The 60,948-nt window shown below is 49.6% G+C and overlaps 1 protein-coding gene across 1 annotated transcript; it reads right to left on the bottom strand.

Moving 5' to 3' along the window:
* Positions 1–598: 598 nt before the first annotated feature.
* Positions 599–53,014, bottom strand: VANGL1 (VANGL planar cell polarity protein 1). The gene is made up of 8 exons (XM_059375832.1): positions 52,873–53,014; positions 43,611–43,816; positions 36,623–36,755; positions 32,269–32,876; positions 14,693–14,826; positions 13,073–13,205; positions 11,971–12,205; positions 599–7,741 (listed from the first exon to the last, which is right to left on the bottom strand). Exons 2-8 carry the CDS (start codon positions 43,679–43,681, stop codon positions 7,481–7,483), a joined length of 1,575 nt encoding a protein of 524 aa, XP_059231815.1. The 5' UTR covers positions 43,682–43,816; positions 52,873–53,014; the 3' UTR covers positions 599–7,480.
* Positions 53,015–60,948: the final 7,934 nt, after the last annotated feature.

Genomic DNA, 60,948 nt, shown 5'->3' with positions numbered 1-60,948 from the left:
TTACAAAAACAATCCAATATTCACTCCCCCTCACAAATCCAGGGTCTGACACTTTTCTTCTCCTTTTCTTGATTCAAAGACCTTTATTCACTTGCTGATTTATTCAAAAGGCCCATTTCATCTTCATTTTTAGACCCTAAGATTTTAATTTTCAGTAATCTATTCATTTAAAACATTCTCTTGAGCATAAAATGATTGCAACAGATAGTTTTTGTTACAGTGACAATCCACTTTCTGATTCAATCTATAACAATCAGCTTGGTTTTCATAGAAACTTGATAGGTTGTCTTTTTAAAAAATATTTATTTATTTACTTGAGAGAGAGACAGAGAGAATGAGCGGGAGGGGCAAATGGAGAGAAAATCTCAAGCAGACTCTCACTGAGCGTGGAGCCCAATGTAGGTCTCAATCCCAGGACCCTGGTGATCATGACCTGGGCTGAAAGCAAGAGTCGGATACTTAACCAACTGAGCCCCCCAGGTGTCCCTTGATGGGTTGTCTTTAAAAGGGTATAAAAATTATACAAGAGTGAAAACCCTCCGTAAAAAAGCAAACAAATCTTTGGATTGAAATAATCACATGAGAAAAAGAAACAAAATCCAATTTGGGATTTCAGTTTATTTTTCAAGTTGTACGGTATAAAAAAATGTAACATGTAAAATGTTTTACAGTCAGTTGGGATGGGGGATCCAAAAGGGGACCAAATAACTTGGCTGCCAGGTACGCCATGTCAGTTGTAAACGTTAACATTCTTACTGTTGGATGTCACAATGAGAAGACATTTCATAGCATACACCGTATGAATGTTCATAAACGTGCTGACGCAGATAGTTGCTGGTAGAGTCATTCATTTAGATGTTTGAAATGCCTCAACAGGGCCCACTACCCATTTATGCAGGTAATCATACTCAGACTTTCTCCGACATATATGGTGACTGGAGAAGAGACTGACAAGAACTGCCCCTCCTGGTTATAAAGTGCAGTATTAACTACTAAGGAAGAACACAAAGACCTCTGGCCACATCTTTGTTCAAACAGTGCTGATTCCATCAGATAGAAAATCATCAGATGATTTTGTCACTGAACTTTCTGGGTTCGAAATCCAGAAGTGAAAAGTTCTTTCAACACAAAAGCAGTTGTCCAATGAATTTCTCTGAAGAAGACCTGATTCGGGTGTCCCTGGCTTCTCCCTAGCATCGTGGTAGAGGAACGGGTCATTCATAAGGCGATTTATGTCGATCACCCCAGTGAGCCAGTATCTACCCATCCTCACTCTGGCTAGCATTCTGGACTCTCCACAATAGTTGTTCTCATAAACAACTGCTTGGAAATCACATTTGGCCAATGTTGTAACTCAAGGGTCTCAGGGTAGCCTGCTATACATAACTAAAGCCCACAGCGAATCCATCATAAAAATAAGGCATTACCACCACCGTTGGAATTTTACGTTCCTTTTTCTTTTCTTAAGAATGATGAACAGCATTTAAAAAAAAAATGAACAACATTAAGTGGACATTCCATTATTTCTATGACTGAGGGGTACTAGCAAATGAAAAGCCACTGCCACCTCTTTCTACCTGGCCCCTGGAATGGTGACAATGTGCAACTGTCTAAATTCCCTATGATGCTGAGTTAAACTAGACTTGTCACTCACAGACCAGCTGCCTGGGTCCCATTGCTAATTCCCTGAGCAATAGTCACTGGGCCTCAGAGAAGAAGCTTCCCTAGGCTTTGGGCTTTTGGGGGATCTTAACAACTCCTAAGTGATCAGCTCCTTCAGAATGAAAGCTCACAGTACAAGGTAAAGCACCGATAAATAGAAGCAAACAAAACCCAGACAACTGTACATTCAAATATTTTTATGAATTATTTCAGTGCCAAAAGAAATGTCAAAGACACTCTTAGAAGTCTGGGGTTTGTCACATTTTGTTCCCCAGGCTTAAGATGAGTAAGTACTTTTATCCCACTAAGGCAAAACATTGGTGTTTTTAAGCCACAAGATAAATTTTAAGATTTTTTTTATCTTATATAAATTGTAGATTTTTATTATATATAAAAATTATATAAATTGTAGATTTTTTAGTGTCGTATTAGCTGTGACTTTCCGGTTACTGCTTAAGAGGTCAGAAATCTGTTGTTCTAATGGGGGAACTTGAAAACAATCCATTCAAAAGATTTATTTTACAGGTGAAACAAGAAAATTGGGCTATCTAAGTAGAAATGGGACAGGGCCTGGCAACGGAGAGTCACAGAGTCCCCAGATTCTATTTTATGAGTTTTATCATTCCCTTTCTACCCTTTGACAATCTGCCCTGATTCCAAATGAGCAGCCACGCTGAGAGATGTATCATCTTCGTTTTCCTGTGCTCCACGCAAAGTGAACAGCAGGACAGAAAGAGGTGGTTTGTGCACAACAGGATGAAACTTCAAAGACCTCAGAAGAGAGGAAAACCGTGTTTTCAGACTTCTGTTTTATGTCTGTTAAAACTCTTGAGGGCAAACGTGGGGGAAAACGGTAGGCTGCAATTGCTTGCTGAGAACACGTAGGTCAAGGAGGGAGGCCAGGGGACCCCCGTTCCAGACCTGGGAAGGGGCTGGACATGCAGGTGCTCCCTCTCCCGCTCTAACCTGGGAAGCCGAGCACCAGAAAGAGGCTTCCTCAGCTTGGGAAAAGTCCAGGTCCGCCTCGGCTCAGCTCCCTATGCCTAAGACCCCAGATGCCCACCTGCCCAAGCCAGCAGGGGCAGGGCAGAGGGTGAGAGGGGCCAAAGCAAAGGCTGGCTGCTGAACCATAGTCCCTGGGTCTATCAGCAGGTGTGGTGCTGGCGGGGCTGGTTTTCTGGGGGGAGGGGCATTCTCAGGTTCTTTCAATTAGAAATCCTGAAAAATCTGCCAGCATACTGGAGAGGTTTCCCCTGGGGGCCACAGCTCTGGTGTAAAGTGCAAGAACAGAAGGGATCCCACCACCTCACCCTAGGTTCTGAGTCCAGGTTAAGTGTCCTCACGTTCCTTCCCCATTTTCCAAAATGCCAGATCATTTAGATCACACCTCAAGGCACAGTGAGCAATGGGCTAGAATCACATTAGATTTGAAATCCCGTTCAGGAGCCATGAGATGCGAGACAAGTCCCCCCCTCTCTGATGGTCCCCTTCCTCACCTGCTTAGTTGAGAGAACCCTGCCTCAAAGGACTTCACGTTCTGGAACAGCACCCAAACACACAACAATACCAGATAAATGTGTGTTGCTACCATTCTCTTCTTTGTTTGAACAGAATACGTTTTGTCAAAAACATGACCTGAAGTCTGATTGTGTTGGCATCTGCTTGGCTAAAGTACAACACACCGCCTTCAGCTTAGAGTCTAAACTACCTCAGTTCACTGCTGCACTGAACACCATTCAAGGACTGTGCTATGGGCTTCAGAACAGTTCGTATTTTATTTATGATGGAATAGGACAAGGTTACATCATAAATTCACAGTAGTGATTTATTATTTTTTTTGTAAGAAGATCCATAAAGCATAAATGCTACCCAGAAATACTTACATCACTTTATAATCGCAGGAAGGATCTCTGCTGGACTACTTAATTATGTTAATGTTTCTGTGCTACTTTTAGTCATCAGTCTTATGGTTTTCTTTGTGAAGCTCAATTTTTAAGTTATATTGAGAAATATGTAGTAAGGCTTTCAGGGTAGTAAAGTTGGAGCAATAATTATGACAGAGCTTGACCTTTCTCTGATTCTTGTGTTTTCACCTCATAGGGTCCTGAGGCAAGAGTCTAATGGATTGCCTGCGGGACATCAAGCTTTCCAGAAGACTCTTCTCTGCTAAAGCTATTTATTCCTGGGGAGAAGCCAGTGTCATGGAGGGAAAGGAATAAGAGGAGCCAAGGGAGAAGTAAACTGGCTTTAGAGCAGCCTTCCAAAAGATGGGTGCCATTAGGAAATCTCTCCACCATAGGACACAGGGTAGAAACACAGACACTCATCCATACAAACACATGCGGAAAGTTACCGGTTGACATGACACCCACCAGCGACAGGCGACACAGATGTTCAGATGGCTAACATAATATTGGTAATTACACTCAGGGCCATGCACACATACATGGAAATGCATACCCACCAAAAAGTATGTGCCCCTATTTGGGGAGCCTGAGTCCTGAGCCCCACAGGACTCAGCCAGAGGGGGTGTGAACCAAGGACCCGATTCTCTTGGTTTCACAGTGTGACTAACAGCTCCCCTGGTGTAGGTGTGGGGTGAGTGAGGAGGAGCAGGGTAATGACATCTGCCATACCGACGGGCAGGGGGCTTGTCACAGAGCTACAACAGCACTTTCGAAATACGTGCATGCAAAATGAAGAGAAGTCTCAAGTATGGTGATGGGTGGGGGGACACCCCATCTCATCTCCCTCGCACCAGCCCAGCCACCTCCTCCCCACGGAAAAGGAGCTCCAACTCCAGCAAACAACCCAGTGCGATGTGCACATGCACACAAACACACAACACACCAGGGAGGCGCAAGCTCCACTTGTGCACAGAATTCATCCTGTCTGTAGATTCGAAAGTGAAGGACAGAGGGAGAAGGGGGATGGTGACAGCTGGGCAAAAACGTGCTCAAGCATTTTCTCAAGGGCTTATATTAGGGTGAACTTTAGCAACGGTATTCTGCGTTTCGACTTCACTGATCACGCAAAGGATGGAGATATAAAACCTTAACTTCCCTTTCAACTCAAAGCATGCAGACATTTTAACATTCAGTTCATGGATGATTAAAAATTATCACCACCTTCAGAAGGATACACCGAGGAACCCAAGTTAGCCACTGGTTAAAACACCACCAGGGGAGAGAGTGATCTCCGGCGGGCGCTCCTGATTCGGGTCTTCTACTCTGAACATTTAACAGTCACGTTTTAATAACTTAGGTTGAAAGTTATAGAAAATCTATAAACATTTAAGGCAAATGAAATCTTGCCTCCTCCACTGTTAAGTCTCATATATTTTACTAGCCCTAGGGCAGCTTACCCACTTTCCCAAAGAATGGCCGATTTGGTTCCAAGCACTGAAATAAAAATGCATCGTTTTCGATTGGGTGATGCAGCTTTCTGAAACCTTAAATCTTTTTAATGCCATTTACATTGTTCCCACTGCACCAGTAACTCAAATTATCAAGATTTTGAAAGTGCAAAGGCTTTATACAAAGATCCTGCATTTTATTTTGTTAGGCTTTCAAAAGGGACTCGATACAAAGTCAGTGTAAAAAAATCGATATCCAATTTAAAACTGAAACAATAATTTCAGAAAGTCTGACATTCTCCTATGCAAAGACTGGGGGAGAAAGAAGAGGGTAGAGAGAAAATAAATTCCTTAATTTAAACCTTTCTTCACCCTGCTGGGAATACCAGCAGCAAAGCAATGACTCCATCTTAACCCCTTCTGGTCGGGTAACTTAAGACAGGGCTGGAAGCACAGTATTTTAGAATGCAGATAATAGTGTCGCCATGAACCACATGTTCTGTATCTGACCTACAAGAAGTACTCAGAGCATCCCCAGCAGCTGTGCCCTGATGCAGAAGCCTCGGACACACACAGTCTGGGGCATGACAACCGGGACCCAGGCGAAGTCCCATATGCTTTCACCATTCCTTGCCCAATCTCCCAAAATGTGTTTCCTGAGAAAGACATCATCAGCATAAGGAATGTCTAGTTCAGAAACTAAGAACAAAAGCACCACGGTTCCACGGTATGCTTTCCATAAACAGAACCACGCAGTTAACATAGTGCATCTTGGCTCCACGCCACACCGACTGGCTCCTCCTTTCTTCTGTTCCAACACATCTGTTTGAGCTGCAGGCTGTTGGTTCAAGAGTGCTGTTTACTTTTGCAGGTACAGGTGTATTACAAATATCCAAAGCCTGTTTTGATTTTTAAAGAAGATACACAGATACCGCAGCACTTCTGGAATGCCCAAACCAGGCAGGGTGCTCGCAAACACGTAGAGCATTCTGACAGTGTCCTCCTTGTCTAATGTGAGGTGACTGGCTACTCCCGATTCTTGGGAAAAGCAAGGGTGAATACTCTGTAAAGGTTGGCCGTGGATACAGGAAGGCAAATGGAGGCACAGACAGGAACTCCCCAGTAGCCTCGCCACCTGCCCCCCAGGATCCCAAGATCGGCTCTCTCCCTTTCCTTTCCCCAAGCTCTGCTGCTTACCCATTCCGTCTCTCCACTTTACCAACCACTACAAGGACTTCCAACACCAGTGCCGAAGCTGCCCCTTCCCTCGTAGTTAAGTGGAAGAGGTCATGAGTTGCACAGTGATGGTGGTCAGAAATCGGGACCGGACAGCAGGAGCTGTCACTGCAGTGGACACTGTTTGGTCTCCCTGGGCAGGGCAGCTTGCCACAAAGCTTTGTGAGGACTTCTCTCCCCGGGAAATTAGAGGCTCCAAGCCACACCTGCCAGTCCCTGAGTCGCGGTGTCAGTCTTCCCCTGGTCCCTGCGAGCAGTGGGGAGGAGGAACTGGGAGAGGGGCTCCCAATGCACCCTAAAAGGGACAATCTGGCAGGCTGCTGTCCCTGTGTTCGACCTGGTTGGCATTCTGTGCTTCCCTAGGCAAACAAGCCACAGCACCCACAGGAGGCAGTGCACAGAGCCTGTGAGCACACTTGGAGAGCTGGGTCCTGGGCAGCTCTGCAGGCTGGGCTCCTCTGGCCAGGGCCATCAACCGGGTGGGGGTGCGGTGCGTGTAGGGGAAGGCAGATAGAGGGAGATGGGCAGGCCATCAGAGGGTCAGGAACGGGCTACCTGCTCAAACCTAGGGAAACAGGGCCAGAAACAGGACAGGTAGGTTTTCTCTTTGGGGAGAAAACCAAATAAAATCATTTAGAGCTGTCAAGTGATAGTGCACATTTTTCATTGTGACCTTTCTCAGTAGAACCTAAGGCAACAAAGAACAAAGATGAAGGCAGTTATTTCCGGAAGGGCCAGTGGCTCCCATGGGTGAAGTGTTACTGGACATTCACGTACACAAGCACCCATGTGGACATGTCGTGCCTGGTTTCCCGAAACAGAATGAAGACGCGTCCCCCAGGAGGTCTTACAAGGGGGCGGGCCAGAAGCAACAGGAGGCCGTGGCTCTGGACGAAAGGCGGGGACTAGCCACTGAAGGGCGAGGCTCCCGAGGGCCACCTGCTCCGCTTTGGTTTACAGCTGTTACAAAACGCCAGGGAACAGCTTCGCGAGAAGTCCCATCCACAAGAGTCAGATGTCGTCAGTCGCTTTTTTTCCAGGGCGGACATCCCCTGCTTCCTTCCAAGTAAAGTGCGGATGGTCGAAGGATACTGGTCTGTCATCTGCCAGTGTCAGTCAGCAATGAAGAATAATAATAAAAAAAGATGCCCTCTGGTATACATATATCTATATATCTATATATTCTTTTTTTTTTTTTTTTGTAATAAAGCCACAAATATAAAACTTTTAAACCGATGTCTCAGACTGTAGGCGAAGGACAAATTTGTGAGATTTGGGGTCTATGAACTCTTCTGAGAGGACAATGAATGGAATTTTCTTCACATTGACCACGAGGCTGAAGTCCAAGCATTTCAGGACGAAAACGATGCCATCCCGCAACCCGTTCGTCACAGCCTCGTCACTAACCAGTCTCCACTGCGTCGAGAGCCAGCGCTCCTTGTCATACTGCAGGGTGGGGCCCGCGCTGAGGTAACGTTCTAGAAAGGCCTGAAAAAGAGGGGGAAAGGCCATGAGAAAAGAACTAGCCCGCATCAAGGACAGCGACGGCAGCGGTGTACCCACCTAAACCCGGTGAAAATGTCTGCCACCAAACCGAGACGGAGCCCGGCTCATCGGGCCGTATTCCCATCAGGCGCTCCCACAGGAGTCCTTGTGGCGGAGGGAGGCCTCCGAGCACTTCGTCACTCCCCTCCACCAACTTCCAACTGGAAGCGGGGCTGGAGGGAGGGCTGGCACCTGTGTGTGTGTGGAGACTGTCTCCGAGGCACCAGCCCGGCCAAGCCATGGCCGCCCACGGTGCCTGCCACCGCTTGTACCTGTGCTGGGCCTGCCTGCTCCCACACCGACAGCTCCTCAGGGCAAGGGCAGTGCGCAGAGAGGCCCTCGAGAAGCGGAAGCTGAAAGTTAGGATATTCCTGCACGCATGCGCAAAAACGCACGCTCCGCCACTCACGGGTTGTGTGACGTTGGACAAGTCCTTTGACCACCCTGTAGCAGCTCCTCACGGGGCGGCAGCGAGGCTGACATGGCTGCCTCTAACCGTCTCATGGCACAAAGTAAGCCCAACGAGTGCGGGCCATGATGACTTCCTGTGGGATCAAGTGAGCACAGGCAGGCCCGAGCAGTGCCAAAACCCATGTGCCCGTCCCTCTCACGAGCCCCGTGCTCCAGCAGTGCTCACCTGTGGGAGGTCTCCCAACTCTCCACCCACCCACTGGTATCTGTTGTTCCTCCTGGGCCTTCCAATTCTCCTCAGACCACCCCCTGAACCTCTGGGCAGATTAACACAGCCTCCTCCAGGTGCTTATAATCGCTGGCCTGGCTCCCCCGTGACATTTACTGTCCTGAGGATCTCTGCGGATTTGCATGTTTGTCCCCGACACTGGAATTTACCCCCCCCCAACAGAAATTATTTTTTAAATCTGAATTTCCAGTGTGCCTGGACATAATAGGAGCTCAATGATGTATGTGTGTATTAAATCAATAGATGCTGGTTTAGTTGTAAGAAAAGAGAAGAAAAAGCAAGTCTGTGATTCAGTCAGGAGGTACTGGGATTTGTCACTCTGGTCCTAGACACAGGTCAAGGGCAGTTTCTACATGGTATCCCCTTCCATCCACACCTCACTGCTGCTGCCAACTACATTATTTCTGATCCATAAGCCTATATTCCAAGGCAGGAAGCAGAACCATGCCTAAACACACTTCTAATATAAAAATAACTCTTATGAATCCTAAGAAAAAGAAACTCAGCAATGAGAGAACTGAAAGTAGTAAGGTAATTTATAGGATACTAAATATTCATAGAAAATTAACAAAAGATGCTCTACCACGTTGATAACTCATGAAATATGAATTCAAACACAGTTTTTTTTTTTTTGGCCTCTTATGTGGGCAATGAGTAAAAAGAATGGTAACACCCAATATGTCAAGTGTGTGCAGGAAGTAAACAGAACTGTATCCCAGAGGCAAAATGTGAAAGAGTAACATCCCATGGAAGAACAATTTGGCAGGATCTCTACCTTTGATCTAGCTGTTCCTCTACCAGAAATTTCTCCTTTGGAAATACCTGCACAGATATACAAAGACGTATGTGAAAAACATACTCGCTGCAACACTGTTTAGACCAGGGGTTGGCAAACTTTTCTCTAACATAAATATTTTCAGCCTCACAAACCACACTCTGTCACTACTGCTCAACTTGGCCTGTGTAGAGAGAAAGCAGCCATAGACGATATGGAAATAAAAGGGTGGGGTTGTGTTCTAATAAAACTTGATTAACAAAAACAGCCAAGCCCTGGTTTAAACTACAGAAAGACATTAATCCAAATGTGCATTTTAAGCACTGGTTACACAAATCACAGTATTCAGCAGGATAAGATGCAGCTATTAAAGAGAATGAATTAGAACTGTAGGGCAGAGAGCTGGAAGTACTGACAGGGGAAAACACTGTAGAGATAGTTTTAAGTGAAGAAAGCAAGTTTCCAAGTTCCCGTGTGTGTGTGTGTGTGTGTGTGTGTGTGTGTTTGGTATGAACTCCCATTTGTGGTTTGCTTTTTTCCCACTCCTTCTTTAATCACACACACCCCTCTGAAAGCAAAAACTTTAGGGGAGAAGAATGGAAACTTCCCTTAGCACATTATAATTTCCTTTTCCTTTTTTAACTTTGTTTAAAGATCTATTTATTTGAAAAAGTGTATGCGCAAGCAGAGGGGGGAGAGGCAAATGGAGAGGGAGAGAGAGAATCCCAAGTAGACTCTGAGCTGAGCATGGAGCATGACATGGGGCTCGATCCCACGACCCTAAGTATATGACCTGAGCAGAAGGCTAGAGTAGGATGCTTAACCGACTGTGCCACCAAGGCACCCCCATTATATTTTTCTTTAATGCCTGGATTCCTACAAAGAGTATCAGTTATTTTTAATTCAGAAAAGTATACTTTTTTTTTAATGAAAATGAAAGCAACCAAGAACTAAAAGATCTTGAAGAAAGGAAAACAATGGCTTTTGTTCTACATGGTACAAGCAGGTATGCAGACATACTGTACTCATTGGAGATAAACTATTCATACTTTTTTGCATTCTGTTTTTGGTAACTTAATTCTTTTCTAAAGATTTTATTTATTTGACACACACAGAGAGAGAGATCACAAGTAGGCAGAGAGGCAGGCAGAAAGAGAGGGGGAAGCAGGTCCCCTGCTGAGCAGGCCTCGATCCGAGGACCCTAAGATCATGACCTGAGCAGAAGGCAGAGGCTTAACCCACTGAGCCACCCAGGCGACCCTGTAACTTAATATTCTAACAAAGATTCTTCTATTTTTAACAGGTGATACATGATAATTTATAAGCCACTGTTCTATTTTTTTTTTTTAAGATTTTATTTTTTTGACAGAGAGAGTGACAGAACACAAGCAGGGTGGACAGTGGGGAGAGAGAGGAAGAAGTGGACTCCCTGATGAGCAGGGAGCCCAATGCGGGGCTCGATCCCAGGACCCTGGGATCATGACCTGAGCCGAAGGCAGACGCCTAACCATCTGAGCCACATAGGTGCCCTACCACCATTCTACTTTTTTTTCCCCCCACCATTCTACTTTTAAGTTATGTCCAGTTTGGAGTTATTCCAGATCACTTTGCAAAAATCAACTTCATTATTATTTGTGCATGTGTCTGATTGTGCTGAGAGCTTATTCTAGAAGAGGGATTATTAAGTCAACGAATATGGAAACCCTTACAGATTCTTACTGAATATTTCTGTATTGCTTTCCTAAGGGTTGTTAATGGTGACAATGCAACCATATGCTGTACATGTACAGGGAGCATCTGAACATGGATCCTTGTAACAAAAACCACTCCACATGCATTATAGGCGAAGCTCATTTACTCTCTTCCACGTGATCAACATGTCATGTTGCCATATCGAATATAATTTTCACACAACAATGCAATCAGGTAGATACTACTATTCTCCCTGTTTTATAAAAGGAAACAAATGTAGAGTGACTTCTACAAAGTCATGACCCAATCAACTGGTGGAGCCGGGAACTCAAGCATCCCCCCAACCCCTGATTGCAGGTCATTTGCTCAGCCTTACTCTATTCTGCTTCCTTGGCCCCATCACTCTCTCAGCTACATGGCTGTTTCTTGCAATCTCCCTAAAAGTGTACTCATATCGTAATTCAAGAGGCCAAGTAAAACTAACTCTTTGACGTCCAAAATGCCTAGGAGAGTGATGGCATCATTTCACCACTAAGAACAGCCATTTATCCAGACCTTACCACATGACAGGCACAGCTTGAAGCCCTTCACGTGAACTATCTCTTTTATTTCCCACCACGACCCAGTGAGGTAGGTATCACAACCAGCCCCCATTTACAGGGTAGGAAAGGGAGGCACAGAGCCATTAAACGATCTGCCCACAGCAGCGACCAGCTTGTACGGGGAGGAGCCAGGCTGGAACGCGTCAGCTGGGCTCCAGAACACACAGAGTGCCAGAGTGCCCCTCCCTGCTGCCTCTACTGCCTCTAGGTGGAAGGCTTCCCTGTGCTTGAATCTAGAGGCTGTCGAAAGGCAATTGCAAAAACCGGTGGCACCCAGATAATATAAAGTAAGTAGGAACTGGCCATCCTCCTGAGTCAGGGCTTTAGAGAAATCCTGGAGTCCATTGCTCCTGAGCACAACCATCGACAGGTGACACCTGCCAAGCTTTGTGGCGAGTCGCACCTTGGGGGTCATGCTGTTGGTGATGCAGAAGGCCAGGTGCTGCAGGATGCTCTCCATGCTGTGATAGTGCTGCTGCCGGGTGGTCCGCAGGTACTTCTGCAGAGCTCGGGCCATGGAGGGGAAGATGGCCTGGGCCGCCTCCCGTGGGTCCATCACCTCCCCTGGGGCTTTCTGCTGCTCTTCGGCCTGGAGACGCTGGATGTGGATGAAGGCCTCCTCCACCGCAACCACCAGCCTGGAGATAGGGGGGCGACGAGACGGTCACCAGGATGGGGCCTGCTGCAAGGCTGGACGACATTCAGGGGCTGGAGGGCCTCCTACCCACCTCTGTGTCCCAGCCTGCTGCCAGCTAGCTCACCCGAGGGTCCCCTCCATTATGGCCCCTCCAGATGGCTGAGAGGGGAGGAAGGGAGGAAGGAAGGGGGGGGCAGGGGTGAGGGGGAAGGAGCCCTGGGACTAGGAGATTGACCTCTGTTCTCAATTCTGCCACTACAGGGTTTGGGGACTCACTTCAATCCTTCCATCTCTACAGTGAAGGATTAGATGAAAACAACTCTAAGATTCCTCAAAATCTGGCCATAAAAGGCTCTGCACACACTGAGAGGTGGCTGGTGACACAGAAGAAGCCTTGCAAAGCAGCACAGCCGTAGCCCCCTCAATTAAGCCACCCAAACAGCAGCCCCTGGGAAAAAGGAAGGAAAAGGCCCAGGATACAGGACGGAAACCAACCTGGTCCGCTTCAGTTAACACGATCAGAACCTGAGAGCCAGCAAGGGACTAGGGGAGGGCTGGGGGCGGGGAGCATCAAAGTGTGGGGTGTGGGCCAACAGCTTCAGCATCAGCTGGGAATTTGGAAGACATGCATACTCTGAGGCCCAACTCCAGCCCCACTGAAGAGGGAGTAAGTCATTTTTGCAGGTGGGGCCCAGAACCTCAGATCTGTGCTTTAATAAGCCCTCCTGGTCCCGCTGGCGCATGAGAAACAATGGAGCAGGATACAATCCTAAGGTTTACACACTCAGATTTCATTCTTGTGGTAAAAAAATTAAAATTCCCCTATGACAGGGTGTTAGTGTCGGGGGCGGGTGCGCGGGCAACAGACCTCGCTCTCCGCTTCTTCACCCGCCGCTCGTGCTCCGCCTCTTCATAATACAACTCATTGTGGCTTGAGTCTCTGCGTCGAGCAGCTGCTGCAATCATGGCCCGGGACTGACCAGTGGCATTGTTACTGGGGCCTTTGGGGAAGGACAGTGGAGGAAGAACAGCTTTAATGCCATGGGGCTGCAAAACAGAGTAGGAAATGAGTACCACGGTCTGTCGATACCGTCCACCCAACCCCTGAGAGGCACATCCACCCATCTCAAAGGAAACTTCCAGAAGGGCGAACAGCACTCCTGCCTCACATTTGCTATGCTCATGAGAGGAAGGAAATCTCCCCCAAAGCCATGTCATCTGTGGAAATGGAAAAAGAACTCAGAAGGAGAGGAAGAATGCCGGGCCATGAAAATGTTGGCCAAATATAACACACAAGAGAATGCTGAAGATGTTACTCACCATCTGTTACAAAAAGTTTCAGTTTGGCCATAAGGTAGCTGGAGCATCACATTTCAGCAACAAGACAATGAGCGAGAATGAGAGGGAAGGGGAGAACAAGGACAGAGAAAAAAGAAAGTCAAAGGACATGGAGACACTGGTTACGCACAGGACGAAAAGCCATGCTGGACTCTCAACGGTAGTCACAATGTTTCATTAAAAAATAAAATACTTGAGGACTCACAATATGGCCCATTTGTGAATACAGACTTAGGACTCCCCACCCTGTTCCCCTGACCACAGATCGCCTTAACTTTGAGAAGGACAAGGCAGATCCCATGCTTTCTTCTGTATCAACTACTTGGTTAATGATGTGGTTTCGCTGGTGGGAATTTTCAGTTTTCAGATCACAGGTGAAATTTACTAGTCCTCTGGGAATCCCAACTGAGCATACATCTCATAAAGCCTCCGCCCACCCCCAGCCACCCCCGCCACAATGGGGAGGATATGGCCACTAAAAATTGACACCATCCATGAATCACTTGACTTGCTAACAATAGGATCCTCTTCTAGGGTCCACAAAGCCCTTGCCCTGACCCAAGGCACCCAGCAAGAAATGACACTGTGTCCTGTTTCTCGCACTTAACTATCTGATAGCCTGAAATGCAGCTCTGACGTCCTCAGCCTGGCCTCTGGCCTCCTGCCACCCACTCAACCCCAGCTCCTGGCCAAGATTGAGAAATCTAAGTATCTCACCAGATGCTGAACTACTGAGAGCTACAGGCTTCATGGATCTAGGGAGCTGAATCCTTGGGTAACTTATCCAAAATTTGAAAAGCAGCTTTCCATAGATGTTCCCACCAAGAGGCAGGAAACACACATCACTATTGTTTTCAATCAGAAAACCCTCAAATGAATGAACCTCCCACATGTGTAGACTGCAAATCAACATTCCTCTGAAAGTATGTTTGCTGAAAGAGAGAGAGAGAGAAAGAAAGTAAGAAAAGGAAAACAAAAGAAGAAAAAAGAAAAGAAAAGGAAAGAAAAATTGTTCTGCAATGAGAATGTATGATAGAGACAGACACTGAGGGGAAGAAGAACCAAACGGACCACAGAGTTTAAGCTTAAGAGTTGTCCGAACTGTGTGCCCCGCACCCACCAACCTCAGACACCATTTCAAGGCACGTACCATCTACATTGTAGACTTTCAGCCCGGCCATGTGCTTGGCTGCCCGGAATTTGGAGGCTGTTAGGAGATTGGGGTTATAGATGGTGAAATCTTTATAGTAATTTTCCAGAACCACCAATGCTGCTCGCTGGATACTGAGAAAAGAGGGCAAAATTAATGCAATGCTTTTTCATTGAAGAAGCAGGTTCTAAGTGACCAATAAATAAATAAATAAAATAAAATAAAATAAAAATCCTCTTTTGGAGTCCGATAGAACAGCAGAGTACCACGGGCAGCCACTCATAATGTCTCCAGGATGAGAACTTCAAGGTGAGACTGAGTTCAGTCATCAAGTGGCTTCTTGGCCTTCTCCCAGGATACGTCATGAGCCATACCCCATCTGGCTAATAGTTGAGAAAGGAATCAGGTTTAGGCCGCACAGAACTTTCCTATTTTCCAAGTTTACAAAAGAGGAAACTGAGGATCCCCAAATGGTCGAGAGAATTAGAGGCGGTGGCAAGGCTAATGGGTGAAAGAACAAAGTGTAGATTCAGATTCTCAGGTTCCAGGGCAGGGTCTCCCCATAGGCCTCATGACCCCTGCTGTAAGGAAGGCTGGGATTTCGTTTCTCCATGGATCAGAACTAACTACAAGCACACAGGGCAGAAAACACATGAAGGAAGCTGGCTGCAGACATTAATGAATCCTGATCCCTCCTCTGAGTTCTGTCCTCTCTGCCCCAGGCCAGCTGGAACTCGCTCTTTGAAAGGAAGCAAGACCCCCTTCCCAGTCCTCAGCTGAAACTTCGATCTTTCTTGTCCCTTGGACGCCAGGGGTGTACAGAGAGGACCCTCTGCTCTAATGTCCTGCAACCTCTCCTCTGTCACCTGTTTGGCCCCTCGGACAGCAGCAGAGAAGCAGAGAGGAGGTAACACCGACACACATCACTATTGTGTGGGAGGGTGGAAAGGGAAGGTGCCCCTACTCCCGACTGGTGGCTAAAGAACTTGCTCTTGGTCGTGGATGCATGCCACTCACCACTTGAAAGAGAGACCTGTACTCATGAGGCATGGGTTTTCATGTACCGTCTTGTCTGACTTCCACAATCATTCACAGTAAGAAGACCGAGGTTCGAAAATCTCTGACCGGCACACGGCATGCATACCAAACCGAAGAGCTGGAACTCTAATCTGGAATCGCAAGGCTCTAGCCTGTGTTCTTCCCCTGCAATGTGTGGCTTCTGTGGGGCAGTGGACGTACCCACACCAGCCCCACAAATTTTCTTTGTATCTTGTCCTTGATATTCTCCCTCCCAGGCCTTGCTAGATGGGTGCGGTGACAAAGATTACTTACAACAGCCCGGGTGCCAGGACAGGGCTGCCTTCTGTGCCTGGATGACTGCCAGAACTCTCCACGTGGCTCAGGGATTCTCACATCACACTGAGACCATACAGGGTCTAAGCTAACAGCAGGACGCTCTGTCAACCCACCACTCAGCTCCCCTGGTTTAGCATGGAGTCCTGCAACAAATCTAGAAGTCAATCAGCTAATCTCCTTGAGAGCAGAGTCACGGCAAAGCTTTCTCACTTACATCCCGACAGTCCCTCCATCCATGATCAGGGCTCAGATGCTTAGTATCAACCCTGATACGTACACTCATGAGGGGAGGTGGTGGTGGGGGGCGGGTGGGGGTGCTGGGGATCTGGCGAGACTCACCCTGTATAAGGGAAGTAGAAGAGTCCTGAGGGCAAACCCACATTTTGAAAGCCCTCATCATTTAGCGGCTCATTGTTGCGGCCACAGTGGAGCGCCCCCATCTGCCCAGCCCTGGGAGTGCAAAGATACGATGCAAGGAGCTGCTCCTTAGCCTGGCAGAGATCCTAAACCCAAGGGAGCTAACTGGAATGCACGTGCGCTGGGGTAGCAGAGAGAAGAGCTCCAGAACACCCAGACTCGGGAGGGTGCCAGAGCAGCCCCCCTGAGCAAAGAAGTGGTCCCTGAGTTGAGGTTTTGTGGCAAAGTCCCTTCTGTTCCCATGCAAGTCTGCCCTGTGGCTTTCAGCTTAGCACGGCCCCATCTCCTCCTTGACCTCTGACTCTGGTAATTTCCAGAGTGGGGCGAGCATTTCTTCTCCACCACCCCCTTCCCTCCAGAGACTCTCCAGGGCCTGGGGACACGTGCACACTCACAAAAACTTGCCCTCGTAGGCACCATCCCACCTCCTGCCCGTGCATCTCTGGAGGCTCTGGGCCTAGTGAGATAAGACGCCCCTCCTCACTGAAATGTCCCCGTTTATGCACAACAGACATGCTGGGGTGCACATATTTCCTCCCACATTCCCACATGGACATGAAAACCTCTCTCGGCTCCTGGATTCCAGCAGAGAATTATCGCCCTGATCAAAATTTGAAAAATTGAAAGGCCACTCAGAGGTTATTCTCAGGCCCATCTTCAAAGCAAACCCTCTTGTGGTTGCTGGGTTTGGCTCTTCTGTTCAGCCAGGCCACAAAGAGGAGCCCAGGGGAGCCTACTAGCCCAGCCAGGGCCTGCTAGGCGGCTGAGAGAAAGCTGGATGGGAGCCTGGTGGCTCTATTTCCCAACCTCTCCTCCCCAAACCACAGACAATGCACTGTGCTGCCCAGGGAAGGGGTTTCTGTCCATGCCTGGCTCTGGCAGGCCTTCCCTTGTAAGGGTGCACACCCCACACCCTGCCCCCTTCGAGGACAGGGCTGCAGGCAGATGCTCTCCACACTGGGGCAAGTCTGAGGAACCCCTCAAAGCCCAGCCTTGCCAAAGCCCCAGTGGCACCGGGGAATGCTCCAGGATGGGGCAAGAGCTGCTGATGTTATGTGTGCAGGTCTCACAGCCTTCAAGAACCTTCGCTCGGGGGAACTGAATAAGGGTGAAAAGTCAGGCAGTGCTCCCTTCCTCCAGCACTGTCATCTCCACAGATGCATCAGAATTTTCCAGAAGCAGCCATGGACCTGGCCAGCCCCTTGGGCTGACAAGTGAACGCAGGAGCTGAGGGACTCTCCCGGGAAGTTTAGAAATGCATCTAAGAGAGCTGCACACCCTAACCTATGGGAAACTGCACAACACCCAACAGATCTAGCAACATCAAGGTATGAGAAGCTTCATGCAACAGAAAACAATGCATAACTGAAGTACCCAACTTAAAATATATATATATATATGATTGTGAAATTTGGATTAAAATACAATATGCCTTTTTTCATGTTTTTAAAGAGAGGAAGCTATACATGAAAAAGCCTTGCTAGTGACTCAGGATGAATGTTCACACTTTAATCATGAGCTGTGCGACACAGGCAGCCCAGCAAAGATGTCAGCCCCCACAGGAGACAGAGGCCACCTGTTCCCACACCCCACGATGCAGGGCAGTATGAGCACTCAGCTGTTTCTTCACATCCTTTCCATATTCCCTGACTATGGCGATCAGAGTCCTTCCCAGAGGCCGTCAATCTACCTGCCTCTGGCCATCATCTTTCCATTCTCATATACCCTCAGCTTGGGTATAAACAGGGAAAAGGGCTTTGAGAGACCCAAGTGAGGAACTCTGCTCCAGCTAAGTGATCCCCGCTGTGGCATGGGAGTCTGTGAACTGTGTCAGTCCAAGGCCGAAGGTCTTTTTCATTTCTGTTCTGGATCCTGATTCATGCTGTGAATTGACTGAGTTTGTCAGATACCTGACTGCAGGTTCAAAGGAACTTCCTACTAATGTATCATTTGGCTCTTCAGTAAAAGAGCAATTCAGCACCCACTGAAGGGACAGTCTGCCAGGCACCCAGCATTGGCCTCAGCCATGGCTCACAATGCCAGGATGCAGGAGTACCCTTCTTCTCGGCCAATGTCAAGGTTCAGTATCTTCCTGCCTCTGTTCTTCGCCACCTTCCAAATGCGGTGTCTTCCAAGGCCAAAGCAGGCCCGATTTCTTTGGGGAAGCCTTTTCTAACTCTCTGGCCCCCTAAATGCACAGCACCAACAGCCCCCACACAGGACTTGAGAGGTCTTCAAGCATGTTATTCTCTCTCTAAGGCAAGGCCCTGTGCACAAGGGACACTTCCTACAACTTCCCCCAAGTATACTCCCTGGCTCAACTTGTTCATGTAGGAAACCCTAGAATTCCAACATGTGTAGGATTAGTCCTAAGCATGCCTTTCCTAAAAACCATGAGGTTTCCAAGGCAAAAGGGGCCTCAGGGATGGGGAAAAGCAAATCCTTTAACTAGTCCTAGTCTCTAGACCAGATCATCTCTGGGGAAGGAGGGAGGCAAGAAAAAGCAAGTTGGTGAGAAACCTGCCACCTCTCTTATCACCATCCGATTTCGAGAAACAGTAATCTGACTAAACCATCCTTATACAGAAACCCCATATAATAGGCAGGTGGAGCCTGATGTACAGATTACAGACGTGGCCCCACCAAAACCCCACGGCAAGGAGCACTCTCCCAAGACAGAGAATGCTGAGCTCAATTAATACCGTGTTCCAGCCCACCCACCCATCTCCCTATCCCGGGACATACCCCTTCCCAGACCACAAACAGCTGCGGAAGCCAGTATGGTGATACGCGGGGCTGTGACAGGACTTTGTGCAGAAAGACGTGCACATGTAAGACAATCGCGTGAGGCAATATCTAGTGTCAGAAGAAGCTAATGTTACCGCCCGTGTGAAAGCAAGCCCCTCAACTCTGCCCGGCCTGGGCTGATCCCAACTTGAACTTGTGCACAAGACAGGCTGGCCATAGATCAGCACAGAGTTGTAGCAGTTCAACAACCACATTTCAGTGTGAGACTCATCGCCGACCACACTGCCCGAGTGGCCTAGTCTCTTTTTAGGACAAAAATGGTGGAATGAGAAGGGTTGTGGCCTTTTGTGTCTTATCAACCAGGAAAACATTTCCAGTGTTGTTGACAACGGTCACACGGCCACCACGGCAACGGAGACGAGGGGCTCTTGCTCACGCTGCAGCCGAGAGAAGCACCTCCAAACGGAGTTCGCATTTGAGTTCATAAAAACCTGAAAGACATGTTTTTGAAAGAGGAATTCTGAAAACCAAAGCCAAAACCGAAAGAGTATCCCCTGTGTCCACGCTTCCTGCAGTCCCGTGCATGTCTGTTGTGGGAGGAAGTATGCACAGAGCGAATGGCACCAGACAGCTTTGCCTGACAGAATTGCCCCAGACAGCATGACTCTTGCCTCTACCATTTATTCTTTGAACTTGAATACATTATAATTCTGTTCTCCAAACCTCTGATTCTATGTCTGTAGGATGGGAAGAACAATACCGAAAGCCCTGCTATAAAACTAAGCTGGCTCCAAGATGCTCAACTCTATAAAATGTATCACTGAAAGGTCAACGAAATGACTGGGGCTGGTGTGGGTAGCGGGTCAGAAGTTCCAGAGATAGACAGCAACAGCCAAATACGCCAGGCGCTGGCCAGAGCCTGGTGTCAGCTGGGGCAGTGAACTCCCGAGCCAAAATATCAACCGGGGCAAATCTAAATTCTATGACTTTCCGAGGCTTCAAGGTCAGTTGGCATTGAGGTTGGGAAAAGTCCCGGAGACTTGGGAGTCCACTTCTACTTTCTTGCTCCCAAGGAGGGAATGTTTTAAAGGTGTGTGTTAAAGATTAAATGAGATACGGTATTCCCAAGCACCTGGCCCAAAGCAAATGGCTCCTGTATGGAAGCATGACGAGCATACACCTCCAGGTATGCTGGGGAGGCCCTCTGTCCCCAAGTGTTCCTGCTCTATCCCCTCAACTCAGCGCCCACCGTGAGGGCACTGCCACGGGAAATGAGCCAGGGCAGATGCCCTCTGCACTGCTTTGTTAGTGAATCAACCCTACGCTCTCTGTTTCTATGCAGTGCTTCCTGACCACTCTCAGCAGGCTTGGTATAAACAGGCCAGCCTCAGACTCAGAAGGCCAAGATCCCAGATCCGCTCCTGCTCCCGTATAGCCCCGAAGAAGTCATTGCCCGCTCTGGGCCTGTTTCTTGGTCCGTGATGGATGGAGGCCACTGACTGCTGTGTGTGGATGTCGGGGAGAGCCAACAGAATCATGCCAGGGAACGTGTTTATAAACTACAGGGCATCAGGCAACTACAAACGGTCATTTGGCAGCAAGAGAAGAGGCTGCTGGCGGCTAGATTATTCCTACAGTCTCTGGGCATAAAAGCATGACCTCAGCTCCACTTACATGGAATCACAAACTTTTACTCTTCAGAGAACGAAGAGAACCTTAGTTCTCACCCAGGAGGAGACACAAGAAGCAAAGAAATCAGGGTCCAGATAGGTCAAACTCCCAATCCATGTACTGACTCCCTTGACAACAGCCCAGACAGCCGCCAGCCTCTCGTGAAAAAAAAAAAAAAAAATTCACTCTCGCTTGGCCTTGGGATGACCCTTCTCAAAGTTCTAACCAGTGGTCCACCCACAGCTTCCTTCTGGACCCCAAGCCCCCTTTCTTGTGAAGGCTCACCAAATACTTGAGGGAAACAATTGTGGCCATTTACCTCCCCCCTTTAACTCTCTTACTGTGCACAGAAGAACACGGAGGCCTATAAAAGCATGTGGACATGTGTGCACAAAATACACGCCTGCACACACATGCATACGCACACGCACACATAAGGAGTTATTTCATCCACCTTTCCCTGGATTTGGTTGTAGCCTCCACAATTAACACACGCTATTAAGGGACGCCTGGGTGGCTCATTTGGTTAAGCAACCAACTCTTGATTTTGGCTCCGGTCACGATCTCAGGGTCCTGAGATCGAGCCCCGTGCTGGGACCTGAGCTCAGTGCAAGAGTCTGTTTGTCCCTCTCCCTCTGCTCCTCTCCCTACTCTCTCTCTCTCTCTCACAAATAAATAAATAAAATCTTGAAAAAAATACATGCTATTAAAACCAAAACATTCATGGTTCAGAGCTCAGGCAGTCTGAGACCCTCATACTTCACAGCCTTTACTGTCTCCCAGGGCAGCGAGAAAGGCTATCTCTCTCTGTGACAGGGCCGGATGGGGAAGCCTCATTCTGACTTTAGCCAGGTCTTTTCTAATATTCATTTGCCCTCTTTGGCTCTGCCAACCAAAAACAGCTTTCTTTATGCGTGAAAAACATGGAAGCATCTCTTACATGTCAACACCCCACATAAATGCCAGCTACCATGAAGCTGATCACCTCAGTGTGTGCTGACAGGAAAGTACTGAAGAGACAGAGCTCTAGTCACAGTAAAATCTGCAAAGGCCTGCTTTCAGGGCAAGTACTCATTACCTTGCGAGGCACCGAAGCATGCTGACACCCAAAAATCTTAACCACCAGTCTCTCCAACACCATTCACAGGCCAGTATGAATTAAGAGCTCCAGCTAAATCCCAAGGACCTGGATATAAATGTGAAGAGAACCTTGAGAGGCGTTAAGGTCCCGTTGGTGTGATGATCCCCCACCCCCACTGGGTTGGGACAGAACATGTGACCGGGATGGGGGCTTCAGGGGTAAGATCTGCTGAGGAGGTGAAGCTGAGTTTTCCAGTTAAGTCTTAAATGATGAATGATGGCCACACCGTGTGGACATGGACTGTAAAGCCACTTCCAGGCAGAGGAAGCAATGCGGGCAGAAGCAGGCTGGTGTAAAACCATCCTCCTCAATACCTTCAGTAAGAGTGACAGGGCCGCACTGTTGAGTCACAGAGCAGCTGTGAGAACCTGCTATAGTGGGATGAAGAGCATGTCCCCCAAATCCACGTGCATACCCACAACCGCAGAAAAGGATCTTCACAGACGTGAGTGCGCTAAGCAAAGGTCATGCTGGTGTCTACTAAGAAAAGGAGACACAGGCAAGAACACCATGTGGCGACAGAGCACAGATCACAGTAATGAGGCCGCAAAACCAAGGAGAGCCGAGGATGGCCGGCCACCATCAGAAGCTAGAAGGACAAGGCAGGGTTCTTCCCGACACGCTCCAGAGGGCACATGGTCCTGCCACTACCGAGATTATAGACTCCTAGCTTCCAAAACTGAGAGTGAACACTGGTTTTGTTTTTACTTGTTTTAAACATTTATTTGAGAGAGAGAGAGAGAGAGAGAGCAATTGAGAGAATGAGTCGGAGAAGGAGCAGAAAGAGAGGCATGCCCCCCGCTGAGCAGGGAGCCTGACACGGGGGGCTTGATTCTGGGACTCTGGGATCATGACCCAAGCCGAAAACAGATGTCACCCAGGTGCCTGAGAGACCACTGTTTTAAGCCACCTAGTGTGGTATCCTCTGCTACAGCAGCTTTAGGAAATGAACACACGTGTATTTAGGGCCAGAAGGACGGAGGCAGGTCAAGGGGAAGGAGGCTGAGAGGCTGGCAAAGGAGAGAGGGGAGAGAGGGCGGGACAGACACAGCGTGTGGGCGGGAGACAGGGTGAGCGGGCCGTGAAGACCCAAAGGATGGCAACAGTAAAGGTTGCCGGTGCCAAGGCTTCCTCCTCTCCTACTCTCCAAGGTGTGCCTGCTCCTCGGACTGCATTTTAGGCCCGAAGCCAGGGTCTTCGAGAAAACTCTAGAAGTTTCAGCATTTTACGAAAACTCCCAATGCAGGCAAGCCAGCTGATGGACCCAGTTTTATCTGACTGACCTCTCCCTGGAAGAGACAGCAAGACTGCCACATGGATGTGCGAGCTTCACTGGCCCCTGGACGGAGAGATCAAGTGACTTCAGGGTGACCAGGAGTTGGGACAATTTGCAGCAATGTTCATGTGAGTCTCAGAGACGCGAGTATAATTCACCCCCAAACGCCACTGCTGCCTCTGCTGGGAGGCCAGCCCACACGTTTTGCATCTCCGGGACCTCCTACCTTTTAATTAAAATGTTTCTCTTGCAACTGCCTTTGGGGATGTGGATTCCATGAGTCCCACACAGATAACAGGCAATGAACACCTTGGAACTTGAGGGCAGGGAGGGGCAAAAATGAAGCATGGCTTGTGTCTACTGACAGAGCTGGATTAGATGGCACAAAGACCTGGGAGGCTAGATTTTTGGGGACTCTGTCACAATAGGCCAAGAGGGACATAGACCGGTGCTTGAAATCTGGGGACATGAGGCAGACTGACAGAAGACACAGAGATGGGGCCCTGTCCTGCCAGGATGGCCTGTGGAGGCCCTTCTCTAGGCCGCATGGATTCCCAGGGGGGCCCCGGCCTGCAGGCTCCCCAGCTCCATGGAGTGGTCACTGAAGTGCAACCTAGTTCTCTGAACCCATATTCATAGGCTGCCAAGTGGCCCTGGCCTGGGCACTGAATACGGGGCTGCAGACAAGCCCTGCATGGCTTCCCCACCAGGAGAGAGACCAGAAGCTGGGAATATCAGCTCTGACAGCTTAGAGGAGGTAGAGTCAACAGGAGTTGGTCACCGTGGAATGGGCTCGAAAGCACCATCTGGGGAGCTCTAGAGCACCTCCCTCTGCACTTTATTGTCCCTGATGAAGGATAATACTGGAAAATGCCCTCTAAGGTCAGTCAGACCACACTGAGAACATGTCCAGAGGAGACCCACTCTGTCTTGCCCGGGGAGTCCGTGAGGCTGAGAAGGAGTAATGGCTACAAGCACCGGCCTGGTGGTTTCAGGGACTAAACAACAGAAAGCTGTCCCACATGTCATACTTTCTGCCTGAAATGCCTCCATCCATGGGGCAGTTCTGCGTGTGGTGTCCACCCCGAGGCAGCCTCCTTCGAGCAGCTGATCCCATCATGGCCGACTGTCCACCTGACGGCCTTTGCCACAGCAGAGATGCTGCCAGACGTGAGAAATGCTCCCTGTGAGTGACAGGTTTGGCTATTGCCACGGTCCACCTGGAGAGCCCACAGCCACGCGGCCAGGGCCCAGACCCCACTGCGCAGCCACCTCCCTGCACCATCCAGTTCGGCTGCACCTGCCCCGCCTGGGATGGAAATGCAACTTTCTCGATGGTTCCAGTGACTGTGCTGAATCACGCCAGATAAACATCAAAGACAAGTGGCTGCTGAGGGCTCTCGAAGACCGAGATTGAGACAGGAACTAAGGTTCCTCCAGACCCACCCCGGATGCTGGCCTGGCATTCTCTCATCTGGCCTCACATTTCTCACCGGCAGGACTTCTGGTTTTGGGGAGAACCACAGAAGCACGGCATGAAGAGTCTGGAGTCTGAGGGCAGCCAGCCTGGGCAACTGGACCCCTCTTGGCAGGGACTGAGCCAGAATGGGCACAGAGCAGAGCAGGACAGGGACAGCAGACCCCTGTCCATTGGCATTCTTGAGGATTAGCAGAGCTAGTCACACACTACATCAGATCACACCCATCAGTCCTCGGGGAGACACACAGGATGCTAGGCCCTGTCTGTAGTGGGAGTCCTGCGGGAAAAGCAACAGCACACTCTCCAGGGTATGGGATCCATGGCCCAGCCACCTGTGGCCCCGGCTCTCTGGCCATCAGTGGCTGAGCTCTTCGAGGGGTGGCTCCTCTGGGCCTTGGAGCGAGCCTTCTGGGCAGACAGCATTCGAGGGAAGCCTTCCCAGCTGCAGTGGCTGCCAGGAGGCAGCTGTGCAAACACACAGGGATGCAGTGTCCAGCACCTTCTGCTCTCATTACAGCCACTTTGAACAGGCACCTTGTGGCCAAACCACAAACGGCAGCTCTGTGCCCGCCCTCAAGGTTCTCCCACAGCAAAGCTGATCTGAGCAGAAACCTTTCCACTCTACCCTCTTCTGCTCTTTTTTTTTTTTTTTAGCCCTTGCTTTTGGAGGGGGTAGGAGTGAAGACCGTCATACATCTTTACTGAAAAGCAGTTAAACAAAACAGGCGTTTCTAAAAGTGAAATTGTGTATGAGACCATGATCGTAAGTGACATGAACCCAAACCTCTGGCGGTCATTTAAAAACACCGCCCCACTTCACAGCCAATGGTGCTGGGTCCTCCCCAAACTGTGGCTGCTGGTCTTGAACGTGGGAGGGAGGGCCCACAGCCCAGCGTGACAGACCGATCTCACTGGTCATCACTGACTTGGGTGGGTATCACTTGACCCAGAATCACAGACATAAGATTTCAAGGGGAGCTGGACTTACCCTGGAATTACTGGATTAACCTTAATCTCCCCTGGAGATGCTCCCTTTCTCACTTCTAACCAGAAAACCAAAGTACATTCTAGAGAAGAGGGGCTCCCACTCAAGCTGGGAGGACGCAGGCGTGAGCCAGAGAAGGATAATATGAGCTCCGTTTCATCAGGGTTGAACTGTGCCCACTGATCCCACGGTTTCCTGGGGCTCTGGGGTCAAGGGTCACCCGTGTATACTGCCCCTGTCTTAGCTTGGGCTGCCATCACAAAATACCACAAACTGAGTGGCTGAAACAACAGAAACTTATTTTCTTCCAGTTCTGAAGCCTAGAAGTCTAAGATTTAGGTTTCGCTGATTCCATTTCTGGGGAGAGCCCTGCGGCTGGCTTGCAGATGACGACCTTCTTGTGATATCCACACGTGGCCTTTCCTTGGTTCATGGGCAGAGGGAGAGAGGGAGAGAGTAGAGTTTACACATACTCTCTCCCTCTGTCTCATAAGGACACATATTTTAGCAGATCTATAACCTCACTGAACCGTACATAATTACTTCCTCAGATACCCCATCTCCAAACACATGGGGTTTAGAGCTTCAACCTATAGATTTTGGATGGTCACAATTCAGTCTGTAATATTTCATCCCTGACCCCTAAAATTCATGTCCTTCTCCTGTGCAAAATAAACCAATTCCATCCTAATAGCCCCGACAGGTCCTGACTCATTCAGGCACCAGCTCAAAGTGCAAGGTCTCACCTAAGTGCCAAGACTCACAGTAAAACCCATACCGAGGTAAGGTCCCTCTCCAGCTGTGAACCTGTGTTACCAGATAACTTATGTGCTTCCAATATAGTCACGAGACAGGCATAGGAGGATAGGCATTCCCATTCCAAAAGGGAGAACCTGGAAGGAAAGGGGTGATGGGTCCCAAATAAGCCCAAAACCTAGCAGGGCCAATCCCGTTAGATCTTAAGATCTTGATCTTCAGGATAATTCTCTTTGATTCAATGCTGTGTCCTCGGGGCTCTGGGGGTGGCCCTATCCAGGCACTCTCAGCAATGGCCACCCGGCCCACCACGGTGGGGGCCCATCCTATGAAGCCAGTGAGGAAGCACCCTGACCCCTGGGCCTGCGGTGGGAGGGGTGCCCTAATGATCTCTGGATCACCTTTGGGGTCCTTCTTCGCTTTCCTTGAAGGATACTGCATGTTCGCAGCCTTCCTTCCATCAACCCTCCCTCCCCCGCCCCCACCCCCAACCCACTCTTCTGTTTCCTTTAGTCTCAGGTGCTAGTGGTGCTGCACTGGTACGAACCCACCTTCCCATCTTTATTCTTGGCTTCTGCTGGAATAGCAGGTTAAATCCTGATTGAATCAAAGAGTTGGTGCCTGGCTGGCTCAGGCGGTGGAGTGTGGGACTCTTGATCTCCAGGTCATGAGTTCACAAGAGCCCCACGATGGGTGTGGAGATTACTTAAACAAACAAACAAACAAACAAACTTAACAAATAGTCAAACAGCTGTGTGACCACACCCTTGGTGTCCTCTTCAGTATACACTTAATCATTGTTTATACTATGGATAGGCTGAGAATTTTCCAAATCTTCAAGCATGGATTCCTGTTTGCAGAATTCCTTCTGCAACCCAGCTTTCTCCTCTCACATTTTATATGAGCAGTGATGGAGGACCCGCGCTGCCGTCTTTTATTGGGTGCATCTTCAACACTTGGCTTAGAAATTCCTCAGCTATGGGGCGCCTGGGTGGCTCAGTTGGTTAAGCATCCAGCTCTTGATTTCAGCTCAGGTCATAATCTCAGGGTTGTGGGACTGAGCCCTGTGATGGGCTCATGCCAGATGTAGGGCCCGTTTAAGATGCTCTCTCCCTCTGCCTCCTCTCCAGACCTGCCCACATGCGCATGCTCCCTCTCTCTAAAAAAATAAACATAAATACCTCAGCCAGATATCCAATTCCATCCCTCACTCACAAATTTTACCTGCCACAGAACACTAGAACACCAATACAGCTCAGCCAAGTTCCTTGCCACTTATAAAAACAATGGTCTTTCCGCCATTATCCAATAACATGTTTCTCATTTCCACCTATGAGTTGCAGGGGTGGGGTGGGGGAACCACAACAGTGTCTTTCAACACAGCAATGCTATGAGCGTGCATGATCATAAACTTGCAATGTTTAAAAGCAATCCAAGAATCATTTCTTTTTCTTTTTTTTTTTTTTTTTTTTGTAAAGATTTTGTTTATTTGATAGAGATCACAAATAGGCAGAGAGGCAGGCTGGGGCGGGGTGGGGGGTGGTGGGTGGGTGGGGGGGGAAGCAGGCTCCCTGCTGAGCAGAGAGCCCCATGCGGGGCTCAATCTCAGGATCCTAAGATCATGACCTGAGCTGAAGGCAGAGGCTTAACCCACTGAGCCACCCAGGCGCCCCTACTGCTGTGTGGTTTTAAGGTCCTGGTGTTTGCTAACTGAACAAAGGAAGCAACAGGCTAAGAAATGGCTGCAGGATGCAAGCCAGACATCTCTAACCCTCTGCGTTCTCCCCTTTCCAACCCTGAAGCTAGGAGTTAAACAGAATCATGTATTTAACAAAAGAGCTAGGGTCCAGCCTGGCCCAAGATACACAAAACAAACATGCTTCTGAGCTCATTCGAGTGTTCCGAAAGCAGTACTGTGAGCATGAACACAACTATCCCAAGGCACAGGGGAGGGGTGCGACCCCGAGGAAGCATACAGTCCCCAAACCCACAGCTGGGGCTCTCCTCTTCACAGGGCCGCCGCCCCCTACCACCTGTCCCACCCTGAAGGGCAGGAGTGGTAAATGACATGGAACAACTGAAAAGCCCTCTGTCATCTCCCAGGCACCGGGCAGAGAGGTTAGAAGTATCTTAATCTATTTACAGTATCTCACCTTACAATAACCTTCCATTTTTCTGAAAGTTTTTAAATAAGCCCATAACTCCATTCGTGCCAACAAGCAGGGACTCTGTACCTTTTATGAGAGCTAACAAGAAGCATCTTTCCTTTAAGAAACTGAAGAACAGGCATTCTTTAGACAACCCTCAAAAATAGCTCAGTCGATTCCATCAAATCATCTTTGAGAACACCCCCACAAAAGCCCTCACCACTGCTCTGCACCTAAGGGAAAGCTTTCCAGAAAGGGAAGGGGAACGGCTTGCCAGTCAGCTGAGGACGACTTGCTATTCTGATCCCCGGACTCGCTCTCTGTCTCTTCTGATTCCCCCATCCCTCCTGTCTGTTTCCACGCTCTGCAAAAGGGTTCTGAAGTTATATTTCTGGCCCCATGACTCTTACAGCAGCCACCGCTGGGTTCAGACCAGATTTAGCCCAAGCAGCGGCAGGCGGCTGAGCCCACAGAGTGCCAGCAGGGACAGATGCCAAGCCCGCTCCAGCTCACACACGCGGAGGGCTCGATTTGAGAGCAAAGGCACCTCTCTGTCCCTGGCCAGCTCTCCACCCCATCAACACGGTCTCCCTCCATGCGAGGGACCAAAGGGGCCTCCTTGAGGGCAGGGAAAGGAGGAGAACAACAGGTCCTGGAGAGAAGCCAGGAACCTTGACATGTGCCCCCCACCCCCACCCAGGGCTGCCGGAAAAGTGGCACCCGCTGGTCTCCCCAGGGGCTGGGGTTGGTGGCTCCAGTGTTAGCAAGTTAGGGCTGAGCAGTTGTTGGTCATGGCGAGGACAGGCATGAAGGGTGTGCAGCAGGCCTGTGGGTCACACGGTGTTGCTGGCCCTGCCCTCCCCCCCCGGTGCCCCCCCCCCCCCCCACCCCCAGCAGCAGAGCCGTGGTAAGGCTCCAGGGCTGCTGCCAAGTTTCTCAACGCAGCGTACTGCCCCTGGGCTGTTTTGTTTATCCCCTCCCCACCCCTGCTCCTATCCAGTCTTGGAGGGAGGGGCCAAGTGGGAGCTGTTGGGGGGGGCAGGAAGTCCCTGGAATGACCCAAGGGGAGACAACTCCCTTCCCTTTTCCACCCCACAGATGGGGTTTGCACCGATGAGGGCGGAAGCCAGTGTCTTGGCCACTTATATGAAGCATCTCAAATATCACTCGTCTCTACTGTAACCAGAGCTAGATTTCTCTCCACCCCCTTCAGCTTGAGCAAAACCTGTCCTGTCCTGGGACAGACTGCTTCCTGCTGCCACTGCCTCCTCCTCCCATGTGCCCACCTCTGGTACCTGGGCCTGTGTCGGAAACTGTCCAAACACAGCGGGGCACTGGTCTCTCAACAAGGGACAGTAAACCCCATGAGTTCCAGACAGAGCTGTGAAGGCAGGCAGCATTGTGTCTCAGGTACCCCTAATGCTGGGCTCTGCATGTGGCAGATTTTTTTGGGTAAGATTTTATTTATTTGGAGAGAGAGAGCACGCGTGCACAAGCAGGGGGAGCAGCCAGCTGAGGGAGAAACAGGATTCCCATTGAGCAGGGAACCTGATGTGGGACTTGATCCCAGGACTCTGGGGCCATGACCTGAGCCAAAGGCAGATGCTTATCAACTGAGTCGCCCAGATGTCCCTGTGGCTGGTTTTTTTTTTTTTTTAAAGATTTTATTTATTTATTTGTCAGAGAGAGAGAGAGCGCGAGCACAGGCAGACAGAGTGGCAGAGGAAGAAGCAGACTCCTTGCAGAGCAAGGACCCCAATGCGGGACTTGATCCCAGGACGCTGGGATCATGACCTGAGCTGAAGGCAGCCGCTTAACCAACTGAGCCACCCAGGCGTCCCACCTGTGGCTGATTTTTAACACAAGTCTGCTGGTCATTCTCCACCAAAAACGGGGTGGGGGGTAGAGGCGGTTGGAAGAAAGCAGAGATGAATAAGCAGCAGGGACTTCCTCACCCTCAGAGCCCCACAGGCATCTGCAAAGGACTCAGAGACATACGATTCTGCTGCGTGGGGCATGTGACTCAGACACTGATTCCCTCTCCAAGGACCGGTCAGGACAGCAGCCGCTTCCAGGGCTAAACCACCCAGTCCTCGGGGGATACAAGCTAAGCCAGAGGAATGAAAGAGGGTGCATGCCAACACCAAGATGGTTTGGCAGTGTGACCCAACTCCAAACCAGGGCCGGGCCACCTTCCTGTGTCCAGGCCAAAAATATGACAAAGCCCATTGTTCTGATACTCAGTAGGATGCCCTTGACGGTCTTGGCCGCTCTGCCAGGTACGCAATCACAGGCCGTAATGGCCATAATTAACTAAATGCTCAGGAAGGTTACACACATCGGCGTGTGTCACTGGAGGAGGCAGGAAAGCCCAGCAAGATGGCAAAGCCAGTCATCCTAGGTAACCCACTCACCGGTAACCATGTGAGTGCCAGCTGTATGCCATGCTCCAGTCCAGGCCCTGAGGATGCAGTGAGAGGGAGACCCAGCTCCTGACCTCAGACCCCACCTCAATTTGTGGCAGGAAAGAGACAGAAAATTGATCCAATAAATAAAAAGAGAGACTACCTAGAGAAAGCCCTGCCCATGTGCACCAGGAATCCTAAACAATAATAATCCTGATCATAAGATGTGTGCTTATAATAACAAATAAAATAAAATGGAAATAACATTAATGGCGAAACAAACAGAACAACGCTTTAGAGAAACACAAAGTGAGAAATGCCATTATGGGATCATTAACTGAAGCCCAGTTTCATGACAACTGGGTAAATCCTAAACGAGGCCTGCCACGTTATTTTCTAAAAATTGTTTAAATCCCCTAATCCTCCATTTCCTCATCTGTAATGTTGGGATGAGTAACACCTAAAGCAAAGGGTTCTATGAACACTAAACCTGACAGTCTATACAAAGTGCTTACCTTAATATAAATAAAAATAAATAAAATACGATTATCCCTTTTTTAGTTAACCACAAAATACATGACATGCATAGATTTAAAGTATGACATCTCAATATACTTCTAACTTTATCGTGTGTATCCATTTCCAAAACACTCCGTGCTCACAAGTTTGAGGTCTCTCACCTGCATTTGATTCTTTACTGGGGGTCCCTAGGGTGACCATATAGTTTAGTGCCTAAACCGAGGCACCTCTAAGAGTTTGCGGGGGGGGGGGGGGGGGGGGGGAGGAGGAACAATCCCAGCAGGACAAGATGTAAACCAGATGTAGTATTTTGAGCAAACTGGAGGCGCTGGTTACTCTGTCCACTGTTCACAGGCCAATTTCAGGGGCAAGGCCAGCAGCCATCACAATGTGCCCCTTCTCCATCACTTTTGGGAGCTGCCAAGTTTGAGAGCTGGCCCAGTAAGACTGCAACCGTGGATGAAGCCAGCAACGATGTCACCCACCTGGCAGTCAGGAGTGTCAACGGACACGGACAACCCTCCCCCCCCCACTTTTCCCAGTTCCTCCCAAAACCCAAAGAAGGGTCTCAGACCCTGGTCCCGGCCCCCCAGCACCCATCCTCACCCTTCTCGTGCTATCTGCCAGCACGACGGCAGTCAGCAGTCCTTTCTGCTCCTCGATCGGGCCCCTTACCTCAGGTGTCCCAGGCTGTAGAAACGGGACTCGCCGTCGGTGGAGCGGACCACCTGCAGCGTGAACATGGGCTGCAGCTGCCGGAGCTCCAGCAGGACGATGGCCAGGTAATGGATGAAGAGGAGGGCGTCCACCAGGGACACGGCGTACTGCACAATGCCCTGGTAGTTCCGGTCCCGCGAGTCCAGGATGCGGACCCCGTAGAACAGCCAATAGGAAACCACAAACAGGAAGATGAGGACCAAGAGGAGGGCGCGGAGCACAAACACCCGTGGCACATCGGCCCTCTGCTTGCGGAAGAAGAGCGCCCAGGTCCCGATGAGCAGGATAAGGAGCTTGAATGCCACGGAGATGAAGAGTCCCTCGCAGATGGTGCCACAAGGCTCCAGCTCGTCCCTCCACAGGATGGGGGGTAACAGGATGAAGGCGATGGGAGTGAGGAACACTAGAAGTCCCAGGACGGCGGTCACGGTGAGGCCCAGGTAGCGCCTGCAGTCCAGCCCCACGCTGTCCTCCATGTCCTTGCTGATCCTGGCAATGTCCTCCTGCGATATGCTGTGCTCTGAGGTGCCTGTGATGGCCGTCGTCGTCTCCCCCCAGTTGTCATCCTGATGGGGAGAGGACAGGGAGTGTGAAGAGCCACAGGCAGAGGTCACCGGGAAAAGCCAGGAAGCCAGCACTCGGACACACGGAGGGCCCGCCTCCCCGAGCCAGCCCACACCCACGGGCAACCCCAGAACATGGAGGCTGAACCCTTCAAATTCAGGAACTATGAAGCTTGATGGCTTTCGTTGAAGTTTTTCAAGCTGTATGCTATATTTACCCTTTCACACAGAGAAGACACAGTCAAACCTTCTGATGGGTGTGTTGGGAGCTTCAATACTCTAACCTTGATTATCCTGAGTCAGTCACCTCAGGTGATCCACTCACCGGTACCCTTGTGAGCGCCAACTGTACGCCATGCTCCAGGCCAGGCACTGGGGATGGGGTGAGAGGGAGATCCAGTCCCTGACCTCAGTCCCCGCCTCAATCTGGGGCGGAAAACAGAAAAATCGTCCAGCAAACACAAAGTAAGACCGTCTAGAGAAAGTCCTGCCCATGTATGCCAGGAGTGCTGAACAAGAACGCTGGAATCTCCTGAGGCTCTGGGTCCGCTGTGAGACTAATATTAGAGGGCCCACCTATGGCGGAAGAAGACTGTGTTCGCCTCTCAGCTCCTGGCTGGGTTAAAAAAGGCTGACAAAGTCCAAGTTCTGGAAGTGGGGCACTACAATACCCTCCAATAGCTCTGAAAAGCTATACGTATGAATCACAGCTGACCGGTAGTGTTTTTTGTTTTGTTTTGTTTAATAATTATCAGCATCAAGCACTCCTTGACCATGTTTCTCACTGAGCAAGCTGAGCAAATTCAAGTAGCGCTGGCCAGGACAGCATGAAGATTCCTCCCCAAATATGTGTTCTCGTGACACACGATGTTCTTGTGAACATCGAGGGCACAGAACTCCCAGGCTTACTGCAATGTGTCTTTGACTCTCTTGCTTTCTCTCTTCTTAAACTCAGAGGTATTTTTCAGGAGGACTGATCAGTCCCTTTATTGAACAAGATCCAGGTTCTTAGGATTTCTAAATGATCCTGCTATCTTGCTGGCAACCCTGACTCCACTACAAAGCAACAAGAGAGCAAGAAGGCAATGAAAAGCCACATGGGGTCCAAAGAGGTTTTGGCTCAGAGATTTGTGTATATGATTTAACTTAGAAAAAACAGTCCGATGCAGGGGCAAGCCAGGTGAAATTCATGTGGAAGGCACCAACTTAGAAAAATCAAGTTTAAGCTAACAGCCAAATCAGCAAGATAGGGAGGGATCCCATGACCAAACAACAACCTTCAATCTAGTCATGATCAGAAAAATATGATTTATGAATGTACAGGCTATAGCAAGGAGTGGTGGCAGTGGCAAAGGTCTTGACCTACGAACAGAGTTCTTCAACTTGGAAAGTTACAAGTGTCGCATACCATGAAAGAAAGAACTCTCTATGACAACAGCCAGAAGCCACCAAGACTCTAAGGGAAGGGTAAAATGGTACAATCACTCTTGAAAACAGGCCTGGCAGCGACCTACAAATTCAACTTATATGCTCAACTGTACGATCCAGCAATTCTACTTCCAGGTTTTTATCCAAAATAAATGTAAACATATGTCTGCAGGAAGACTTGTGTCAGAATGTTCTTAACAACTTTATTCATGATACCCCAAATGGCATCCCTCGGGTATCTATCCATCAGGAGAATGGGTAATAAATTCATACAAGAGAATATTCCTCAGCAAAAATTTAAAAAGGATGAATGGCTAAAACTCACCAAAACATGGATAAGTCTCAAAATCATAAGGCTGAGAAAAGTTCAAAACAATGATCCCAATTAAATTAAGAATATAATTTCATACCAATCATATTAAGAATATGATCCCAATTACATTAAGTTCTAACAAGCAAAACTAATCTACAGTGATAGAGATCAAAACAGGGTTTGTCTTGGAGAGGTGGAGGTGGGGACGGGAACTGACTGGGAAGAACATAAAAGAACTCTGTAGAGAAAAAAAGAAATATATATATATATCTACACACACACACACATATAAACAGTGTGAGTTTCATGGGTTTGTTCTGCTGTTTGAACTTCTCAAACTGTACATTTTAGATCTGTTCTTATCTCTGTGTGTAAATTTACTTCAATTAAAAAAAAATCAATAGGGGAGAAAATTGCCACAAATAGCGACAACTTGTAATATAAAGTAAGTTCATAAAATAATTTACTTTGTAATACTCTGAAAGAGTGAAGGACAAATACCAGATTTCATGTTTTGTACTGGGCCTAATATTCAGTTGATCATCGATTTGGAAGTAATTATTACTATTATCTCATGGTCATTTTGTTGACCAGCTATTCACCCTTCTGTCCACCAGAAAGCTGCTTACTAAATCCCCTGGACATTTTGAGAATGGATGTACACCTGTGCCTTAAAAATGTAGATGCTTTTCCTGTCATATCCACGTGGTATAAACATCAACAGCTTCCTGATACAGCTTCCCAGTGAGCTACAAGATGTAGGGAAACTGCAAAGAAGAGATGCCTTCCCAGCGGGCCCTCAGTACCTCTCCAGAGTGCTTCAAGGTGGTCCGATCTCCAGATCAGAACCAACCATCCAACCATCCAACCATTGCTCTGGCCCTCCCAGCACAGTGGCAGGTAGTACAATGGTAAGGACTAACAATAGGTACTCATCCTGGACAAACTCTACATCCATCCCACAGCTGGGCTTTGGGTCTCAAGAGCACCTCGCGTGCTTTGAGCAATTCCAATTTCAGTCCATCTACCTGCTTCTACATGCATGTGTGTGCGTACCTGCGGGTGTGAGCATACTTTGGTTTATTGAGGGCCACGGCTGGCCATGCATGTATTTCCAGAGCTGTGGAGGGTATGCACAACACGTTTCCGGGGATAGCTCAGGGTTTATTTAGATCAGGTGGGCTGCCAGACAGTTAGGACCCAGAGAGAAGAGCCCACACAGCATCTTTTTTTAAAGACAAATACATTGCCAATATTTCAAAAATGGGGTGACTTCACATAAAATCCTAGTTTCCAGCTTTTCTTCAATACCACTAGACCCAGGAGCATTGAATTCCCGCATTCCTGAGTGGTAATAAGAGTCCAGAGCTGGGGAGCTGCCATTCCTCCCACAGAGAAGACATGTTCTCTAGTTTGCCACAGACTGCATCGCTCCATGCCATGGCCCCCAACAACAGCATGCCACAGAGGTTGCTGCTCACCCCCGAGCTTGGCTGATAGGTTCTGGCCCCTTCTCTGTGATGCAGGGCCCATTTCATTCATCCGGCTTTCCTGTCAGGCAGCTCAGTGTACAGCCCCCCAACTGACTTTGTATACCTTGTAGCAGTCAGTCTGGGCTCTCTTAACCTCTTGTTCCCCACAGTACTCAGGGCTTCGGGAGAGAGTTTCCACCCCTGGCCTTCTGTTCCACTTTGGAACGCGTCCCTGGAGACGACGGCCTGCAACTTTCCCTTTCTCTGCCCTGTCATCAGCGTGGCAGGCTTCTTTCAACACCATTCAAAGCAGGCCAACCAATCACACTTCAGAAGAATCCCCCAGGTAGCCAATGGCAGGACAGGCTGTCCTTAGACCAACAAGAAACCACGAGACATAGATAAACTCATTACCATGCTAGAAAAATAAAGATAAAAACCCAAGAGAACCTACTGCAACAAGACTTAGGAAAACATTTACTGAAAAGAGTCTTGATCAAGGGGCAGTGTGCTCACAGACCGCCTTTGATCCTTACCTGAACTTCCTCCGTCCGAGTAGAATCGTTGGCCAACAGGGGCTCTCCGGTGGGAGCCTGAATGGTGACAGACTTTTCTGACCCTCTGCCATCTTTATTCCGGGGTGATTTGTGTCTCTCTCTATTTCTCTCCCTATTAAAAAAAAAAAAAAAAAGGGAGGTTATCAGCCAGCACATTTATACTGTATGAATCACCTCTCATCAAATTTACATTTCATTGTGAGTTTAGGAAAATTCTACATACACGCACACACACAGAGCCAACACCCACCCAAGCCTCCCCCTGCAAGGAGTAAGCTAATTTTTACTCCCTATTTAGTATTTTCTGTCATTCTAAGATCCAAAACAAAGACTGTCACTCCTCCCTCAACAGTGGAGTTGAAAATAGATTTTTTCAAAGCCTAAAATTGTGAGTTTTAAAATTTCTGTAGCTGAGGCACATTATACTGTAAAATTACTGACTTGATTTGGTTCTAATTTGCCTAAATTCATTTTCTAAGGCTTTCTTGTGGGGACAACACTGCAAAATATTTACACTTTGGTCTGTCCAAAAAAATCTGGGACACGCTGTCACCCTACACCTTTGGACAAGTTGAGAAGAAAGGAAATCCTAAACCAGTACAAAGAAGCATTTACATCTCAATCCTACGAATTCAAACTGAAAGTCATTCCCATAGGTTCTGGCTGAATTCAAAGGCATCCAGAGGAACAATAAAAGCCAGGACAAATGACACCAAGAGGTGCGTGTGTGCATGTGTGTGTATTTTCAGGCTTCCTAAGGAAAGCAGGCTGCTGCCTCATTTTACACCAGATAAACTTCCTGGGTAGTCCAGGGTAACTATGAGAGCACCCTGCCTCGGGTCAATCTTGAAATTATAAAAGGAAATTAATCGCTGTGCAAAGCTCTAAAGTCACAACCTGGCCACTAACCACCTATGGAAACTGACACTCCTGTCCCCAGCTGTGACAGTCAGTCCAGAAGCCCCCACAGGAGCCTGTCCATCAGGGCCTCCTTTCTTAGAGGCCACCTTGACATCCCTTCAAACACCTGCTCTCATTCCCAAGGTCCCCCCAGGCAGGACAGAGCACTGCACACACCGGCTTTGGGGACAACAGTCAGATTTCAGTCATGCTCCTTTGTGACCTTGCACAAGTTATTCAACTTCTGAAAACCTCAGTTTCCTCTCTGTGAAATGGGGACAATGATAATGCCACATAGGTAATGTATGCAGAGATGAGTACAGGGGCCTCAGAGGAGATGTGGACGGAACTAGTAACACGTGGTCCGACTCCTTCCCCTCCACAGTGTGTGTCCTAATAACCTGCTCTTTCGCCAACAAAATCCCATGCAGACTTCCTGTGGGCAAACTCTGACCTTATCAGCACCTCTCTAGGATAAGCATTGGTTAGTTCCTTCAAAGAGCAGGGAGGCGTCCTCAGCCCCAGAAACTCTCAGTTGAGAGCATCTCTAATTGCTAGAGCTTAACTTACCATCCTGATCTACTGTTATATTAGGGCCTAGAAACGCATGTGTTCTGATCAACTTGGGTGTTTCAGTTTAACCAGGTAACTGGGGGGACAGCAGAAAATCAGTTAATCTAGAGATGTATCTATCAAGGCCGATCATTCCACTCCCCCCTCCAATTTAGAGAGCGCTTTCCTAGGTGCTCTATGATATTAATTTCACCCCATCCTAATCCTAACAATGACTGTATGAAGCCAGTAAACATGTCCCCATTTCAGAGATGGAAAAAACCGAGGCTAAAAGAGGTTAACTGACTTGCCAAGGTCGTAGTAAGTGGCAGGATGCGACCCCAGGTCTGCTCCCACCACGTTGATTCACACCCACTATGGCTGCACTGATCTGAAGAACGACTGAAGATCCGGTAGCATGAACATTCCTACTGTTCGTCCGGGCACCCTCTACTTGAACCGCTGAGCTCTGAAATCCGCCTGTGGAGCTACTGCTGGCAGGTGCAAATGCCCTATGACCTTGGGCAGCACAACGCGATGAGCCCAACGCTCTGAGTTGCCAAAGACAATCACTTCAAAGGCCTGAGTGTGAGAAACAATAAACAATTTGGGAGAGCCTTCCCAGGCACCTGGGCACTCCTTGGGGTGACGTGTATGGGCAGGGTCTAGAATCCCTGCCTCCCAGGAGTCTCCTCTTCTATCTTGTGTTTCCATCACCAAGTCAGGTCTATCTAGCCAACCCCATCTATCCATGCACTACTCCCATGGGTCAAATCCTGTGACAGCACAAATTCCAGTAGACACCAAAATTCTTTCACTGAATGCCAAGCACTGGAGCCTGAACCCGGCCAAGGCAGAAAGCAGGTCGGGGACACACCCAGGGCTGGAAACTGCCTCCCCAGGGCCAGCCATCACTCTGACCCCTGGCCCACCCCAACTGGCTCTTAAAGGGCCCAACAGCATCCAAAGGAGAAGGCCCAGCCTGAACCATTCCCTTGGTAACATCCCGTAAACCGGATAGGAACCTATCATTCAATAATTCCAGGAAGGTTCTCTCATCCCCCAGAGCCAGAAACCCGAAACCAGTGCTTCTCACACCTGAGTGTGCAGAGACACCACCTGGAGTGGGCATTTGAGTGCACATTCACTGGCCCCACCCCTAGGGAATTCTGGAAGAGAGACAACAGGAATGACATTTTCACCAGCACCCCAGGTGATCAGGATGCAGGGCATCCGGGAAACTTTCCCCAGGGTTCTTCCACCCCAATGCTCCCGGGGAGAGGGGTGTGGGAGTGAGTGCTTGGAAGTACGGCTGTCTGTTAAGTGCCTGCATGCAGTAGGGGCTCAATAACGGGCCCATTATGCACAGCCCTACGATGTCATGTCGAGGTAGAGAGTAGCTTCCTTAGTAAAGCGACATTCAGAGGAGGAGGCTGGAGGGAAGGCTCAGGCCAGCATGCAGCAGGACTCAGCATCAGTCTGTGCTGGTCCCTGCTGCCAAGGGACCAAGATGGGCCATGCAGCTTTTACAAAAATCACTGGTCATCAACTACTGCTCCAGGAAGGTGTCCGAGCCGGTTCTCAATAGAGAAGTCCAACAAAAACACTGCCATCCAGTGCTGTCCAGGGTGCCAAGCTCGGAGCGCAGGACAGCTGCTTCACTGCATGAGGAGCCCACGTGTTCATCTCAATACTCCCAACGTTGGGACTCCAAGCAAGGGCCAAGTGCACTCTGGGAGAGGGCTTTGTGGTGGTGAAGACAACCTGTTCATGGAGGCTAAGAGTGAAAACAGGAGACGGGGCAGAGCATGGCGGGGGCAGTAGGTACAGCTATCAAACCACAAAACAGCTGTTAGGAACCCAGGCACACCAAGGAGGGTTTCCAGTGTGCCTGAGTAGTAGGGATCACTTTGTGCCTTTGTTGGGCAGGTGCATCAGCTTCGGGAATCGCTGTATCTCAGCATCAGTCTCCAGGCAACATCCACCAGTAAGGGTACAGCGTATCTGTGCTCGAGTGTGTGCAGGCCAGAGGGTGGAAGAGCAAGCAGCGGCACACGGGAGGCCCGGGCAGGTGTCCGTACCTGCCGTGCGTATGTGCATAAACCCATCTACTTAGATGATTCCAGAGCTGGGCCCTTGCGGGCGGCTGTAAATGCCCCTGGTTCCAGCCAGAACCCCCATCAGTTCCTCTTCCCTTCCCACTACAGGCGGCATTTCCTGGGAAAGACGATTTAGCTCTGTTTCTGTTGTTGGTCTCTTTCTATTTGGGGAAAGCCAGCCCCACCAGTCACTCCGCCCTTTCCTTCTCCATCACCACCCACTACCTGCCCTTGCTTGGCTGGCGGTGGGGCTGTCTGGCTGCTGCCGCTGGCTCAGCAACGGACTCGGGTGGGAGGGCTGGGCACAGCGCAAACCAACTCTGAGGCCGCCTGGGAACAAAAGTGCCAATTCCCTCCCCATCCTGGCCATCCTCTCTTGGACAGTGCATTTCAGCACATTCGTCACATGAGTTTCCTGCCCCACCCCCACTCCCCCTCTAGATGCTCCCCATCTAGCACAGCCCGGGGAGGAGCCGGGCTTCCAAAGGGCCAACGAGTCAGGCTGGAAACCTGCCAAGGGTACCTGCTAGGCTCGTAATGTCAGGCAAACAGCACTGCCTTTCCGCACCTCCCATGTTATTGCCTGCTAAATGGGGCGATACCATAAATACCATGGCTCTAGGACAGCCATGAGGATGGGGGACAGGAGCTGAGGGTCCTCACAGGTGCCCACCAAGTGTTCCTTGGCGTCGCTGGCCGCTGCGGTATGTGACGAAGGGAAGTATTACTCCAGGCTCAAAAGGTAAGACAAGGTCAGCTGAAGTTGGCACCATTTTCCCAGCAAGTTGACTAACTGGACACCCTCTGGAGAGAGCAGACATCACAAAACCAGCCTGCTGACCTCTTTGTTGGAAAAGAGTCAGGTGTCATCTGTTTGGAACCCAGCCAGCCCCCCACAGATGATCACGGTGTCACTAGGCATATCAGATTTGGTGCACTTCATTATTCCTTTCTGGGTGAGAGGCCTAATACAATTACCCCAAAGCAAGGTCCCTCCCCTTTCTTCCTTTTCCATTCAAATTCCTGACAAATCCCTGAGCAGAACAGCCTTCCCGGGGACCCTGCTGGGGGATACCATACCCTTGGCAGGCGCTAGGGCCTGCTTACACACTGGTGAGGGGTAATCTTACAGCTTAATATTCTTTATGCCCGACACAGTACTCCTGGGCCCACACCATCTACAGACTACAAGCTTTGCCCCATAGTTAGCTACTGCGCCTTACAGGACCCTCAGGGAATTCACTGCATGTGGGTGCTGTTTTTTCCTCAAGAACCCATGGAATCTCTGATGGCCATTCCCTCCACCCAGAGCTTTTCTGAACAGGCATTCAGCAGCACTCCTTGAATACTTTATTCAAAGGCTCAGCTTGTACTCTCATTTGCCAAGTACTTTCCACATGGGTCCAAGGGGCACATTAAGAGTTTGGCATGCCGTTTTAATTGGAAGTTATTATCTCTTAACGTCACCACAAGAGCACTGCTGGACCAATTTCTGGGGTCCCCAAGGGGCCTGAGAAAAGACTGGAGCACAGCCTGGGGCCCACACATAGGACAGTTGGGACCCATGTGTAGGCAGAGAAGACCCGAGATGGTTCCTCCTCAGAGTCGAGCAAAACGTCGTCCCCCATTCATCCCCAAGCACGAGTGGCACCCCAAATTCCTACTTCTGTCACTGCCATGTGGAAAAGAGAAGCTTGGTATGCTGACAAAGGAATGGCTTTCTCCAGTTGGATGTTTCCAAACAGCTGTTTCTGGTGTTTTAGGATGAATCTAATGTTTTACTTGCTGGTTAAAACTGGTGATAAATCTTTGATCCCCAGAGGCATTCTGACTTTCCAGAGATCTGGGCTCTGCTGTGTCACCTGAGGCCTCCCTCAGCGGGCTTCTATTCAGCATGCTGCCAGAAAGACTGACCCAGCCTCCAGGAAGAGCTCTTTCACACCCTTTTCCACATTTTTATGACTTTAAGACCAACACGTGAAAATTTAGAAAATAATGAAGGCTTAAAAAAACAAAAACACAAAACCCACCCATAATTTTAATAACCCCTACATTCAGAGACCAGACAGGCACGGCCAATAATGTTACCATTCATCTTCTCATAAAAATACATAACTATTATAAAGCACAAAGTTTTGATTCTTATTTTAAACATGATTCCTCAGGTTATTAAACAATCTGTGAAAATTGTTGTTTCTCATTCTTTCACTTCATTCAGATTTTTAAATACAAGACACACCCTTGTAGAAGACTGAACAGGTACAGAAAAATAAAGCAAAAACAAAATTCCCATCAGCCACAATCTTGTGTTCGGCCCCTTTCCTACGGTGATCCACTGTGGGTAGCTCAGAGAATATCCTTCCAGACCTCTGGCTGCCTGTGTACATGCAGACAGGCTCACAAATAAATAAGTCTATTAGGTCGACACATCTTATCGCTGCATTACAAAAAAAAGTCCCACTCTGCATTTGGCTGCTTTTGTGAGGAACTGCTTGGTCAGGGAAACACGGTTCCCAGTCCTCACGGGGTGTGACTGCAGCTGGGCCTTTGGGCAGTGGCCAGTTGGGACCTTTGAGCGTGATGCTGAAATGCCACGGCTGTTAACAGCATTCATACAGTCACTGGTTAGTGACCTCCCACTGTGGGCCATGTTAAATGCTTTACATGCACAATCATACAGAATTCTCTCAACAGCCCCGCGAGGCAGCTGGACCCATTTCACAGATGAGGAGTCTAAGAACGAGGTGGGACTACCACTTCACCAACCGTTTTCTCAGCCTCTCCATCCACTCGTTCCCTTGTTCCTTTACTCACCAATCAGTCTCCAGGTCTGCAATACCGCAGGCACTGTGAACACCAGCGAAGACCTGCGCGGGAGGGAGTCTGGCCCCCATACCCTGCATGGCGGGTTTTCATTACCCAGGCTTGTTTACTGGGAAAACTCATCAAGAGAGAAATACGGCACTAGGCCAATCCCACCACCTAGTGTATAAACCTCACTGCAAATGCCTAAAGGGCAATGAGTCAGCGACTTTAGGTAAAAAGCAACAAATCAACACTTTTTTTTTTTTAAACTTTCATTTACAATCTTGGTAAAGCTTTGGGAGACCTGTTGTCTGTGAGAAGTATTTAGAAATGAAAACCATTTCCACTGCAGGGAGAAACTTTAATTTAAAATCAATTGTGAGAAATTAAGATCATCAACCATAATGGCAGCTATAAAATGTAAATTGGTGGTATAGTTACTCCCGACACATGTTAAATGCTCTTAAAGCCCGCCTTCTCGTGGGCCGCTGGACCGACCCTCCAGCAACAACAGCCCCGCAACCCGGCTTCACCACTTGGAAAGTGAGTCTAGAAGGCTGCACTGACCTGCGAGTTTCCAGGAAATGCGGAACAATCTAGAGCTTACGTACCCTTGTCTGTGAGATTTTTTCGAATGACTGGAATAGTAAGAATATCCAGAATATGTGGATTCGGTATCCATAGCAATGGGGAGCTTGCTCTTGAGAAAGGAGCAGCAGCAGTGTTTCTCCTCGGAGGTAGAGAATTTCACCAACTAGACTCTGAAAGCTGCCAAGGGTCTGGAGATCCAGGAGCCGCCCTTCGACAGGAACAAATTCTAAGAAAAGCAGGGAGGAAAAAAGGATAATCAACTTCCAAAGGCAATAAAGATTCTGAAGATAAATGACAGCAGCCACCTCCCCTCTGGGTCTCCGTTGGAGAACGAGCAAGCACGGAAGGAGCCTCTGAACGCTAAGTGCTTCCCTAGGGGTCCAGGAGGGAGACAGGTAGGGACTAGGCAGGCTACCCCTCCAGCACAGCAGCCGCGAAACACACGTGGGAGAGACCTGGCCCCCGGCCATTTCCTGGACACAGCCTCACACAACATCACCACCGGGGTTCAGGCTGGAGGAAGTGGCGTCCCACAGCCTAGACAGGGCCCAGTCCCCACTGCCAGTTTGCTGGTTACAAGAACAATACACAGGAAAGCGGCTTTTAAGGGATTTTTGCTCATAGTTTCCAAAAAACAAACAAACAAAAAAACTCTCTATCTCTTTAAACCAGGGCTCCAAACACCAGAAAAGTTATCTTAAAGAACTGATGTTTTTCAAAGAAAAACTATTACCGCATTGTTTACAGCAGAAGAAAGCATGAAATAAGCGAAATGCCCCCAAAGTGCTGGAATAGGTAAGGAAACCACGTTCCTCCACCCAAGACAGATATCACATAGCTGTTTAAAATAATCAGGAAGAATGGGAAGTTTTACAACATAATGGTAAATTTAAAGACCAGACTACAGGATCATGGATACACCCTGAGCCTGCTGTTACAGTTAAAATCATATAGCAGGCTTACGTAAACACAGTGATTAAGAGGGAACATCAGAAAAATGAAGGAAAGCAGGTGACTTATTAGTTGCAGGCTCTGGGGTCTTTGCCCCACGTTTCCATTAGCTATTGCTTTGCAATAAAAATACACTGGAAACACTTCCAAGTACATTCCTGAGGCCTGAGTGCTAAAAACCCTTTACTTCTAAAGGCCTGAGAAGCACAAGTTTGTCTCTCCCAGCATCCCGCACCCCAGTGCTGGTCTCTGCCCCTAAAGGCTCCTCCTTCCAGTGCCCCTGCCCTCCCCTGGGAGCTGAAAGTGCAAACAGAGCCAGTGACTTCAGTGTGAAGGGAGAACAAAGGAGCTGCAAATGCCATAGCCTTACCCCTACTGGGAAGGGGCCAAGGCACCCCTGCTAATACCCCTCCCAAGCACCCCGCCCCCAGTAACCTGCAGGTCCAGAACCAACCTCCTGGTCACTGCCACACACCAACACAGCTCCCAGTCTCAAATACCACCTAGCGTTCATTCTGCCTGGAAGTGAGATGCATTCACTTCCGGGCACTGTGACCAAGGGGCTAGCCTCCCTTGTCCTGGGTCTCGTGACTCATGGTTTCCCGCCTCCTCTGCCATCAAGAGCCCCAGGCGAGCAGTGGGTTCTAGTCAGAGCTCTTCACCGTCTGATAGAACCCAGGAGAAGCCACTTGCCCTCTTCCGCCTCAGACTCCTCATCTGTCAAACTGGGATAAATCACAGGGTTGAGGGGTACCTGGGTGGCTCAGTCAGTTAAGCAGCTGCCTCCCGCTCAGGTCATGATCCCAGAGTCCCAGGATCGAGTCCCGCCTCTGGCTCCCTGCTCAGTGGGGAGTCTTCTCCCTTTGCCTGACACTCTGCCTACTTGTGCTCTCTCTCTGTCAAAAAAGTAAATAAAAAAATCTTTTTAAAAAAATCACAGGGTTGATCCGAGAAAGGAAACACATACAGGATCGGGGGCTGGGTTCCGATGCCTGGCTTTCCCCACATATTGGTTCCGTAACGTCAGTCACATTACTTGAGCTCTGAGAACCTGCACTGCCGAGTGTGAGAACCAGGGCTGCTGGGAGAAACCAGGGGGCTCCAGCTGCAGGTGGGCCCAGCACAGGCGGCAGGGGCAGCGGGTAAGTGAGAGTTAGGGCTCTAAGACTTCCCTTAGGCTCTGAAAGCTCATGTCCCTCCTTGTCTGTCTCAGCAAGAGAAAGCCCTGGACAGGAGCAGGGCAGAGCCAGTGCCCAGCTCGCCCCGCCACTGGCAGCCCATCTCCAGACGGCATCTCAGCCCCCCCCCCCCCCCCGCGGTTGGTAACCAGCTGTGCACTCAAGCAAGGCAGTGTCCCACCCATAAAATGCAAATGAGGCCCCTAGTCTGTGGGCTGACTGTGAAAACATAGTGGCATTTTTTTCAGAATGTGAGTTTTGCTTCTGGACCACCTCCACTTCCTTAGAAGACAGCAAGAGACCATCACAATCACCCTCTTTGCGCCCAACTCTGCCTCCCACCGTTTTCCACCAGCGATTTCAGGGAGCTGCCAGCACCCTCGGTTCTCATCTCTCTGCTCTGGGGTCTGCTGCTTGTTCATCTGCTTTGTACCTGGCTGACACCTACACCAAGAGGTGAGCCAAATCCCCAGGACTGCCCAGCAGGAGCCTCTTTCCCTGAAGGCCCTCCGATCACCCCCCTTCTTGTCCCCACTTCCAGCTAATTCTGGCTAAATGCTGCTGGGGTGTCTCAGAGGCAGATGACCCAGGCCCTACAGACCTGGGCTGGTGCTATTCATGCTTCCTGATGGAGACATCACTTGAGCCACTGTTGCCCCGCCCCCCATAAAATGAGGCCATTTAACGCGAGCTCTTCCTAGGTCCCTGAGAGCAATAAACCAGGCTCCCTATGTAAGGCTCATGGTAACCCAGGCTCCATTCCCCTTCCCCCTCTGCAAGAGGACATCATTCCAAGTCCTCATTAAAATCTCTGGCCATCCATTAAGACAACTCCAGGCACGTCCCTCAAAGGCAATCATGGGCTCCCAAGTGCCCTCTGGGGAAAGGCTCTACCCGACTCTACCAGCACCCATGTCCGGGTTCTCCCCAAGTCCTCCCTGTACTCCTCAAAGGGGTGGTCTGTATATGCTGCCACTCCCTCCCTCTCAACTGCCATCCCAATCTTCCTCCCTCAGCACTCCACTGAAACAGCTCTAAGTGGGCCACATGCAAAGGTCACACCCTCGTCTTCCTTTCCCTGGACCTTCGGATCCCATTCTGTATTCATCTCTCTCTGTATTTAGCAAGCAGCCACAGGAGAGCACGCTAGGCAATGCTAGGACACAGCAATGACAAGGCGCACATTTGGCGCCCTGCCTGTGTTCCCAGAGCTTCCTGCGGCCGTCCATCCTGACAGGATAGCGCTGCTGCCACCGCTTCTCCAACATTCCCACCCTCTCTCCCATCAGGTTATCCCTTAAGGCTCAAAACTCATCCATGTTTCTTCTCCATCCATGGATTTACTCTAGTGTAAGCTTCTTGGAGACAGGAGCCACGGTTTCCCTACCGCAGCATACTCTGGACGTATTAGGTACTTGACAAACACTGAAAGAGTAAATCCCCAGTGCGCATCTCCCACTCGGCTGCCTCTTGCTCCCCTTGGGATCATCATTATCCCCACCAGTGCTTGCTGGAGTCCTGGCCTATTCTCTCCAGTGTCCTCTGCCGGGGGATACAGTCATCACATCAATCCTGTCCACCCAGCCCCATGCCAGGTGTGACACTCTCTCCCGGGATTCCCTCACATCCCGCTGTCACTGTCCTCAGGAGCCTCCCCTCACTCTCCTGGAGCGCGGCCACCCACCTGCCCCAGGCTCCCTGGACAGAGAGCTAACCTGTCACAAAGCCTGCAAGTTTCCCCATGGAATCTGGTCTACAGTCTACGCTGAGCTCAAGCTCCTTCCCCTAAGTCATGCTGCTCCTCTCATAGTGACCGACTCCTGTCCCAGATCTGAGTAAGGATTAAGCAAGAGCAACAGAGGCAAACTGACAATATCCAGAGTGGACTCATTTTAAGGGCCAGTGAAAGAGCGTGGATGTAGTTAATAAAACACCCATCGTGAAGCTTATCACTGCAAAGATATGTTTAGGAGAGAGTTCACTTGCATGCACAAGAAATTAGCAGAACTCAAATAAGGTCAGAGGGACCCGTTATCAGGAAGATAATAAAGCAATGACAAGGAATCAGGTCCACCACCCCTAACCCCCAACCCCCGGGGTAATAAATGGACAGGAGGCAGCACGGGCCTGAACAGAACCACCATGCAAAGGTGGAAATATGGATCCTAGAATCTGGAACGGTGGGCCCCCGGAGACGACCCACACAGTGCAGCTGGGCAGCTGCCACGGTGATCTTCCACGTCACAATGTGGATGTCACCTCTCTGCTTCAAAACCTTCCGTGGGGTCCCACTACAGTTGGAATACAACACGAAAACCTCCCTTGGGTCCGCAGGGTCCTGCCCACCTGGCCAGCTGCACTCCCCTTCTGGGGCTTTTAATGACAACACTGCTTTTCTCAAGAGGCCTTTCCAGATCCTCCAGGTGACAGGGGGCCCGTCACAGCACCCAGAACCACAATTGGCAACGTCTGTGCAGTTCCTGGAACGTACCAGATGCTCAGTAACTGTGTGCTGAGGGAGGGTGTCTGTGGCCGACCTCAGGCTGTGGAGGCCACAGAGGCACCGTGGACGGAACCTTGGAGGCTGCCCATCTGCCATTCTCCGCACTCCATGAGGGGAGGGCAACACGGTGATGAGCGGAGCAGCGACGTCAGAACCACCAGCTTTTGGATCACGGGACAGTGTCCTCAGGGCAACGTTTCTCTTCCAGACATGCTAGGGTAGGAGTCAGCTATGATGTCAGTCCCGCTGCTGCCCGATAGTGCCTGGCCCCACCGCCTCCCCCTGCCATCCACCACCCTGCACCCTGGCTGTAGCAGCAGCTGCAGGTACTGCCTGGGCGGGGGGGGGGGGGGGGGGGGGCTGGTTGCAAAAGCCAGCATGGGGCTGGAGCTGGTCAGTTCACATCTCTGCAAAGTTGAGACCAGTGCACTTCTGCTGTGCAGCAGAAGGTCCCAGAGAAGCCCCTTCGCCACGCTTTATTCAGAACAAAATGACCATCAGTGGCCTCCAAGAGAATCTCTCCCTAAAGTTAGGTTCACCCACATATAATGTGCCTGACTACTACTTAAAAGAAAAACACAGTGTTCAGAAAATCATCTGAGGGAAATAATACGTTACGGTAATGACAGTGGTAAACATTAAGTTAACCTTGGCGAAAAGGAAATTATAAAAACATCAACGGCTCTGCCTACAGCTATTAAGTAATGAAGGGAACTCTGGTTTGGAGGGTAGAAAGTTCTCTCTCAAGGGGTACAGGGAGGCACGCTGAATCTCAAGAGCCACTCCGCTTCTTCCTCAGAGGAGATTATTTCCAAGGGAAAGAAGGTTCTGGTACTGTTAACGTTTAGGTAGATGGTGCTTACTACTTTTTATCATGCATAGAATGCTAAAGCGTTTGCTCCACTAATTATTTTTCCCCATTAATTGTTAGTTTTATTGTGTGTTTCGGTGGACATTTTTCTATACCCCGTTTCGGTTAGAGGGCACCCAAGGGGAACATGTAAACTGAAATAATTTTGTTCACGGTCAGCTCTTCCTCGATGGAGGAGAAGCAATGAACAAAAGTTCTGGAGTTAACACCATCACCCTTCAAATCCTGGCTCTGGTGTGTATCAGCTGTATAACCTCAGATCAAGTTACTTACCCTTGCTGTGCCTGTTTCTCTAACTCTAGCAACAGAATGATATTTTACTTAACGGCTTGCAGTGGGTATTACATGAGAGAATTCACAGGCATTAAGAATAGGGCCTTGTATGCAGAAAGCACAACTGTTAGGCATTACTGTTTATCAGTAAAGTGAAGTAAGGAAGGTTATGTGGGTATGGCATGAGACCTCTGTATTCCTTGCATACTCTTAACATGCACTGTTTGGTCAGTACTACTCTATCCTGAACGAATACCATGAACTGTAGCTAATCTAGTGACGTCTATTCTGTTCCCTGGGCCTCCTTTTGCTAGTACCAGGTTGGAAGGGAATATCAGGCAGATCAGAAAAGACTGTGTGTTATTGCATTTATTTGGAGGACCTTGGGGTTGTAAGGGAAGGTGGGAAGAAGTATCGCAAGCTCTGCAAAACATTTTGATGAACTTGTGGTCTATAAACCATAACACGTCATCCAGGTGACTGATACAGGGATCAGAGGGCTTGTGGCATCTGTGACAAATCCACTGATACTTGAATTACAATAGACCTCTTCCAGGTGAATGATCCCGGGCCACTGTACACAAGCAAAGAAAATGTCAACCTCATTTTACCTGTTTTGCCAATGATTTCAACTCACCTTCGAGAATAACTGCTCTTGGCTCCAGGCCCTAACTACCTCTGAAACACCCCCAGCAGCTACGTATAGATTTCCGAAGAGCTGTGAATGCTTAAAATGTCTGGGGTTCTGTGATGCATATCTATTATCAAGTGACCCCCTTATCCCCTGCTAGATTTTTAAGCTTCGACAAATAGATTTTACGAGTACTACCTTCTCTGTAAATCCCATGGTGCCAAGTCCAATGATCACTGTCCAATAAATGGGATTCAGAAAGACCCTGATGGGAGAGAGGCACACACATTTTCATCAGGCTTCAGGCAAGACCAAAGCCACTAGCGAAGACATGGTCCAGGCTCAAGTCCACTTACACCTTTTTTTTTTTAAGATTTTATTTATTTGACAGAGAGAAATCACAAGTAGACAGAGAGAGAGAGGGAAGCAGGCTTCCCACCGAGCAGAGAGCCCAATGCAGGGCTCCATCCCAGGACCCCAGGACCATAACCCGAGCCAAAGGCAGAGGCTTTAACCCACTGAGCCACCCAGGCGCCCCTCCACTTACACCTGTCTTGTCCACCTTCTGGAAAATGGCACAGCACGATGCCCACATCACATGTCCGCACAAAGCTAGTCCCCTAACCATAGCTAGTTCACTTGACAGAGAGAGTGCCTGGCACTAATAAAAAACAGACTACAGTTCATCCTGTGCTTACTATATGCTGTGGGCTGTTTAAGTCTTTTGTATGTAATATCTCACTTAATCCTCAGAACACGCCATCTAAGGAACAACAAGCATTCAGGTCAAGTTACAGTTAAAGAAAGCAAGGTCACAGTAAGCGAAGGATCCAGGGCTTGAACCATGGAAAACGTACAGCAATACAGCAATTACCAGAACTGTTTATTTACATCTCAGAGGGTAGGCAACAATCACGGACTGTCGTCCCAAAACATACATAACCCACAAAGAATTTTGCAATTCCAACTCCTGCTCACAGGTTCAGCGTCCCAAGCATTGTGGGGCGTCCGGGAGAAAAGAATCAGAAACAGCTGGAGCTCCTAAGGGGTTCCCAGCCAAAAGGTACACACTGCCTACTAAAATACAATGCGATAAGCACGCACGCAATGCCAGGTCTGAGGCAGAGAGGGTGTGTGTTTGTGTGTGTTAGGGGGATGGAGGGAGAAGATGATTTTAACCCAACATCTGTTTATTCTTCAGCAGGCTGGTGTGACATGGAATTGGGGCTTGTAGGGAAACTCGCCTTTATGGTTCTGTCCTGTTGTTCAAACACCTAAGACAACAAAAATGTCCTGCTTGGTAAGCTGTCCTTACAAATAGGCCATTCCCAAAATTCTTCTCCCACTCTACTTACAAATTAAATTGCAAAGGCTGTAACAGTGAAAACTTCACACTATATGTTCCACTAATTACCCTGAGAGACACCAATGTTTGGGAATGCTAAAAGCCCATGGGTAGGTAAAGAGTGTTGTTTCTCTGAACTGCAGAATAAAACAGTTTCCTCCCAGAAATCAAAGCTCCAGCCATATCACACTGATTTAATTCAACTCTAAAAACTCTAATTAGTGGTTACATAAAATGACTAATTACTTCTCCCCGGTTTTAGACAGTTTCTGCCATGTCACTAAAAAGCCTAGGAGCTGTGTAATCAAACAACCCACCCCCCAGGAAGAAGAATGCTAATTAGCATTGTTGATTGGTGACACAAGCTATAATATTTTCCAGCAACTCTGTAAAATTCATAAACATATCAGGGAAAATGCCAGATTCTTTACAGCTTGCTAGATTTTGGCATAAAGGTCTAAAAATACATGCATTTCCAACCACAGCCGGGTCTAAGGGTTTAACAAAATGCACGCGCCAGCCACACAATCATCACAATAAAGCGCTCTGACGTCTCTTAACGAGGAGCTAAACGGGCTCACGACACCTTCCCGGCTGGGCCATTATACCTGGTCTGTAGATGTGAAAACTGAGCAAGAGATTTCTCAGCTTCGAGGCTCACCAGCTCATCTCCGCCAGGCCACGGCTCGGCCCCACGCCTGCCTCCACCGGCGACGCGTTTAAATTTTTATAAAGCTTCACACTTCTCTGGGCGCGTTGCTTGGGGCAGTTCAAAGACTGCAGGAGGAAATGAGGTCCTGCCCGTGGCGAAGGCTGCCCCGGCGCGGAGAGATTTCTTCCAACCGGGACACCTCGGGCAGAGACTTGCCGGATGTCTTCCGCTCCACCCCGGCGTTTTTTGAAAGTAAACTCCTACCTGCCTGTTGCGCTCTCCCGGGCGCAACCGGACTCGCCCCCCAGGCCTCTGGGGCCGGCTCAATTTTGTAAGCGAGGTGCGAACACAGGCCGGCTCTGTGCCGGTTTCTGACCCAGGCAGGACCCGGCGGCTCCGGGCGCTGGCGGTTACCGGGTCGAGCCCCGCGGCGGGCTGGGAGCGGCGGTCCGCGCCCGGTTCCCGGGGAACGGAGAGCGGCCCGCCGTCCCCCTCCCCCCCGCCGCAGGGCCGGTAGGGCCACCCGGTGCCCCGGGAACGTCGGCCACTCCCCGCCGGCCGGCCGGAACGCGCACCCCGGGGCGCACCCCAAAGTGCGACCAGGGCAGCAGTCGGCGTCCGAGGCGCGGGGAGGGAGTGCCGGGGTAGTGGGGCGCAGCAGCGAACACGGGGCAGGCAGGGGCCGGGGCAAGAGAGGCGCACCTCGCAGGCTTGGGAAAGGAGTGGGATCCCGGGAGGCACGGTAGGGGTGCGGCGCGGAGGCGGGGAGGGCGGGGACCCGGGGTCCCAGTGCGGTGTAGGGGGTGCGGGGACTCCGCGGCGGGGGCGTCTCTGCGCCCGCGGTATGCACCCCGCGACCGGCCTCCCGCGGGACTCACCTCTGCGCCGGCCGTGCGGGCTCCGCGGCCCGCGCTCTCGGCTCACAGCGTCCGGGCTCTGCGGCCTGCGCTGGGCTCCCTTAGAGGCAGAGCCCCGCCGCCGCCGCCGCCGCCGCTGCACTGCCGCTTTCCGCTTCCTGTCCCGGCGCCGCCCCGCAGCCCGAGCCCAGCCCTGCGAGCCCGGCGCGGCCGCGAGCCAAGAGCAGCGAGCGCGGCCGGCCCCGCCGCGGGCCCAGCCCACCTGCAGCGGAGGGCGGGGCCGGCCGGCGCCTCCCCGCCCCCGCCCCCCACCCCAGTCTCCCCACAGCTACGGCGCGCTCATAGTCACACACGCTCGTGCACACATGCACACACAGACCCCGGGACTCACCACGCACACATTCAGACATAGTTAACACATGGCCCGGGATCGACCCCGCCCTGCACCCCAGCATACTTGCACCCTCAAACGCGTGTACGCACACACATGCGCGTGCACACACACACACACACACACACACACACAATCATGCACATAATCCAAGCCTGTTTGCCTTCACCGGAGACCTACATAGGTTCATACAGCCCAGGGACCAGACCCCCCCACACACACATACATATACACACACATTCTTAGAACTGAACTACAAATATCCATATACACCCACACCACAACCAATGTACATTATGCACACTTAAACTCACACGCAGCCTGGGAAATGACCCCACAAATAACCACACACACCCAGACCCCCAGAGCCACCCCTCCCCCTCGTCCTCCTCTAACAGAACGATCACTGTGGCCACCCACACCACCACCTCGTTTTTCTGGAAACTGCTGGAAGAACACACTTCAGAAGGCAGTCAGGCAACCCCAGGCTTCGGTCCTGATTTAACAGGGTGGGCTTCCATCTCTGAGTCTCTGTTTCCCTGTCCAAAAAGTGAGGGGCTAAGAATGGCAATCTTGCAGGCTCCGGGTGAAGAGTATGGGCAGTAGCTGGTGCCCAGTAAGCACTGAACAGTTGTCAACTGTTTCTGTGAATGTTTGCCTTCTTCTTACTTAGTTGTCTTGTGTGGGTAGGGCTAGGGATCCCTGTGGAGAGTCTGGAATCTGGCCGGAACCCAAAGCTGCTTACATGATGAGCTCTCTTGTAGAGGCATGCCTAACCAAGTACTGTGGGCAGTTGGTGTGGGGAAACACACACCCACCCTGAGCTAGCCTTAGTTGGGGAACTTGAGCTCCCAAAGCTGTTACTGGCCCCTCACCATCGCTCTCCCCCATCCCTGTAGTCCCCATGGTCTCTCCTATATGTTGCAATTCTTCAGAGGACATCACATGTTCAATGTGCCAACCTTGGCCCCCACCCCCAGCCTGCCACCATCTTCCTCTGCTCACCCTTGGCAGTTCAGGACATCTGCCCACCCCTCATCAATCTGTCACCTATCTCCAGGGGCCAGGGGCTTCTGACTCGAGCAGCCGGCTTCCGAAGGGTAAATCCAGTGGTCTAGCCACCATGCTCAGATGCAGAAATACAGAGCTTTATTTTTTAAAACGTGTCTTTCATCTTTAAAATGCAGACCCTCCAAGGTTACAACAGGCCAGGGATTTCCGCTCCTAGTTATGAGGCTCCTGAATAGTCCCTGTGAAATACACAGATCCTCACTAAATCTTGATGGGAACTGACTCGAATTCACTGTAGCTTATGAAATCTAGACACCTCACCATGTGCTTCTGTGGGAAAGGGGAACAGTGCAAAATAAACTCTATTTTAAGACAAGAAATTCACATTTAAATGCCATCTACTCTGTATTTTAATTTGATAATTTCACGTATACAAGTGTAAAAGGTAAGAGCTGGAAAACTTTTCCGAAGTTCTGTATAACCTGGAGGCCTGCCCTGGCTCCCATTTTCTACCAGCAAGTGGGTCAGGCTTATTTCGTGCTTGCCTAAAATTGAGTTCTCCAGCTTAACCTGAATTAGTAATGAAGGTAAAATTGTGGGTTCCATCTGCCACTCCATTGTTTCACTGCTCCATTTGTTCCAGACTTAACTAGGAAAGTGTGGTTCTGTGCTCAGTGCTCTCTCCAGCATGGCAATATATGTTTCACAAATTAATGTGTGTATTTCTCCCTTCCTGCCCATTCTCATGGGTAGAATTCTACTTACTAAAATTCTCCTGGGTCTGCCAACATCCAGCTCAAATGCCATCTCCTCCCAAAGCCTTCCCTAGTTCTCACAAGCTGAAAACATTCCTCTCCCCTATTTGAATTCACGTAGCATTCTGGGTTTCCATACTCACCTTCTTACCTTGTATTGGTTATTCCACTGTCCAATAATGTGTAATACCACGTCTTATTTATCTTTTTTCCAGTAGAGATCTTTCCACATAGTCATTGCTTTAAAACAAACAAACAAACACAACCCAAAAAACCGTAGCAAATGAATGCAGGACTATAAAATACAACCTGCCTTTGGGAAGTTAATAATCTAATCAGGGAACAATCTAATTGAAAAGTTTTGACAGATGCACATAAACAGAGTTAACAACAGAAGAAAATATATAAAATGCTAAATGCAGTAAAGGCACACTTTTTAAGAAGTCACTTACCCAGCCTTGAGAATTCTGAATACACCTGAAAAACAGCATTTGGGTCTCTGATCAACAAAATAGACCGTACAAAATCCACTCTTTGAAGTGGACAGACTTTATAAGTAGGAGAATCTCTCACACCCTCACATTAGATATTGTTTACACTTTGTTTACAAACCTTTCTAATAAGCTTCATCATCTGATTTCTAATCCCACTGTCAATTAGACACTTAACAACGGAGAGTAGGAGGTGACCTCAGGAGACCCCAGGGTCTGCAAAGGGAAGCTTGTTTAACTCCTAAATGCCAGTTACCTCTCTTGGCACACTGTCACATCACAGAATAATAGCGATGAGCCTGAGTTATAAAGACTAGATGGATATTCTGTATACAGTAGTCTAAGAAGACAGGAAAAATTGAAAAAAAAATTGGAAGGATTTCCATCCAAAATGTTTGAAATGTTATAAAGTGCTGATTCTTTAAAAGGAAATGTTCTGTGAAGGCCACGTATGGAAAAGCCACATATTATTTTGGTTAACAATGCCAGTGATGGGATGCTAAAATGTGGGTTATTAGTGTCTAAGGAGAGAGTCACAGGGGACTGGATGGCAGTCACGGTCAACTTGTCCTTACCTTGAGGAAAGAAAGAAATAGCATGAGCCGAGGGGGATGACAAGGCTGGAACAGGGATTGGCTATCTTGAGTGCTTAATAAATACGAGTTGAATAAATGGGTAAATAGTATTTCTGTTTGGAGTATGGATAGCGGTGTGGGGAGACCAGTGTCTGAGATATGGTCAAGGGCAGTGGCAGAGCAGCTGGGCTCAAGATAAGCACTCATACTGAGACACAGAGCCTTCAGAACTGAGGGGCCGGATTAGAAGGTAGAACATCTTGAGTCCAACTCTAGTGTTTGAACTTTTTAAAATAGGGCTGGCAACACGGTAAAGTGTTCATTCACCCGTCCATTCTTTCAAAAGCATACACTGGGTGCCTACTATAAGCCAGGCAATGTCTGAGCTGCTAGGGATACACAGGTAACACAACAAATATTTCCCGAGTACTTACTATGTGCCAGTCCCTGTTCTAGGCAGACAAGAGCTTCTGCCCTCATCAAGTGTATATTCTAGAGGGGAGAGAGAGATGGACAAATGAGGACCATGTGTATTGGGGTCAGAGGGTACAAGCACTAAGGAGAAAACAAAGCAGGAGAGGAGATAAGGGAGGGGGGTGAGTGTGTGCCCCTCACTCTCCGGCAGGAGCTCAGGCTGCCGGATTAGGCTGCTACTTACAGCCTTGTAGCCAAAATGAGAGCCCTGTGATGGACCCAGGCATGGGATGGGAACTGCGGGTGCAGAGCAAGAAGGACCAGCTCGGCTTGCAGAAGCAGCAGGGCTTCCCCTGGCCATGACCCTGGGAGCCAACGTTGGAGGATGGGTATTTGGCCGATAAAGAGGGAGGAAACATTCTGGACTGCAGATCTGGAGGCCTGACGCACGCCGGGGCCTGTGGTGTCAGGGGGCAAGCACAGGAAGGCCGAGATGTGGAAGCGGCACGCACCGTCCAGCAGTGTGTCTAGGGGGGTGAGCATAAGGGAAGGAGCAGGGCTGGCGTGGGCGGGAGAGGGGTGGACACAGCCTGGAAGAGGGGGCGGACACCACGGTCCTGAAGGCTCTATGTGGTGAGCAGGACGACTGGGCTTTATCTGGTAGGCAGTCGGGAGTAGGACGAACCTGTCTGAGGCGTGCAGGGTGATTTGCGGAAGGAGTGAAGGCAGGAGGACCCGATGAGGGGTGGTGAGACACAGGGAACCCTAATGACCGATGCCACCATCCTGGGCCGGTGGGGAGCCAGGAGGAAGAAGTTCAAAGAGGGAAGAGAAGGTCCGTTCGAGGCATGTTGAATGTCAGTACCGTTGTGGTGTACAGAGGTAAATGATAACAGAACTTGGTATTTTACAGGTCTTAGTTATTCCTCACCGTGTGGGTATTATATCATCTGCGTTTTACAGAGAAGACGACTCAGGCATAGAAAAGTGGAATATGTTACAGGAGGTCCACAGCAGCTCAGAAGGGAGGCCAGGCTCTGAACCCAGACTGGCTGACCGCAGATGCCCCCTTTAATCCCTGAGCTCTCTGGCTTTCTGGCAGTGTGGTTTTAGTACCGGGAGGAGATTGGCTGCAGAAAGGTTTTGGAGATTTGTTGACAATGCAATAGATAAAGGAGCAAGAAGCGGGTAGAGAAAACGCAGACTGAGAGGCAGAGAGATAAGACAGGGACCGGCAGAGGTGAGCAGGTAGGTGACACAGTCGCGCCGTTTCGACAGAGGAAGCCCTCAAGCTTGTTTATAGGAGAAGAAATCTTAGATTTTGAAATATCAGAAAGAAAGACTAACCAGGGAGACAGCTGGAAGGACAAGTCTTGCGCAGGAGAAACAGAGGTGAGTGCACAGCTGGGCATCCGAGGTCAAGGGCGTCTGGGTATTCTCCATGAGGTAGGAGGCAGGAAGCTCCAACAGAAACTGGGAAGCTGGGAGATGAAGTCAGGCCAGGGAGGGTAGGCATATGGAAGGCTTCTCAAGCCTTTGAGAATCTAATTGCCATTGGGATGGAAACCACAGAAAAATACACATTCCCCAGTTTTTCAAATAATCTGAATGGACTCGCATACCCCGAAGGCCTTCGGGGACCCCAGACGTAGTGAGTGCTCTCTGAAGTCTCTTCTGCATCTGAGATCTGTCATCTTTAAGGAGTTGAGGTGAGGTGAGGGAAGGATGTGCAGTGGTAACTTGAAAAAGCCACTGGCATTGAAAAAGCAGACGTGCTCCGTGTGAAGACCCGGGGCCCACGGGAGCTTAACCAAGCAGTCATGGCCACAGACCAAGTGCACTCCTGGCTCCCCAGTGAGGCCGGGCTCCCGTGCCCACGCAGCTGCTCAGCAGGTCCGGGCAGGCGGGCCCACTCCCAGGCCCTGCAGCTATCATTACCTTGGGGGCTGGGAGGGAGCGAAATGTCAGGTAGGGCTCAGATCTCGGCAGCAGGATCCTCCAGCCCACAGTCAACCCCTGCAGCTTCGGTGGCCCTGTTATCAGTGGAAGGAGAGCGCCAGGGGCAAGGAGCCTGATGGAGACACCAGTCTGCGCACATGGCCTTGGCGCTTCTACGCGTTCCCAGGGCCATTCCACTTGCCTGGGCAGTGCAGGGGATCACACACAGGGCCCGCCGTGGGCAGGGCTGAACTGGCTAATAATACCTTCTGGGGACTGGAAGTTTTCTTCGTCGGTGTTGTTTTTAATCTACGGAGTCATCATCAGTAATTCATTACCTATTTATGAGAAACACGAATAACACCCTGCATACCGCGTTAAGCTAATTACTTGGACGAACACCAGGTGGCATTACTTCCTGAGGGCGAAGCAGCCTCCGGCACTGCAGGCTTGGGCTCAGACCCCTATGGGCTGAGCAGCAGCCACAGGCATGGACAGAAGGCCCCAGCTTCTGGCCCCCACCCAGAGCCACCTCCCCCTGTGTCGTCAAGGGTCTTCCTGGGTGCTGCAGAGGGAAGGGGCGAGTTTGGACAGGGTAGGACACTGCCATTAATCCACCATAGTGACCCAGTCATAGTGAATGTGACGATAGTCTCTCTAGACTGTGACTATAGTCACTATGACTGGGTCACTATGGTGGATTAATGGCTTTTAAGGAATACTCCATAAAAGTATTCATCTTGACTTTTTATTTTCTGCAAGTTTCTCTGGAAACTTTGCTGATTTGTGAACCATATAAATGACCAGAGAGAAGAAATTATTTGTTGGTTTTTAAAAAATTATTTATCAGGCATTATAATTGTCATTTTTTTATCTCTTATCTCATTTAGTGGTATTTTCCCGGTAATACTATAATGTGTATACTTTACAAAAGCTCAGGCAGGTAAAGGGACATCCCCAAGCTCATGAGCTGGAGCCTAAACCCGGGCCTTCTGGCTCCCAGTCAGGAATTTCTCACTGGCTGGTCACAGATCACTAAGACAGATTCCTTTTTCTTGTTTCTTGATTCCCTCTCCCCTTCTCTAATGATTACTACCCTCCCCATCCTCCACTACTTTTCTTTTTCTCTACCTTTCCTAAAAAAAAAAAAAAAAAAAAACTCCATTGCCGTGATCTTTGTGTTTCTTTCCCGCCTTGGTGAGAAACTGAAAGACAAATAAATCATAAATTCCAAGATACAATGAAATTCCTTCTTTTAATTGCAAAAGACCCGAAGTTCTGAACGTCTAATTATTTTTACATTTTCAGGTCAACAATAACATTTTTGAGGGTGTGTGGGTGGCTCAGTGGATTAAGCCTCTGCCTTTGTCTCAGGTTATGATCTCAGGATCCTGGGATGGAGTCCCGCATCGGGCTCTCTGCTCCTCAGGGAGCCTGCCAGGGAGCCTGATTCCCCCTCTCTGCCTGCCTCTCTGCCTACTTGTGATCTCTCTGTCAAATAAATAAATACAATCTTTAAAAAAAAATAATAACATTTTCGGCACGTGAATGTCCGGTTGTTCCAGCACCTTTCGTGGGAAAGTCCATCTTGCTCCACTGCATTGCTTTTGTGTTTTGGCAGATATGGTTGACTCTATTGACATGAGTCTGTTTCTGGTCTCGCTAGACCTTTCCATGGATCTACTCTTCCCCAGCCTTGTCGGCATCTTCCTGGAACCAGTGTAGAATTCTGGACCCAAGATGTTTCTTTCTGTCCCTGGGGATAGAGGGTTTTTCTGTCTACTCTTCTTCCCACAACAACGGTTCTTTGCCTGTCTCCTGGGAGAGGCTTTTCTACCTTCTCCCAGGAGCCACGGATCTAGAAAGTTCACTATCCTTCCCTCAGTGGCTTTGTGCTTTTGCTTCAGAGGAGAAAAGGGGCCAGGGAAGCAAGCAGGGCTTTGTGCCTATCCCCCTCAGCCTTCTGCTACCTTCTTGCCTCCTGGGTTAGAGAGGAGACTCTGCCAGTCCCCTTCCCTGCCCCAGTGGTTCTTGGGAGTGCCCAGTGGGGGGGGGGGTCATGAAGAACTCACAACAGAAGCGGCTCTGCTGGTGTCTAGGGGCCCCAGCTGTTCTAAACCGACATGCTGACCCTTCCTTGGCCTCCAAGAATTTGTTAACACTTTAGCTTACTTCTTACTCCTTTGTTTGGCAGCCACATCTGTCTCTCACACTCTGCCAGAGGAAAGCCGCTGTGGGTCCCATTTTGCCTTCTGTCCCTCTGTGGAATTTGGTTTACTTGGCAGCTTTGTGAAGTCAGACTTCTCATGGGCTCCATAAGAAATTATAATTCTGTAGCTTATCCAGCTTTTCGTCATCATTGGGGGGGAACAACATTCTTTCCAGCTTTCTTCATCCTGAGTGGAAGCCTCATTGTCTTATCCTCAGATTCACTCTTTTTCTCAAGAGCCAGAAGAGGAGAGTCCCCCATGCTACACATGGGAAGCTGGGCTCTTGGAGAGATCCTGCTCTCCATTGGTAGG

The sequence above is a fragment of the Mustela nigripes genome, chromosome 14, assembly GCF_022355385.1.
Source record: "Mustela nigripes isolate SB6536 chromosome 14, MUSNIG.SB6536, whole genome shotgun sequence".
Lineage (NCBI taxonomy): Eukaryota > Metazoa > Chordata > Mammalia > Carnivora > Mustelidae > Mustela > Mustela nigripes.
This window is presented reverse-complemented; position numbering and strand designations above follow the sequence as displayed.

Bases quoted from the DNA above. Each gene is read 5' to 3' on its own strand.
- VANGL1 (XM_059375832.1), bottom strand. From the start codon at position 43,681: ATGGATACCGAATCCACATATTCTGGATATTCTTACTATTCCAGTCAT. The intron at 14,827-32,268 runs GTAAGGGGCCCG...CTCTTTTCTCAG, and splicing joins TACAGCCTGGGACACCTGAG to TATCCAGCGAGCAGCATTGG. The intron at 7,742-11,970 runs GTGCGACTCGCC...CCTCTTTTTCAG, and splicing joins CCAACAGCATGACCCCCAAG to GCCTTTCTAGAACGTTACCT.